This window comes from Notechis scutatus, chromosome 2 (assembly GCF_049901735.1).
Source record: "Notechis scutatus isolate UNSWTSFEM ecotype Mainland chromosome 2, rNotScu1.2, whole genome shotgun sequence".
NCBI classification, from domain to species: Eukaryota; Metazoa; Chordata; class Lepidosauria; order Squamata; family Elapidae; genus Notechis; species Notechis scutatus.
In genome coordinates this window covers 223,037,331-223,109,419 of record NC_142010.1, presented here as the reverse complement: position 1 = coordinate 223,109,419, position 72,089 = coordinate 223,037,331, and the positions used below count along the sequence as shown (strand labels likewise).

At 37.0% G+C, this 72,089-nt stretch overlaps 2 protein-coding genes across 6 annotated transcripts; one reads left to right on the top strand and one right to left on the bottom strand.

Annotated features, from left to right (window-relative positions):
- Positions 1–16,405: 16,405 nt before the first annotated feature.
- On the bottom strand, positions 16,406–55,091 carry SLCO4C1 (solute carrier organic anion transporter family member 4C1). 5 transcript variants are annotated; one of them, XM_087958127.1, is made up of 14 exons: positions 54,987–55,091; positions 51,363–51,657; positions 45,273–45,536; positions 34,340–34,534; positions 32,186–32,282; positions 31,049–31,170; positions 29,205–29,311; positions 26,407–26,551; positions 24,467–24,662; positions 22,531–22,687; positions 21,164–21,345; positions 19,355–19,419; positions 17,802–17,939; positions 16,406–17,001 (listed from the first exon to the last, which is right to left on the bottom strand). In XM_087958127.1, exons 2-14 carry the CDS (start codon positions 51,571–51,573, stop codon positions 16,877–16,879), a joined length of 2,004 nt encoding a protein of 667 aa, XP_087814253.1. In that variant the 5' UTR covers positions 51,574–51,657; positions 54,987–55,091; the 3' UTR covers positions 16,406–16,876. The 5 variants fall into 5 exon arrangements, with proteins under 5 accessions (XP_087814253.1, XP_087814254.1, XP_087814255.1 ...); XM_087958128.1 differs by lacking the exon at positions 54,987–55,091 and adding an exon at positions 51,982–52,094; XM_087958129.1 differs by lacking the exons at positions 34,340–34,534; positions 54,987–55,091 and adding an exon at positions 51,982–52,094.
- A 7,880-nt stretch (positions 55,092–62,971) lies between these two features.
- On the top strand, positions 62,972–63,530 carry LOC113414205 (large ribosomal subunit protein mL54-like). Its single transcript, XM_026670971.2, has one exon. The coding sequence runs from the start codon at positions 62,982–62,984 to the stop codon at positions 63,372–63,374; it is 393 nt and encodes a 130-aa protein (XP_026526756.1). The 5' UTR covers positions 62,972–62,981; the 3' UTR covers positions 63,375–63,530.
- The last annotated feature ends 8,559 nt before the right edge of the window (positions 63,531–72,089 follow it).

Below are 72,089 nucleotides of genomic sequence, written 5' to 3'. Positions count from 1 at the left end.
ACACTACTAACTAGAGCATACAAAACATTTGCTAGACTTATACTTGAATTCAGCTCATCAATCTGGAACCCATATCATGTATCTGATATTAACACAATTTAAAAAATCCGGAAATATTTCACAAGAAGAGTTCTCCGCTCCTCTACTCTTTGCAGAATACCTTATGCCACCAGATTTGAAACTCTAGACCTAGAAAATCTAGAACTACACTGCCTCCAGTTCGATCTAAATATAGTATATAAAATCATACATTGCAATGTCCTACCTTCAAATGAATACTTCAGCTTCAATCATAACAATACAAGTGCACACAATAGATACAAACTCAAGGTTAACCACACCAAACTTGACTGTAGAAAATATGACTTCAGCAACAGAGTGGCAAATGTTTGGAATACTCTATCTGACTCTGTGGTTTCTTCTCCAAACCCCAAAAACTTTAACCTTAGACTGTCTACTATTGACCTCACCCCCTTCCTAAAAGACCTGTAGCGGGCATGCATAAGTGCACCAATAGTGCCTACCGTCCCTGTCCTATTGTTTTTTATTTTTCTTATAAGTATCTATCTCATGTATTCAAAACTATATTTATTCTTATACCTCTATCTTGTAAGCAATTGACAAATCAAATAAATACTTAAAAAAAGTCTTTTAAGTTTCATGGATGGTTTCAAATACATTGCCTTTGCAATCAGAATTCTAATGGGGAAAATTTCATGAGAGGGACATTATAAATACAAGTTAAGGTTTTCTAATCTTTTGAGTGTGAAAGTAAATATAATTTTGCTCACACCAAATGAAATGTTACAGCACTTGGATAAAAAGGAAACTGTACATTATCTAGCAGCAATTCCATTTTTGAGTGCCACCATATTATAAGGCAATGAATAAAATTCAAGCTTTTGCAGTGAACTTTTGTATATAATCAGGAAGATATTGCATGGTACATCAACAGTTTAAAACCTTAAATATATATCCCAGATATGGGTTGCTGAATGTCATTTTTGATACTGCATGCAAATTAGGAAACTCTCTTCAATCTTAATCTATTTGCAAAAATCTATGGCCAAATAAAGATTGATTCGGTCTGATTACAAAAGAACAGAAGTTTCACTACCTTGATTTAATTTGCTTTGAGTTCTTAAGATGGAGCCTATATTAAGGATCCTACACTATGCTGGAGCTACTTTAAATCTAAAGTCCATTTTAAAATACAAAATAATGAAGATAAGGGAAAGAAAAACAGATAAGACCAAACAATGACTCCTGCACTATAATATACTAATATAAACACTGATGAACATTTGATTGCAACAATATAATTATTTGCAACAATTTGGAATGCTCACAACCTTGCTATTTCTTCCTCGTAGATAGAAATGCTATGTCATCCTATAGATTTTGTATAAACATTATTAAACAATTGAATAGACTACATATCTAACCATAAAATTGATTTTAATTACCAATGAATGGGAATATGAATCGCAGTTTAGAATAGATTCAATAAAGAGTTATCACCAGTTATGGTCATAAACCTTAATAAATGGATTTAAATGAGTTCTGCATCTGAAACTTATCATATCATTCTAATGGGATGGATGCTGGATGATTGTTTCAAGCAGAAAGAGCGTGGCCTGATTTCTCGTAGTATTGGTGAAATGGTCTATAGTAAATCTTTAAATCTACTATGTTTCAGTGACTCATTCCAAGAAGGTAATGTTTAGAAAACTACTTTTTCTCCCCGCTATTATTGGCTTAGGGAACATCACAGAAACAACAAGATAAGGTCATCTAAGTATAAGTAGCGTCAGTGTGCTAATGAAACTCATGATAATTTTTTCCTTCTAATTCTAGGGAGACAATGTAAAGTGAAGTGCTCAGACAGAGAAATAGAATGTTTGTATGTAAAAACAATAACAAACTACGATAAGTAAAAATGCTATAATGTGGAGAATAAAGATGCAGTTTATCTCAAAGCTCAGAATGTTGATCTGGCACTAATTTTAAACATTAGGTAGTGCAAAGGTTAAGAATATATATTTTTATCAACCTCAGTTCATATACTATTCATAAGGAAAGTAGCCACAATGACAACCACTCACATTTCAAATTAGATTTTTGTACTATGATTTACATGTGCCTGGGTTTTAAAGCATTCAGAAAGTTTAACCAATGATATGATACATATACTTCATAAAAAAATAATAATAAGACCACCAAAAGGCATAATATTATTTTTTATTGAATTATTCTGTTCAGTTATTTCTACCTGGACTTAATTTTAAAGTGTAGTAATTTTAATGTGCTATGAAGCGTGAGACTATATGTTTCCCAGGACTACAAAATGCTGTTCAGATTCTTCCACCACAAAAGTGTCAGGAGTGTAATTTGGAATTAGTTAGGAGTAAAAACTGGGAGTTAGAAGTAAAGATCAGACTGTGTTGTTGAGCAATCCTATACAGATAATCCTTGACTTACAGAAGTTCATTTAGTGGCTGTTCAAAATTTCATTGGCACTGAAAAAAGTGACTTATGATTGATTTTCACACTTACAACTGTTGCTGCAATCCCATATTCATGTGATCGAAATTCAAACACTTGGCAACTGACTCCTATTTGTGACGGTTGCACTGTCCTGAGGTCATATGGTCATTTTTTGCAACTTTCTGATAAGCAAAGGTCAGTGGAGAAGCCAGATTCACTTAACAACCATGTTACTAACTTAACAACTTCAGTGATTCTTTTGACAGCTGTGGCAAGAGAGGTCATAAAATGGGGCCAAACTCATTTAACAAATGTTTCACTTAGCAATGGAAATTTTAGATCTCCTGTGGTCATACTTGAGGACTTCCTGTATACAACTCTTGTAATACATCAATATTCTTATTCAGAATTAAAGGATTGATGTTTTTGTCCTTTTGTAATTGTAAATTACAATTGTAAGTTAATTAAATTGTAATTATATGATCTGAGTGCAAGATAAAAAATAATAGGTGAACAATCATTAAAGAAGGATCCAATCTAGAACTAGGGGCAAATTTCCTGACAGTGAGAACAATTAATCAGTGGAAAGCAGGGGTGGGTTTCTACCAGTTCTGTCCACCTTTGTAGAACCGGTACCTCTGAAGAGCAGCAGACATAGAACTGATGTTTTTGTCCACCTGCCCACCTGGGCTCTTACCTGATCTTTATTTCCTGATTTTTCAACTTCAGTTGCTGTGCAAGGCACAGCTGCAGTTTAAAAGCAGAAAAAGAGGGCTGTTTCAAAGGCTGCTTCTCTGCACGCAGCATGCTGATGACGATTTACAGGCGCGTGCTCGCAGCCTGCAGGGAAGCACATCAAAAATCACCAAACCTGATAAATCACCGAACCGGTGGTTAACCCTGTCGTATCCCACCCCTGGTGGAAAGGTTTACCTTTGGAAATTGTGGAAGCTCCTTCGCGGGAGAGATTGGGAGCAACTTCATGAAGAGATTGAACATCGATTTGTCCAGAATGGTATAAGGTTTCCTGCTCAAACAGGGGGTTGGACTAGAAAACCCTTAAAGTCTCTTCCAACCCTATTATTCCATGTACTATGTTCCAGTTCTTCTCATAATATAACATCAGCAATATGTTGCCCAATATGTTTAAGTTTTCTAGTGGGTAATCATTCGTATATATGAAACATCAATTGCAAATCAGCAATAGCTTTGCTGGAAATCTATCAAACTGAGATCAAGCAGCTGTTTATTGTTAAAGATTACTAGATATTGATTGAATGTGTTGCATTTCCTGCAAGGAACTAGACATTAATTAAGAATAACACCCACTTCCTTGAACCAGAAGGGAGAAAGGAACGTCAGAGCAAGAGAGCTTTGTAAAAGCTTTATTTAAATAAAAATCACAGTTGGTTTAGAGCTTGCTTGAAACTATAAATAATGCCATATTCTTGAAACACTAGCTATATTTTCTAAGGATTTTAAAGAAAGAAAGAAAACTTTAAATTGCCTTGTGTCTTTTCATTAAAGATGGAAAATTACAGATTTCCAACCATGTAGTTTACTTACAGAGATTTTTAAAAGAGAAACATTATTTTTTTCCCAGGCTCTGAAGAAGGCTGAAAAAAGTCAGACATGAGTAAGAGAGAACAGCTGTATTTGCATTCATGCAACATTTAAAGAACATCTTCTGAATCATTTTCAGAGTCCACACCCTCCTGCTATGCCATGCCTTGCAAATCATTGTTTCCAACCCCTCATTTCTTGGTATAAAACGAAGTGTTTTAGAAAATGGACTCAGACTAGAGAAGTCCAGATTCAAACCCACACATAGTTAGGAAATTGCACAGGATGTCTTTGAATCAATCAACATTGCTTGATTGAAATATTTACATCAGTCTCTGAGTGGGTCTGTAAAACCTTATAAGCATCAGTGGGATTGGCGACTTCATAGTTTAATATACATTACACTCCAAATTCATACAACTGAATTAATTCAGTAAAGCATGTTTGTCATGAATTTGCATTTTATGAACACATCCACAATCATACAAGACTATTTCAGAGAAACTTGCAGATAACAGCACTTGTTCCTGAAGGGAAAAAAAGCAATATCACTTGAATGTATGTATAAATGATATTGCTTTCATCATCATCTTCCTCATCATCAAAGCAAATTAATAATCCTTAATCCTATAAATCAACATTGATTCTATTTTCAAAAAACTGTCTCCATTATCCTGGAAGTAAGTTGGTGGGTGGGTGGGTGGGTGGGTGGAGAAATATTAATAATTTTTAAAACCTAAAATCTCTGTTAGGAAAACTGGTGATCCAGATGATAATTGTTTGGGAATAGTTCAAATTTCTATGTTGAAAAAAGAAATTGAAATTACTTATAAAACTTATAGAACTGATAATTATTGCTTATTAACATATACTGTATCTTATGAAATTTTAAATTTGGTTTGACTATTTAAGAAAAAAACTGAAATGGATTATTTATATTGTAAGAATAATAAATGCAGGACAGTAATGTGGCACCTAAGGTTCCTACTAAACAAGTGAAGTTAGTCTTGTCTACAATTTCTGTACAAACTTACATTTACACGGAGCTTTCTAAATGGATACGTGGTGACAATATGGAAATCCGTTGCATAATTAATTAGTGGTAACAGAAAAATATCAGACTCAGGCTCAAGAACTAACATTTCACATAGCTGAAATAAGATACATTTCAAAATCAGGTTTCAGGAAAGATGGGACAAACTTGACAGCTTTAAGACTTGTGGACTTCAACTCCCAGAATTCCTGAGCTAACATGACTGGAGGAGGAATTCTGGGAGTTGAAGTCCATAATTCTTAAAGCTGTCAATTTGAAGACCCCCCGATATACACACTGCAAAAATCTAGAAGACCACTAGATGGGAACATGGGTCGAGGTTTCTTGCAACATGTTTGCTACCATCTAGTAATCATCTCTATTTCTGCAGCCCAGAAATCTCATAGGCTATATAAGTGGCCCAATTAAGATAAATGAATATTTGCATATAAACAAGTGGGTTTTAATCAATGATCTTGCATTAGTGGTCATAATACTAACCAACATTGCTGTATTAGCAAGAATACCAACCTTATGGAGTTAAACCACATTTTTAATAAGATTTTTTAAATTAGCACATGTCAGTAAAATCATTTGGGGGTGGTGTCAGTCGCAGTTCTTGGTGCCCACTTAGACAAGTCTTTGCTGTTTTCTTGGCAAGGTTTCAGAAGCAGTTTGCCACTGGCGGCTTACTAGGACTTAGAGAATATTAGTGGCCCAAGGTCACCCAACTGGCTTTGTGCCTAAAGCAGAACTAGAACTTACTGGCTTCCAGTATGTAGTAGAGGTTAAGATCTATCTGATACCTTAACCACTACACTAAACTGAATCCATAGAATCATGGTAAATGTCATCATGTTATTTATATAGTCTGAATATTCATTCACTTTCTTCTCAATAGGCTTCAGGATTGATGAAATGAAATGGTGGTGTCTTCCATCTTGTAGGATCTTTCCCTATGTAGAGGTTATACCCTGTGCAACTAATTAATGAATAAGGAAGTAACTTACATTAAAATTACTAATGAACCTCTAACCTCTTTAGAGAAACCCATTAGTGATGTCATTTTCTTCATTTCTTCCAAGCATTACAGTTTCATTCTTCTTTTCTTTTGTTTCATTTCACATCTTCTATTATGGCTGCTATCATATGCTTATTTGCCAACATCTTACTTGTATGGCTCCAGTTCACTTAATATTGTAATTAGCTCAGAGTTTCTGAGCTCCTGTCATCTATAGCAGAGATTTTAATATTGGCCAATTTTTGTGAATATTAAAGCAAGGGATGGCAATGGACATATCAACAGAGAACATAATATGGTAATTATACTGTATTGTACAAGTGGACAGATAATCTTAATTGTTGGCTTTGATCTCAACCACAAAACTATCATTGCTTCACATATGGTTCCTGTGTTACTAAGCCATGGTTTGTTTAACCATGATTTGTTGAATAATCTATAATTTATAGACTCACATAATGTCTTAAACCAAAAGCAAATTGAACCAAATATGATTCAGTGGGATTATGGGCTTAGCGTGATATATACTCAGTCACAAAGTTTTGACCACTTAGTTTTGAGTTTTTGATATTGTCTATCAAAAAGGAGTCTTTTTCAGCCATGGTTTAAAATTCCAGGTGCTGAATCTGACACTATGTGTAAAAGATGTGCTTTACCTTTGAAGGTATATGACTTCCATTCTTGCATCCATTTCTTAATAAATGAAACCTTTAGAAAACACCATGTATAAATGCTTTATCAACAAATTCTGCTTACCACTTCCCATACTCCTTCAAACGATTTCATTGAGTGCACGGTTGCTCCTTCTTACTCAGGGATTTCCAGGACGAAGACCACCATCAGGCTGTGGCCTATCCAGAACCAGGCTGCACAAGCAGCAAGCAAGTCCACGCAGTGGGTTCTCATGCTTGCGGGTGCAGCTCCACTTCCTCAAGCAGTGGGCATTCACACACAAAGCTCCATTTGCACAAAGGGAGCTGCACTTAATCATGTGCGCACCTGCCACTCCTTCTCTCCCCCCCACCCCCACCCCTTGGCCAGGTCACCAAGTCAGAAAGGCTGGGGACCATTGTTCTAACAGCACAATGTGTTAATGTGATATCTCTCTTCCTCCCGCCCTTTCATCTCCCTCCCCCCTCTCTCTCTGTCTCTCTCCCCCTCCCTCTCCCTCCCTCTCTCTGTAAACAGAGAAAATAATTAAATATGAATGTGCACTCTTCTCTTTTTACAGAAAACAAATCTATAAAAAAGAAAAAAAATCTATATTTGCAATCAGTAAGATTATGCTTCTATATTAAGATTTTAAGAATTATTTCTACCACGAGAAGACAAAAAGACTGGATTCTTTTGCAGCATATGGTCTTTTTATCCTTTCTGCATGCAGCAGCATCCATTTTTCTTATTTTAACAACCTGTATAAACATTTGGGAAATTAATTGTGTTAATTCTTGATGATTAATTGCACTCAGGTAATGTCAAGATTACCCATTTTTCTACCGATTCTGATATCAAATTGTGTGTGTGTGTGTGTTCCATTCTGTTCAGATAATGATATATACATTTTGGCAGCAAATCTATTGCTTATAATCTATTTTTAATGAAGAATCAATAGGAAATTGCACTTTTTCTTTGATAATCTGAAACACTGAGCATTAAGAAAAGACAAGCAGTTTTGCAACAAAAGCAAAAGCAGTCAATAATATCTAACATGAAGTGCTATTTTTCACAAATACCCCACCCACCCACCCATTCCAAAAACTCTTTTCTCATTAAAATGGTTACAGCTCACAGAAACAAATACAGAGAAGTTGACATTTGCAGTAGAAAAACAGTTAAAAGGGCTTAACCAATCTTCTAAAGAATGTTCCTCGACGTACAAGTTTGTTTAGTGACCATTCAAAGTTACAACGGCAGAGAAGAAAGTGACTATGACCAGTTTCCCCATGGTCACATGATCAAAATTCAGATGCTTGGCAACAGGTTCATATTGATGATGGTTGCAGTGTCCCAGGGTCATGCAAAGTCAATGGGGAAGCCAGATTCACTAAATAACCATCTTACTAACTTAACAACTGCAGTGATTTACTTAACAGCTGTGGTAATAAAGGTCATAAAATAGGGCCAAACTCACTTAACAATTGTTTTGTTTAGCAACAAAAATATTGGGCTGAATTGTGGTTGTAGGTCAAGAATTACTTGTAAGCCAATATTGCTATAGCAATTAGAGGAAGAAGTTTGGAGTTAAGACCATACAGTATCTAAATCTTGCCTTATTCAAAAGTGTTCAGGAATCTTACAGGTTCCTGCCCAAATTAGAATTACTGGGCAAGGCCCATTTCAACCATGAAGGAAAATTTAACACAAGAAGCAGTCAGTGGAGCAGAGACATCACTGTTAATTGTTGCCAGAGCTAATTAGGAAATCAGTCTCTCTTTGTCTCTCTCTGGGCTTTTCCTTTACCACTGAGTTCAACATACAACATTTGGGGTTATATTGGTTGTACCATTTGTTAAAGGCACCATCCCTGGATTTCTTTGGTGCTTTCCTTCTTCAGTATTTTGCCAGCTAGAAGAAGGAAATGGACACCTATCAGGGCTTTGCAGCACGCAGAGTTGAATTTTCATCTCAAAATTCTGCCTGGCCTTTTCTATTGTGAAGAAGCTTTCCATAGAAAAACTTCTCCTCCCATGCTCCCTTTGAAACTTCCAGATAAAAACAACATCAAATAAAGAAACATAAGGGAAGAAATAGCCACATACCTGCAATATAACTTAAAAATAGACAGTGCTTCCATCTGCCATAGAGCGCCATGGTGGCGCAGTGGTTAGAATGCAGTATTATAGGCTAATTCTGCCAACTGCCAGCAGTTTGATTCTCACTGGCTAAACATTGACTCAGATTTCAGATCCTTCCGAGGTTGGTAAAATGAGGACCCAGATTGCTGAGGGCAATATGCTGACTCTAGAAACCACTTAGAGAGAGCTATAAAGCACTATGAAGTGGCATATAAGTCTAAGTGCTATTGCTATTTGCATTCACCATTTTGATGTTCATGACCATTGACGTGGATAGTGTAATAAGGAAAATAGGTTTGTTGCATCAAAAATGAAGGTATAGTTCATAATATTATTCAAGTGCAATTGTGCTAAAAGAACCCTATTCATACAAAACAATGGAACTCTGTTCTTCTTTCTCCATGATAGCGAACCTATGGCACGTGTGCCACAGGTGGCAAACAGAGCCATTTGTGCCAGCACACAAGCTGTAGGAAAACTTATCTCACTGCACATGTGCGTGCCTCACAGCTGATTTTTGGCCCGTTTGAGGCCTTTTTCGGCCTCCCAAAGGCTTGAGGAAGGCTTCTGCAGGCTTTGCAGGCCAAAAACTAGCCCTGTTTCATCACTTCCTGTTTTTTTCTGAAAATACCAGAAGTGACGAAATGGCCTGCAAAGCCTGCAGAAGCCTGCAGAAGCATTCCTCAAGCCTCTGGGAGGTGAAAAAAGGCCTCAAACTGGCCCAAAATCAGCTGTGAGGCACAGTGCAGGTAAGAGAGCAGTGGGAGGGTGAGGATTGCGTGCGCATGCACAGGGGGCGGGGGGGCGCATTGCGTCCTGGTTGCTGGCATGCCAGCGTGAGCGTGCAAGCACACGCACAATTTTTGGCACAGGAGCCCAACTGTGCCAAACAGCCACCACTGTTCTATCTTCTCCTTTGTTGGAAGCCTTGAAAGAAAATGAGTTCTAAGGAAAAAGGAGAATTCAGAAGAAACCAATTTTCAACTCCTGGAGATAAACAATTATGTCAAGCATGGTTAGTGAATACAGAATAAGGGGAACGTCACTCCCAACACTCATCTCTGATGTGACAATGCTACAGTTTTAACATATGTTGAAATCAGGGTGGAGGAAAGGGAAGGGGAGATTACTTTTATATCAGCATAGCTAATAACTGTGGGCTACTTCACACCTGGGCCAAGAATGAGAACAATCAATGCCGTAGGGTCAAAAGGGAAAATTGATGTTGTAACATTGTTAAGTTTAAGGGGGAGAGTGTTACTGATTTTTTCCTTCACAGTTTTAGCATTTTTCAACATCTTTCATTTCCCAGCACCTCCCCCCGCCACCCTCCAGTTTTTGGAGCATTATGATGTTGATGGTCAGGTTGCTAAGCCTCATTTTATTTAATTCTTTTCATTAGACTGCAAAGGATGAACAGTTAAGGAAAGTAGGCAGAACATGATTTCTGGAATTCTTCCAATCAGTTAACAGCAGATCACCCTGAATCTCGTGACATCAGTTTTTGATCAGTCTCCTTTGTTTCAGAGCGTTATCTTGGTGATGTAAGAATTGCAGACCTGTCTAGGTGATTTATTTCCAAACATTTTGTAGGGTTCTACAGAAGAGCAACATTTGGCAAAAATGTAACATTCCTTGTTTTTAGAATCCATGCTCCCCCTCCTAGTGTGAAAATTCAGAAGTGGTTTTGTTTATTTTTGTGATTTGTTTGCTGTCAGCTAATGAGTCAACAGTTACTCCTGCTGCTGCATGCTGAGATCCCACAGATACTAACAATAGTAACTGCAAGAGCAGCAACTTCATATACGTTGAGCTTAGCCCTTTCCTCCACATCTTTTGAGTGCAGAGCTGAAGCTAAGTAAGTAACCTGTCTTTCAGTTAGACTAAAAGTGAGCTGGGTGGGAGGGGTTAGAGAAAAGTCTTGGTTTAAAGAAAATGGTAGGAGGTTTCATGAAAAAATATATGTATTACACTATATTTGCTGAATTTGTTTTGCAAATGAACAAACCCTAAATACTAAGTTACCAAATATTACAAGAGGCAATAGCACCACCTGTTGACCCATAATGGAAAACAGCTCATTCATTATTTGCTTAATGTTAGCAACAGTTGTAGAGCTGTGCAAAGTTCAAAGAGGTGCTTCTCTGCTATGATGTTTCAAGCAAAGTATCCCCTCAAATCTACACTGCAAAACAAGGGGGAAGTTCCATTTCTCAAAAGTGCAGCACAAGTCAAAAGGAAACAAAAGGGTTTGAGGACTGGTTGCTTTCCAGTTGCCATTGCCTAGGAATAGGGTAACAGAATGACATCACATGGAAGTGCCCTTCTTTTGTCTAAAATAGGGGTGTCAAACTCAAGGACCATGGGCCAGATTTGGCCATGGGGTGCTTAAATCTGGCCCATGGGGCCAGCCTGGAAATATCATAGGACCAACCCACGGTATCATTGGCAGCTAAAACGGGCTGCGCCTCATTTTCACCATCCCTGGCCTCCTGAAGCACTTTGCTGGCCAAAAATGGGCTGGAAAACAGGCCAAAAGCAGCCCTGAAAATGGGCCAAAATGGGCCCCAAAAGGCCCCAAAACAGGCTGGAAAATGGCCTGGAAGAATAGCCTGACAATGGTCCAAAATAGGCTGAAAAAGGCCCCAAAACAGACCAAAAATGCCCTGAAAATGAGCCAGAAATGGGCCAAAAAGCTTGAACATGGGCCTAAAAATAGCCCAAATGGCCCCAAAAACAGCCTGAAAAATGACCTGAGAACAGCTCAAAAATAGGCCAGAAAATGGCCTGAAAACAGCCAGCAGAATGGGCAGGAGAAAACATGGAGAGGTGAAAAGGAGGCCATGGAAGGTGAAAATGAGGCCACATGTGGACCCCCCATGTTCCGTTTTGGCCAGCAGGGTGGTGCATGAGGTATCTGTCCCACTACTTGTCCCCCCCCATCACCGCCCTGCAGAGAAAAACTGCAATGATAATCTGGCCCTTGAAGAAATCCAGTTTGAAACTCCTGGTCTAAAGCAAACATATGTAAAGACTTTTTCTTCTGATGATGTTCCAAGGTGCTATGATCCAATTGCTTGTTTCTTGTTACATGAAAAAGATGTCCCAAGTAAAATTGAATGTATATTAATTGATGGATGAAACAATTCCTTTGCTTCTTCCCTAATTCCACCCCAGACACATACACATATCTGATCTTTCTAATCATTTTCCATGAATTTAGTCAAAAAAGATTCTTCATTGAAAAGTGTCTAACTGGGTATATGTTAAGTTTCACTTTTAACTCTTTATTGGAACTTGTGTCTTCTTAACAATAAAAATGTAAAATAAAAATTAAAGGCAAGTGGACACATACCAACAGTTGTAAGACTAATTTTATTTAATTTGAATCAACTACTATGAATTTATGGCAAATAAATATGATCATGCCAAGGACAATTAGATTTTTCAGAAGTGGTAGTATGGTAAGGTGTTGGATTGAACCAAAGTGGCCAGTAGGGTGTAAGTATGTTTTTAAAAGTTAAAGGTGATGGTCTTTATGATATAATCAAAGCCATGCCTGTTTTGTGTGTATTGCACATGACATACATAAAAAATAGGCAGGGCTTTGGTTACTCTATTGTGGGTGCCATCCTGTATTTTTTTTCTACATTCTATGGACACCACTGAAGGTAACTTGGGTTTAGTTCAACACTTAGTCATAGTCATTTTGGGTAAGTAGACACATCTTCAAACAAGGCACTAAGCTGCACTTGTCCCTTATTTTTATTCTATGGGGTATATGTAAGAGTTAAAGACAGATATAGACATGGATGATATAGATAAGATGCTGCTTTGCTGCATGTAGCTTCTTATTCTTCAGAATTTGAAATGCATATATTTTTAAAAGTCATGGCAGGGAGAGTCTGGAAGTCACATGGTTGTCCACAAATACTCCATTGCCTACATTGTATTTCCGTTGTTAGTGATTTGCAGGGATAACAGAGTCTACAATCCAAATGCATTAATGCCAACTTTGAAATGTGCTTTAATCAGTATAAATAAATTACATAGGTTCACACTGAACAATGTAAATTTTCAACATCATTTACATTGTACAATTATCTAAAATGAATGCCTCTTTCATTTAAAATATTGTGCAAAAAAGTATTTAAATGCAACTGAATGCTGTCTATTCAGATTATTTGCATAAATTATTGCCTTTTCTTTCTTTCAGAAAATATATTCCTGACATGCTACACATCAGCACTCAACAGAAGCCTTTGAGTTACATCCTGGAAACTTTTAAAGAACACCTTATTGACTGCAGATAGAACAGTTCTCTATGGAAGATAGAATGTCTTCATATTCACAGAAGATTTTCTGGCAATACAATCTGATTATCTTGTAGAGGAAACCTGTGTTTATGGTAACATTAATCAGAAGGAGTTTGGTAGCACCTTTTCCAACTAAAGCATTTTATTAAAAGGCAAAAGTTTTCTTGGCTGCAGCTCACTTCATCAGATGCTGAGGGTGGATAAAATGATATAAGGTTTAAAATGGGGTAAGCCAGGCCAAAAGATGCTACAATATTCCTTCTATTCAATATTCACAGTAGTTGAGAGTTGGGCAGCATGCAAGTTTGATAAATTATTATCTATGTTGTTATTTATAACTATGCTTCCAAATACTTATGAAGTTTAAATATTCTGAAATAAAGGTGTTTAAAACACAGACAAAAATAGTCTCTATAGAAAAATATGCATAACAAGGTTAATAATGAACTGTCTGCTGCTTTCAAATAAGCAACTTTAAAAGAATGTTTTTGGAACAAAATAAAGTACCTTTTCTAAATCATAAGGGGGAGCTCCAAAGCAATTTGAAAAATGCAATATCACATTTCTATGCAGAAGTCAAAGGCACATCTGTGAAATGTAAGAATGCTGGAGCAGCCACCAACTACATACATACCTCAAAGTTCAAATATTGAAGGCACCTCCACATTTTTTTTAACTTGCTTAAAATGAGGTTAGATTATTTTCTTTCTCAACTTTTCTTTTCATTTTGCAATGATGTTACAAAACTGTCCATAGAGTCAGCCATTAATATAATAAACCCATATTCTCAAAAAAAAAAATTGAGAACATATGTAACCATTATAAAATCATTTACCATTACAGTGACTAGTATACACCAAGCACTAAAAAAGGAAATACCAATCTTTTAATATATTTTTTAAGTAATAAAACTATTTTGCCATACACAGGCACACAGAGAGAGGCTGGGAGGAGAAGAGAGAGAGGTTGATTAAGTTATAGCTGATTTCCCTGATATAGTACCTTGTTTGCATGTCGCAGTTAAAACTCCCATTCAACAGCCTTATTCACAATGCCCATTCTCGGATAACAATATGAAACAGAACAAGTAGATGAACACTATAGCAGAATAGTACTCCATGCTTTATAAATGCAAATAATAAATAGTCTCTCATTATATCTGCAGCCAGAGATTTCTTATAAATATAGGCCAAAATGTCACTTAGCATTTATGAATCAAAGGAATACTTGAAATGATATGAGTGCTGAAATTAATACATCAGTGTTGAAAGTCTTAGTCACATCTCATCAAGTCCTTGGAAATGGCCCAAGACCATTTTGAATAATGCCGGTGAACTCCAGTTTTGATTTGTGAGTGTGGTGAAACAGTTATTGGCTCAGTGTGGGCTACTCCCATTGTTCTTAGTGAATCGAGTTGATTAGATCTGTCTCCGTTTTCATACCAGTTTTAGGGCAATTCTTAGGGCTGTAACCTAGCAACCTATAATTTGTGCCTCCAGATGATTAAATTGGCTATAATAATCCTGGACTTCTCCTTGAATGATTAAATGGATCAATCCTTAAAGGAAGTGATCTGTATCTCTTTGGAAGAGGAAGTAATAATGCTTTTACTAATGAGAAAGTTCCTTGACATGAAAGATCTGTACAATTATAGGTCATTCTCAAATCTAGTTTAGGGAAAGGTGAACAAGAAGATAGAGGCCTTGCAACTTCAGACAGATATAAATGATATAATTTTCTACCTCTTTATGAATTAGCCTTTCAGTTGGTCATGGTAAGGAAACCACTTGTTCCCTTGGTAGATGACTAATGTCAGAAACTGAAAGGAAATGGTATAAACTCTGGACTTCTTGAATCTCATAATATCCATTTAGGCTGCCTGGCAGGACTGGGCCATGAAGGCATCACTCTATAATAATTATAGTACTGCAAGGCCATGTCTAGGATGTGGTGTCAGAGGGCTACTACTCAAAACCTGGTCTGACAGTCAAAGATCTTTGATGATCCTCAGGGTTTCTTCTTGGGGAAATTAAGCTGAAATTTTAAAAGTGTGTGTCATGCTGACAAACCTAAACTATCCTCATCTATCTCACCCAACTCCAAGGATGCAAGAGGGTTGAATGAGGAAAAATATACTAAAGTAAAACTTGGAGGAGATGGAAATATTGTTGCAAAATAGGAAAATGTATGTGGGAACTTATATTCAGCGTCTTTCCACTTCCCATAGAAAAAAATAAGTTTTCTATCTGAAAATAGTCTTTGATTCTCGGCTATCATTGGATTCATACATGGTAGCTGAGGTAAAGAACAGCTCTGAATAATTATACCTAATATATCAGGTGGGACTTGTTCTGAACCAGTCAGATGTCATGAAGGCCTTGATTATATCCTATCGTGACTATCCCCATATACTTAATGTGGGCCTACCTATGAAAAATATCCAGAAATTGGTTTTTTTGGTTCAAGCATTATACAATACCTATATGAAAATACTTGCATAGGACCAGATGTTTGTTACTAGGCACAATTTAAAGTAACAGAATAACAGAGTTGGGAAGGACCCTTGGAGGTTTTCTAATCCAAACTCCCAAAGTGTTGTCATTGATCCCCTAATCCTAAAGATCTTAGGATTTCACTATCTGAAGGACTGCTCTTCTGACGATGACTTTTAAAAGGCCAATTTTTGTGACATGTAGAATTGGACCACCCTTCTGTGTTGTTCCCACATTATACAGTGTATTTCCTTGGGAATAATACTTGGCCTCCACTCTTTTAGCATTTAGAAAATTGTTCAATGGTTTAAGTGCACATGCTAGGGTTAATTTTAGTAAATGTTTTTAACCTTGAGCAATTTTTCTTTTAAAACGTTTTAATTCTCATCCAAGAAGCTTTTTCAGCTCTTATTGGATGGTAGGGAATTCCACCGCTTGGATGAGAAGTGAAACATCTTCAAAGAAAAACCAGAAAGTCCAGTTGCCTCTTGGGAAAGCACCTTTGAGACAACCATGACGTGGATGATTGAGAATCTCCACAGACACTTGAGCAATATGGTATTTTGAAATGGGGACATTAATTTTGAAAGCTGCCTTTGATTACTTACCAGAGTAGAAATGGGGAAGTAAATAAAATACATAAAGGTATAATTTTAAAATGTATTCATGTGAAAAATTAGTAACTATTTGATTAGTAGTCATGTTAACAGATATAATTTTATTTCATTTTGTTTTTATCCTGGCCCATAATCCTCTCAGTGTCCTGAGTCCTAACAGGCAAAATGATGGCACTCAGACTGAAAAAATGAGCCTGCAAAATTAGAGATACAGTTTCTTATCAAAGTACTTTCATGTCCCATGGAAATCTCTTATCTTCCTACAATCAATTAAATGAGTTTCTAAAGTTGATTTTTGGTTAAAATATTTAGACATTCTACATTACAAAAATCATACCATTCTCTTGAGAAAGTAAAAAGTTTCATGAGACTGAGATACACTTGAAGTAAAATGGATTTAAAGTAAAAGTGTATTTATTTATTTTTTAAAAAAAGAATTAAATGACTTGCTCAGAGCCTCCCAGTGCTGTTACTCAGAAGTTACAGCTGCCACTGGACATCACTAAAGAATTTTTCTTTGACTTTCACTAGAAAGAATACTTTGTTCCTCATTCAAAGGCGTACTGAAGAGCTTGTTTGATCTTGTGTCTTCGAATCAGCAACAATATCTGGGGGAGGCTTATATAACACATATGATGTGATAGTAAAAATTAGAGAAATTGCTTTGGAACATGCACCTGCAAAAATAAATTAAACAAAAAATAAATTAAATATGGCTGTTAATTTATCTTCTTGCTTTAAAAGGAAAAAAAAAACCCACAACCTTCTAAGCTACCATTATAACAATAGATTTTATATGTATCCTTATCACATGACAATAGGTAGGACCTGCACTGCTTAAAACTCTGAAGAAACAAGAGTTGCAAATTATATAGCAGCTCCCATGCTCTGATCTCTGCCAATTAACACTTTTCTTTGATTAAAACTGCCAAACTGATGTTTGACCCATTCAGCCTGTAACTAATTAATATTAGATTGTTTCAATATAAATTTCAAATAATTATGGTTCTGGCCTTGAATTGGTTCAGTTAGACAACTTACGAGGTGATCTCTACTACAGGTAGTTTTCAACTTATGACCATAATTGAGCCTTCAATTATAGTCATAAGTAATTGCAGTCATTAAGTGAGATGCCTGCATGATTGCCTTACTCAATGATCACCAATGTGGCTCTCCCAAGTGCGGTCATTAAGTGACTATACAGGTGATTAAATGAATGGAGCCAAAAGAGGCAGGCAACACTGTTCTATGCACAGAAAGAAATTGTGTCTCCTCTCCATGCATGGTTGGCTGGGGAATTCTGGGAGTTGAAGTCCACCTATCTTAATGTTGCCAATTTTTAGATATTGATGATCAAAAAACACTGACTGATTTATTTTGTTTATATACCAAACCAAAGAAATTAAAGAATGAAGTAATTGGAAGCTGATCCCTTTAGCATAATTTCTTCATTTTTAAGGAAAACAAAGACACTTACTTATACCAAATAGCAAATATGCCATTTTAGTATTGTTATAGGTCCAACATGCTCCTTTACGTCCACATCTATCTGTAGACCAGAGAGTGCAAGAATCGTCTATTGAGATACCAAAAAGGATTGGGCCAGGAATAGTGCCTACATAAGATGGAGTGATACAAAATTATAACAGAATACTATCTACAGATGACTGAAACTATGAAATAGAAAATAAAGATCTTAAGATATATATAAATTTAAATGTGCAAATAATCTCAACAAGAAATCCCTTGCTAAAGTTGTAGACAAATTATTTAATGTATTTTTGAATAAATGTTTACATGCCTTAAAGTTAGCCATTTTTAGTTCTCCCACCCCACCCAAAGGTTTTGTAAGAGCTAAACCCTTCCTCAAAAATCTTCAAAGTGGCTAAAATATTTAAGATGTTGGCAATCTCATTCCTAAATTTTGTAAATTCTAATCAACAAACAATAACATCTTACATAAAATTGACATTTCAAGTAAGGTGGTTTTGTGGATACTTTGACATCTCTTTATAGTTTTAAATCTCATTATTAGAGAGTGGGGTCTAGGCATTAGTTAGGGATGAATGAATTCTAGTGCTTCTTTAGCCACTGATGTTCCTCATATACAGTTTTTCTGATACAAAGTCTCTTTTTATGGAAAGCAGGTCTTCCTGAATTGTGATGTATGTTTTCCTGACTTCAGTTTGTTTCATAAAAGCTAACTACCAGTGATTGTTTACTTGACCTTTTAATCCTATTCAGAAAATAGATCAGCTTCCTTTTAGAAAATACTATTTTTTTTTCAGTTAGGTCAAGACCTAGAATATGTTCTCCTGTTTAGCTTTCTCTTCTTCTTCAAAAAAAAAAAAAAAATGTGGCAGAAATGATGCCAGTAATTTCTTGCAGTCTCTGTGCATAGTTTCACTTCACTTGGTCTCTGTGCCAAGAGAGAAACTAATGTAGCAAGATGATTTTGGGGAGATTAGAGAAAACCATGCAGGCTTTTGTGACTTACTTTGGAGGATATGACTAAGACTACTTACAAACTGAGATCTTTGAAAATAAAGAATGCATGATATAGAATTGTAACATATTGCAGTAAAATTGTTTTGTATAGTCTGACATTTTATTATAAGGAGCAAAATGACAAGCAGAATATATTTTGGGGATGAAAAAAAAACGGTCTTCCTGTTTTTAGCAGCCGCATATAAAGCAATGCATAGGAACAAATGGAAACTTGGGCTAAAAGTTCTCAATGAAGGATTTTCAGTCAAATTTATGTTGGTCAAAGCAACCAGGAAGGGATGGATTTCCAATAATAATAGTGAAAACTGGCATAGTTCTCTCTCTACTTTAATCCTCATTTAGTAGATCAAAACAATAGCAATATTGTAATAAACTATTACTCATGTGTACTCTGAGGAAAAAAAATGACAGGATGGACACTCCAATTTTTGGTCAAATTTGGTTTGCCCGTTAAATCTATAGTCCTTAGACTTACAATATTATTTCTGCCATGAAATTTCTTTTGTCAAGCTTTAAACTTACCTAAAATTCGTAGAAAGAGCATATGAACACCTAAAGCAAATGATCTGTGATTTTCTGGCACACATCTGTAAATCAAAGTTGGGTTCACCATTTAATATGATATATTCTATCCCTCAACATATATTATGATATGATTGCTATTCTTTTAACTACCCAATGTATTTCTTGGACATACAAGGTTAAAACAGAAGGCAAAACTAATACTATAAGTTATTACAATGTAAATAATGATTCAAGAAAATGTTAACATAGCAATTTTCCAGTCATTTTTCTTCTGTTCATTTTAATTTTAAAATCATGTTTCTATTCACTTCTTCATATTTAAAAATGAAAAATGCTTTTTTAAAAAACATTAAACAATTTTCATACTATACAAGAGTTCTATAAAACAACACATGGACACAGACACCAAGGGATATATGAATAAGAGCAAAAGAAATTGTAGAATAAAAGTTAGAAATTACAAAATGGACAAAATGTGCACCATGATCTATATCATGACATAAACTTTATCCATAAGATTCTGTAATATGATTATAAAAGGGCAGGGCAGGACTTCTATTATAACACTGTAACATATATTGTTTTGCCATCACTGTGGTAAGAAATGGGTGCCTTCTCTGAGGTACTTTTGACTATTTAAGCTTCCAGCATGAACTCTAAGCAGAAATTCATCATTGTACTTGTTCAACCAATAATTGTTGAATATATCTATGTAACAAGACAGAAGAAAATCAGTGCATCTACTCTGTTTCAAAATCTCCATCTTAATGGGTTAAAAGAAAAACCGTCTTCAGGGGAAATATCACTATGGAGATATTATACAAGACTACTATCCTGATGGTTAGAACAATTAATCGGTGTAATGATTTCCCTCCAGAAGTTGTGGGTGTTCCAATGCTGGAGGTTTTTAAGAAGAGATCAGAACCATTTGTCTGAAATGGTATAGAATTTCCTGACTGAGCAGGAGATGGGACTAGAAGACCTCCAAGCAGGGGTGGGCTGCTACTGGTTCGCACCAGTTCAGCCGAACCGGATGTTAATTTTACATCTGGTTCACCGAACTGGTAGTTGCAATGACTGGCTGGCCCCACCTGCCCCACCCTGCCCATCCTCCTTGTGGCTGTTTTGGATTCCAGGTAAGTGCAGGGCCTGTACAGAGACTCAGGCAGGGCAAAAAATGGGCCTCTTGCAGCTCCTGGAAGGCCAGAAACCAGCCAGACCTCCAGAGCCCAGGGAGGCCATTTTTGCCCTCCTGGAGGCTCAAGAAAAGCCTCTAGAGCTTAGGGAGGGTGAGGACAGCCCCCCACTGTGGTGCAGGAGGCTGACTAGGTCACGCCCACCATGGCCACACCCACCTAGCAACTGGGCAGAGAACCAGTTGGTAAATTTTTTGAAGCCCACCCCTGCCTCCAAGGTCCCTTGCAACTCTTTTATTCTATTATTCCTTTTGGTTACATTTTAATTCTTGGCTGTAGTTAGAAATTAGTATTGTGTTTGAATATATTCACCTCAATGTTTCAAACAGCTGGATGTCCCAGTATTTTTGTGGAGATCTACTGCTGATCTCTGCATTCTTGAACACTTTTTTCAGCACTAGGCTGTCAATTTAATTTCCCAGAATGTCCTAGCACTAGGAATCAGACTCATATTTTCTCATTTGCATATTGAAATCATTTCCTCACTGTACAAATAATTTGATGTGTTTGCAAAGGGATGGTGGAAGAAACTAGCTCATGGTTTTTAAAAATCCTATATTGTATTGCATTTTACAACATTTAAAAAAGATAAAAGCACCATTTTAACTACCTGAGAATGGCCACAGTTGTTGGTGTAACTGCCATAAAAGTAAAAACAACTGTAAAAAAGAAGAAGCTCAGGAACCAAGGCAGGACTGTGCACTTAGATTTACATTTTCCAGAAGTGGCCCCTTGAAAGGTATTCTCAATTTCAATTACGGGATTCACAACACAGGAACAATTGCTGTAGTGCTATAAATAATGCATTCAAAAATACAGATAAACAAAATAAGTAAATAATTCTTCAAAATTAATTGAAAATTCATTCAACAGCAAAATAAATTGATTTCAAAATGTTACAGATATACACAGACAACTGATATATCAAGACTGAATAACTATTCAGCCAGTTGTAAAATAAAAATTGTTCTTGAAGAGAGTTTTATTTCTAAAAGAAATAAATAAAATCTAGAACATTTTGTGATCTTGGATCTACCTTCATATCAAAATATATGTTCGGCCAGTTCAGTGGCCCTTAAATAAACTAATTGCGCCACATCTAAATTATAAGCATGATATCCATTTCCATATGTGGATCTTGTCTTTTAAAATCCAAATAGCTGTTCTTCTGTTCTCCTCTTTGCATTTACATCAACAGAGAATATTAAGAATACGTTAAGTTCCTGGTATTTTCTGAATTTGGTAGTTTTCCTGAAGATGTTTTGTTACCAGGCTACATGAAAACAACCAAGTTTAGATAACACCAAGAAGCCAAAACTTCAACACTGAATTACGTATAATTCTCTGCTATTGGAATCAAGAATATAGTAAGAACAGAAATAAAATATTGCAGCTCCTAATTTAATTGATTTTATTCAGTGTTTAGTCTAGCTAAGCATTCCATCATTGAAGATAGATATTTCATTTGTCTTCCTATGCCCCCTTGTTTCTTGTCTGTTTGTTTTATTTTTCCAAGTAGTCAAACTTAGCTACTGACTTGCCCAAAGTTCAATAGACTGATAATGATACTGATTTGATACTGATTTGGTTTATTTTCCAAAGCATCAGAAGACAGGACAAGAAACAGTGGATAGAAACGAATCAAGAAGAGTAGCAACCTGGAATTAAGGAGAAATTTCCTAAAAGTGAGGACAATTAACGAGTGGAACAGCTTGTCTTCAGAAGTTGTGGATGTTTCATCACTGGAGGTTTTTAAGAAGAGACTGGACAGTCACTTCTCTGAAATAGCATAGGGTCTCCTGCTTGAGCAGGGGGCTGGACTAGAAGACCTCAAAGGTCCCTTCCAGCTCTATTCTGATTGATACATTCTGATTGATACATCTTAAACAAAGCACATGGCTAAACCATTTTTTAAAATTCAGAATTTAGATCTGATGTAGAGTGAGCATCCTCTTTCATAACATAAAGTGGGCATACCTTTGTTGCATGCTTCTGAGAAACAACAGCAGTACATCCTGCATAACATGGAGAAAAATACTGGACTTCATCTGCACCACAGATGGGCAAAAAGTCTGAATGCAAACATCTACAATGGGCATTGCAGGGTGCTGTTAAGTTTGATAACATGCCTGTCCTGAAACAGGGAAATAATATATAGGTGAAATAAAAAATAAACTTTCCATAATAGCGTGTTTTCATTTCATTCATTCCATTCATTAATAATAATTGGAGCTAAATATTTCTAAACTTACTGCAATGTGTATGCAAGGATTTTTTAAAAAAATTATATTCTTCATTTCGAAAAGAAATGGGAGACCACTGAAGTTCATGGAGAGGGTTTCTAGGTAGCCCTTGACTTATGATGGCAATTGAGACTGGAATTTTTATTGATAAGCAATGTGGTCATAAAACATAATGTCACATGATCACACCACTTAGCAATAACAATACCTACAGTTCATCTTGTCATTGTTAAGTGAGGAACATGAATCATTAAGTGAGTCTCTCTCACAATTTCCTACTGGCTCCCAACAAGCAAACACCAGGAAGTTGCAAGTTTCAGGAAGTTAGCAAAGCAGGCCAGCAAGTATCTGATGGCTGCTGCAAGATGGGGGCAAGGGGATGAATTGGTGGCTGGCGAAGTGTGGTGCGAGTGAGGCAGGGCTTGGGATGGCTGCTGCTGGGTGAGAGAGGGTGCATCTGCAAGTGGCCAGAGAGGTACAATACGAGCATAGCAAGGCTAGTGGAGGGGCGTTAGAATGTGTGGGTTGCAGGGGAGGCATGGCATGAACACAGTGGAGATTGGAGTGGTTGCTGCTGGGTGGAGGAGAGTGTGTGAGGGTGGAGTGCAGCAAGGTTCAGGGAGAGTGTGTGGATGGGGGAGACTTACTTGAGCAACTTACAACTGTTTCTTTTCCCATAAGAAATTGGCAGGGAAGGTCACCAATGGTGATCATGTGATCACAAGCCACTGAAACTGTCATAGGTTGCCAAGTGTCCAGATTGTGATCACATGACTGTGGGTATACATAGCTCTTGACTTACGACAGTTCATTTAGTGAGCATTCAAGGTTACAACAGCACTGAAAAAAGTGACTTAGGACAATTTTTCACCCTTATAACCATTTCAATATCCCCATGGTCACATGATCAAAACTTAAGTGCTTGGCTTGGCAACTGGCTCATATTTATGATGGTTGTAGTGTCCCAGATCATTTGATTACTTTTTCTGACCTTCGGACAACTAAGTCAATGGGGAAGCCAGATTCACTTAACAACTGTGTTACTAAGTTAACAACAGCAGTCATTCACTTAACATCTATGGCAAGAAAGATCATAAAATGGGCCAAAATTCACTTAACAAATGTTTACTCAGCATCATACAATTTTGAGTTCAATTGTGATCATAAGTTGAGGACTAACAGTATTGGGACAGCTTTTGAAGCCTTTGAAGACTGATTAGAACTCCCACCTGTTCAGCTTTGTCGTTTCTTTGAATGGATGCTGAAGGAGGGATTGTTAACTGAGCACTACCTGTAGTGTCATTGGGAGAACGAATGAGGACTAATTTATAACACAAGCATGTGAGTGAAAAGTGAAGGATTCACAAAAACAATAAGCTCTGGTGATATATAATGAATAGTTGTAGTAGTTCTATTTGTCTTATGTCTTCTACTTTTTCCTATTTGTTTTCTATGCTTTGCATGATACCACTTTTCCCATAAAGACAATGTGATGGAAATATGTATACTATTTTCATCAACATCAATATGAGCAATTTTGATTTTATGTTTCATTATCTCTGAGATGTATAAAAATATAAAACATAAAATGAATTCTGAAAAATGTTTGATTTAATACACCAACTTGTGGCCATAATAATTTTAATATATACTTTTAATCATATACTTGCCCGTTATATGTTTCAGAAACACCAGCAAATGGTTCATTCCCACATTTAGCAAATGCAAACACCATGTTTAATAGCAGCGCCATAGTACAAGTAGCAATAATGAACTTGATTATAGTTTTGCAATTCATTTGCAGCTTGGAAATTAAGGTACCACTTATGATTTGGCCAATTGCTGCTCCTGGGACTAAGACAAGCCCTAAAAGAAAATAAAGGAAAACAGTTACCAACGTAATAATTTCACTTAAAATAAAACAATAAATATATTCACTATTAAAAAGAGAACTAAACACAGTTATATTATTGTTATGGTAAACAGTCATTATTTTACTTTTCTCTCTCTGCATGTTTTATTTTTATCAAATGACTAAAAAAGAAATGAATTTGGAATGCTAATCTGTGAAAAAAAAACATTTTCCTGCAGTTACTGCAGTTATTTCTATAGCTGTGTCACACAAACAAGCTTAGCAAATCTATATAACTGAGTCAATTAACCCAATTTCAAGATTTATATGATTTATATCACACACTGAACCATAAACCTAGCACAACCCTCTGAGCTAAAAAGCATCCAGTTGTCCAGTTTATAGTTCAATGGTTTTTGAAAATAGTTACTACGGTGTTCCACATTATCAAGATAAAAGTACAAACACCAATATCTTTACTGTTAAATAATCTCTAAATACTTATTAAATTTATCTTTCAGAGTTTGGCTATTAAAACTTCACTCCATATAATGAAGAGTGAAGTTCACTTAACTGGTTGTGTCTTGGGAGTAGTAGATTTGACTACTACCACCAGAAAGAAAGACATGGTTCTTCCTGCAGTGTCACCTTAGGGCCCCTCCATTCCCTGGAGCTATCTTTCAAACAGGCATCGCAATCAGGAAGGTTCAAGAGCCAGAAAGAATCTGCCTGCCTGCATGGAGCACCAATTCTTCTCCCCAATGAAGTAGTAGATTCTCAAACTATAAGTGTCCATTCCAAGTGGGATTTCTTTCTTTGTGAGAAGCCAATCCTAATAGAAGCCACAACAATATATGTTGCATGCTAAGAGACACTATCTTTCTATCTGCTGCCTCATATATTGATTTGAGTTTTATGGGAACAATCTGCTAAACAGTTTCTACCCTTTTTTTTTTTAGAAATTGCATCCTTTTCCCAATTTGATTACCATAAATGGAAAGGCAAGCTTGGAAATAAATATTTAAACTAATTCAGAAAATCCTATTATAACCATAAAGCAAAAACCAATTCTGAAATTGTTAGTGCCTACTTAAAACATTTTATCAACTGAGAATCCAGGCTTTCTTCACTCCCCACTCTGAGTCCGGAATGGGACAACTTGTCCCAAATAACTCACTGCAGCCAACTCACCATGGCTAACTTGCTCCAGGACAACTTGCCATGGTCAACTCGCTGTAGGACAACTCACTGGTAGACAATTTAACAATTCTATTTAACTATTTAAAATAAAATAAAAATATTTTAATTTTTACCATTCACATTTCATTATGTCCCACCTTTTGCATCTTTTCTTCAATGATTCTATTCTATATGAAATTAGTATAACTCTTCTCTTGCAGCGAGTTGTCCCGCGGTGAGTTGGCCGTGGCAAATTGCCCTACAGCGAGTTGGCCATGGTGAATTGGCCATAGTGAATTGTCATAGACTCCCCTGAGTCAGTGCCCCACAAGGGACAATAACCTGAAGAATAGTAAATATTTCTTGGATTCCCAAATTATTCTGATTAGTTTATCAAAGAAAACAAATTTTACCAGACATAAAATTCACAGAATTCAATAGGTTATTTTCTAGTAAAACTCTTAAAACTAGCTTTTCTTTCCATTGTTTAGTTTTCTTCTCCCCCCCCCCCCCAAGTATTAAATCCCATCATTAACAACTTTAAAATGGTGTTTGTATAGAATGAAGCAAATACATTACCTCCTAAAGTAGCTGAATAGCTAGATGTAAATCCAAACTGATTTTCTATAAATTTAGGCAAGAAAGTCGCAAAACCAGTAGCGACTAAAGCTTCTAATGCAGCTGCTATTACAAGATACATCAACACAGGATTTCTCAGCAGCATCTAGAAAAAGAGGCTTGGTTAGGTTCCCCCTACATATTTTACTTAGATTTCTTACATCAATGTTATGTTGTATACATAATACCTGCTTAGATGATTCCACAAAGAAATTGATCTATTTTTTTCAGAATAAATTCTCATTATAACATTAGTTTTGCTATTCAATCTATCATTTAAAAACTGTTAGAAATGTTTCTCCCCTTGTTCATCTCTTCAATGAAAAACAAGAACACATTAAGAAGAAAAATATGTTCTTAATGGACTATTTGGCCTGAAAGAGTCCAGCCTACCTATTACAGGTGAAACTCGAAAAATTAGAATATCGTGCAAAAGTTCATTTATTTCAGTAATGCAACTGAAAAGGTGAACCTAATATATGAGATAGACTCATTACATGCAAAGCAAGATAGTTCAAGCCATGATTTGTCATAATTGAGATGATTATGGCTTACAGCTCATGATTGTGGTTCACAGGCCACAACAAGTTGTTGGAGGTTTCTTTTTATAAATATACAAAGAATTTGGCTGGATTGATACCAGTTCATGCATGAAAACAAAGAAAAATATTGGTCATTTCCTCATCTCAGCATAGCATATGGACTGAGCCAGGATATTATATTAGGTGGAGTTACCCCCTTGTAATAGCTTAGTAAGATTAAGATATCGTTGCCTGTTTTCTTGAACAGAAGCTTTTATTGACCTAAATTGCGGCAGTGGTGGGATTCACATTTTTTTACTACCAGTTCTGTGAGCTTGACTTGGTGGATGTGGCAGGGGAAGGATACTGTAAAATCTCTCGTCAGAGGTGGTATTTGCTGGTTCTCCGAACTATTCAAAATTTCCGCTACCGGTTCTCCAGATCTGGTCAGAAGCTTCTGAATACCACCTCTGAACTGCAATAAGAAATCATCATGAAGGTATCAACTTCTTTCTGTTTGTGCTGATGAAAACAGCCAACGGCTATGATTTCTATCAAGGTTTGCAGGGGCATGTAAGGGAATGAGATGAAACTGTCGAACTCATTTCTCAGCTGGTACTTAATTTTAAAATCATTTAATTTAGTATCTAACTGGCCCTCAAGAAGTGGTGAAAACAAACATTATTAGCTACTGATGAGTGGCCATAAACTGGAACAGGCAATTAGAGCTGTTGGTGTAATCTGCAAAGATATACTGGGTAATAAAAGTTATTATTCATGGTTAATACATTTATCCTTTTTATTATGCTTTTTATTTATCTTTTTTTTTCAAATAATGTGTCTTAGTGATCAAATATCCATTTAAAATCAAAGGATAATTGAATTTTAAAGCTGCAAGAGGTCTTGGGGTGGCATTTAGTTCAGTCTTTTGCTTAAAGCACCATTTACAGTTCAGGAATCTTGCAGCACACCATCTTTAACAGATGGTCTTTATTTAAATGCCTTACAACTTTCTGAGGCAATTTATTCCACTCCAACTAGATCTTCCCAATAGGAATGTGCTCTAATGAAGAGCAACTGTATTCCCAATGGAAACTCCTCTGGCACTTGTCAGAAGCTTTGGCCTCATGTTTTGGTTTGGTTTCAGACCTTAAAAAAAATAAAAAGAAGAAATTATATCTGCAAGTAAACTCTCAGGTTCTAGCATCGTTTTGATTTCCAAAAATACTAATCAACCTCATATTGGCCATATAGGCATACTTAGGAAATAAGAATGGATGACTGCAACACCTCAGTGCTTTGTTTAGAAGTGTGACTACTTCCAGAAAAATATATATAAAGGCTTGCATTGATAGAGTTTTATCTATTGGGTGACAGATAATGGGGAGCAATCTCATCAAGGTGTTTTGTTTGTTTGTTTGTTTTGTGGTTAATGAGTATTTTATGATTGGACACATCTTTGTGGCAGCTGTTTTTATAGTTGTTGAAAATCCAAACATCTATCAACTCAAAAGGCAGGGGTCTTGTGCTTAAACAGAAGCAATCTGCACCACCATCACCGCTCAATAATCTGCCCTACAACAAACCTTGCAATTAGGCATTTCTTCTTAACACTTTGCCAAATCTGCTTCCCTATTAGTTCCATTCATTAATTTTAGAGTTCACTTCTAGAATCATATAAAACAACTCTTTTCCATCTTCTCCATAAAAGGTCTTCAGACATTTGAAGGTCATTGTCATGTATCTCTTAATCTTTTTTACTTAAGTTTCACCAATTTATCATAGATCTCATTGTTCTGATTGGCAATCACTTTTGCCTAAACCTGTTACATATGAAATATGACTGTGGGCTTGAATTATATGCACATATATACAAAGCCACCAGGAGACTTGAAGAAACTTAGGAACAGCATGTTCATTTCATTCTCGGAGCATCTTATACTAATCCAATTCTCCTTCCACTCTTTGGCTATTAAAAATCAATATTCAAATAAGTGATAGCATAGGTGACGAAATCTACACTACTGAAATTGATGTTTGAATCTGACTTTAATTAGTTTTAATGCTTTGAATGTAAAGTACTGCCTTATCTAGCCTTTTCAAACATTGAATAATGCTACTATCCTTGTTGCATTCTGTTAATGAGGCCTTGCAAAGTATTATTGACACAATGACTCCCAAATGTGGCCAGATTCAAATTAACTACAGACATTGATTTGAATATGTGGCTTTTGTTACCCAGAGAATCATAAGAAAGTCCTTAATACTCCTCCCAGTATATTCACACATCTGTTTTCCATTATGATGTGCTTCAGAAATCTTCTCTGCTCGTATTTTGCTTGTACCTAAAAAAAGAAATTTTACTTTTGACAAAAATCATTTGTAATTGCAAATACATACATTTTGTGGAAATCAGCTGTAATTTTTAATGTTTGGTCAAGTAATTTTAGTAAGTCTGTCTATTTGGGCACAAATCTGCATTCTTTATGATTTCAAGATCATCTTTCTGTCAGATATTTCCCACTTAAAATAGTTTTGTCCTCTTGAAGAATGCATTAATAGGATGCACTAACAGGGTTACCAGACTTCCAGCAAAATAGTTACCATGTGGCAAGATGGGTAACTAAATAAAAGGACAAATTTCTCCCTTTTGCCTTCATGTCCTTTGTTAGACAGGCATAGCCTTAAGATCAAACATTGTCAGGCTTTTCAAGTATCTCTTCCATAGCAACTGTTCTCTATGGCACAGTGTTTCCTTAAGTGCTAAGGGCAAGTTAAAAAACTCTATTCTGTACCCTTAATTAATTGAAGAGTACTTTTCAACAGGCTTGCTCTGCTGCCTGAAATTAACAAGACTTTAATTAGTTATGTACTGAAGGCTTTTGCCTCCTAACTGACTCTACCACAGGGGTGTCAAACCTGCAGCCTGGAGGCCAGATGCATCACATACTGGCCCCATCCCTGCTTAGTTTACTGAAGGGAAAAAAAGTCCCGATAAGTCACATGATGACATTGTGATGATGCAAGTTTGACACGCCTGCTCTAGCACATTGCTACCATTGGGAAACCTGATACTGGAAAAAGTAAGTTCCTAGGGGTTTTATTTTATTTTTTGTAGATTTGCACTGTAATTTTTTACAGATGTCACAAAAGTTAAACAATTAGTGTATCCTCCTTTCCACCCATTTGTCCTTCTTTCCAATTATCTAGGTCCTCCTTTGCCTGTTCAGATCACTGGTATCTTAAGGACAAATAGTTTCAGAAAATCAGCCAATGGCTTGAAGGTAAGAATATTTATAAGAAGATATTTAAGTTTGTTGAAAGCAGTTTTTAGATTGGAATCATCATAAGTCATTAAGTTATAATAGCATTTATTCCTACCATCTGTAATGAAGTGGGATTAGCTAATACCCAAAAATGGATTGAATCTACCTCTCCTTGTTCAATTAATTTTGTCTATTGAAAAGTAGAAATGGGGATTTTGAAACAAAACTTTGCCTAAAGAACTTTAATTTTGTGCCACAGGGAAATTCTACCATAGCTCAGGACATTATGAAGGGACTTCTCGTATCTTTTTGAAAGACTGATTCTTGTAATTTCTTTTTTCAAACATTGGTTAAAGAATAAGATATATATAAAAAAGAATCTTCTTATCAAAGATTGAAAGACTATCAAGTTTTTCCTCATACATCCTTATTTTTATTGCTATTCAATACATACGTTGTCTTAGAAATAACTGTCTGGACTTCATTTGTCTACATCCAACTGATCAATGTGTTCCTCTTAGTAATTATTTTTTCTCTGTTTTTTTTTAGAGTAGGCCTTATTACTTTGTACTCCAATGCTCCTCATAAAATTACACTACTTCAATAAGAATAATTTAAAATTGTGATGAGCTATATGAAAGTTGCAAATTCCAGAATATTTATTGAAGTACAATCAATTAATTAATTAATTAATTCATTCATTCATTCATTATGTACTGTTTGACACTATAACTTTAGGAATCCCAACAACTTATCTAAGGCTCCATATGTTATTATAGTATTATACGAATTCCTTATTTTAGAATACTTATTTACCTGGCAAATGCTTTGGGAAATATGAAAATGGTGCTACTAAAAGGCATGTAGAGAAGCTGCATATCACAAAGGCTATCCACCATGCTCCAACCCAGCGTGGATCTTCTGGAGTGAGGTCTACACTAGAATAATATTATTTAGTAAACACATATTTAACAAAGGTATTATGAATTAAATAACAATACCTTTTGCAAACCTATTCTGTATAAAATATACATTTTTAGCTTATTTATTACAACTGTGCTGCCTTCTCCCAACATTTATGCAGTTATACAAAAAAGAAATCAGTGCTGTTTTACTAAATTGGAAATTGAATGTATATCAGGTAATAATGAGTTCCATCAAGTATTATTGTTCAAGAGTACAGAAAGCTTGAAGGAGTGTTTTGCTTCAAGGAAGATTCAAAAGTAGCACCACTTTATAAGTTTTGCATAGTAATATGAGCACCCGTACTTATGAAGGCAAAGCAAAAGAGAACAGCACCTTTTCTCTCTTTTTCCTCATCAGAGCTTAAGGCACAAGAAAAGGTTTTGAGAATTTACAACACTGATTGAAGTGCTTTCAAAATGTGTAGCTTCGCCACAAATAGTGGGATTGACTACAGTGCACCCTGAAACTTCCCAGTCTGGAACTACAACACGTGTGAAAGGTCTTCCTTTCCCAACCTAGAAGCATCTTAATCAATACTGAAGAAAAGAAGGCTAAGAGGATCGTTTTCCACAGCAGAGGTCCAAAGAAGCCTCAAGCAACCAGACTGCTTCATGAAGTAAATTGGTTGGCCTTTCACAGCAGAAATGGCTTCATGTATATCTCTTCGCATAGACCTCTTCTAAAGATAAAACAATCAAAATCTACATGTAGCAAATTGATTAAAAATTGCTCATTTTTCATGGCTGCTCTGGTGTTCTAAAATCCAGGTTTCCCAACTACAAATCAGTGCTTGATTATTAAAAAACACCCTACCACCACCAAAAAAAAAAAAACCTACCAATCAAACCCATTAAAATTATTATAGGTAACTAAAATATATGTATTTCTGTATAAACTATTAAGATAAAACTTTTCAAAATGATGTCTTACTATTAAGAAAAAAATGTATATTCTTATTTATGTAGATGGAAAACAAAATGTTCTTGCCTTATATCACGATTGAAATCAACATAGACATTCAGCAACTGTCCTCCTAAAACATAGCCAATGGCAGGACCCAGCAGGGACATGGCATATCCAATTCCTGCAGGGAAGATAATAGTTTGCATTTTGGATATTGAGCACAAAAAATCATGTTGGATCCCATATCTACTGTGTAAATGTGCAAGGTGATATAACATTGAGAATGTTAAGTTCATGCATCCTGAATAGGTTACTGTAAGGAAGACACAAATTAAGAATGAGAGGAGAATGACCCAGCTTCCACCTGGTTCTTCCCAGCATACCATCTCATTTAAAATGCATTAAACATACAGATAAAGATAAATGATGCAACTTATTTTTGAAACACAAAGAATGTTCATCACATAAATGCAATTATGGTAAATGCCAGACATTGAGTCCAACCATACCCTAGTCTTAACCTAGAGCAGGAGGTTGGGCTAGAAGGCCTCCAAGATATCTTCCAACTCTATTATTCTGTATTCTGTAGTCAATAGAAAAATATTTGGAGGCTGAAAGATGGAATATAAATATCTTGGATTAAATCTACCCATCAATTCCTATCAGAGGAATGCTTCTCCATTTATCAATTGTGTCATGAACTCATGTTGACACCTGACCCTTATCTGAAGGCTTACTCCAAAAGGGCCAGATGCTGTTCAGAGAAAAGATATTATTTAGGATAATGGACTTCTTTCAGATTCTGTGCATCCTTTGCCAGAAGGAGATAAAAATGCAGAAAGACTTTCTGCAATTCACCTGCTGAGGAGGAATCTCCAAGAATGCACAACATTCTTAAAGAAGAAGAATGGACTTTCCAAAGTTTCCAACTTCTTCTAGACTAGAAGGCAGTAATTCAGAATATAACTGAAGGGACTGAAACCTCCTTCTCTTTCACAATTTTTGCCACCTTTTCTGACTGCCTTGATGGTCCACCAGATATTTGTTTTCTGCTGCATGGGAAATTTTCATTGTTCTGCATTAATGAATGATAGGTCTAGTTGTCACAGTTGACACATTTGTTATTCTTTCTGGTTATTCATTTGTAGTATTCACATGCCGTTATTCTGCGGTTAAAATAATTATGAGACTGGTTGTGGCTAGGCAAGCGAAAAGGAAACCAAGGTCAACACTGCAGGAGCACAGTATCTGATTCTTATCTACTGATTCACACAGATGAGAAGGAACAACTGCAATGTGACAAGGAATTCTTCCAGGCTCCCAAATTAGGATCTAAGTGTCACCCAACTTACTAGAAAACATAATTCTGGTGTAGGTGTTCAATTAAATGCTTGTGGTTTGAAGTGGGTAAGCAGCATCCTCAAACATGCCAGCTTTAATTATTTGCATACAAGTAGTCCTTGACCTATAGCAGTTCATTTAGTGACTGTTCAAAGTTACAACGGCACTGAATAAAGTGACTTATGACCATTTTTCACACTTACAACCTTTGTAGCATCTCCATGCTCATCTGATCAAAATTCAGATGCTTGGCCACTAGCTTATACTTGGCCACTGGTTCATTGCTGTGTTCCAAGGTCATGTGATTACCTTTTGAGACTTTTGACAAGCAAAATCAATGGGGAAGCCAGGTTCGCTTAACAACTGGGTTACTAACTTATCAACTACAGTGATTCACTTAACAACTGTGGCAAGGAAGGTCGTAAAATGGGGCAAAGCTCACTTAACAAATGTCTCACTTAACAACAGAAATTTGGGGCTCAATTGCAGACATAAGTCAAGGACTACTGTATTGAGCATACAAAGGTATGAAGTGGGAAGGTATGGATGGATGAATGTTCAAATCACTTAGATGAGCATTTGCTTGGGAAATTCCCAATGTGGGTGGGTGCATACTTACAAGGCCCCTTCAGGTCTTTGTGCTGATCATGAAAAGGGCTGAAGCTCCCTTTCATGGGAACTGAGGCCTTAGGGATAAGGTCATCCTCCATATACCTGAAGATGAACATAGCCCTACTGTAAGAAACTGTAAATACACATCCTATATCCCAACCAACTAAAAAAAAACCTTACAAACAGTTAAATAAGCAAATAGAAAATACAAAATGATATTACCAAACTTGCTAGATGCTCAAGGTACATTTGGTGTTTCAAGAAATCAAAATGAATTATATCTACCTATGTAGACTGAAGCTTGGTGCTTTGGGACACTATCATCGATGAAAGTTGTGCCCAGTGTGTACAGAGGAGTTCCACCTGCTCCTAAGAGGAACTGACCCAGCAAGAAAACATAGAAGTAGTTGGAAAGTTTAGATCTGCTGCCACGGTGGCACGGCTTGGTTTGGCCTCCAAAAAGAGGAACTGGACAGAGGTCTGGAAATACAGGAGCAATAAGTCAATGGAAGTTCTTTCTCATCAGGAGAAACTGTCATGTATTTGCAATTGCTTGAAATAAGTCTACTGGGTCTAGGTCCATGATGGCGAACTTATGGCACGCGTGCCAGAGGTGGCATGCAGAGCTCTCTCTGTGGGCACATGAGCTATCACCCCAGCTCAGCTCCACCACACATGCACATGCACACCTCCCACCGGCCAGCTGATCTTTGGGTCTCTGCTGTGCATGCGTAGGGTCGGGGGGCATGCACGGGGCCACACACATATTGCATTTTGGGGGTGCATGTGCATGTGCTTTGGGCATTCAGTGCTGAAAAGATTAGCCATCACTGGTCTAGGCTGTAAAAATCTAGCTGATAGCAACAAAGAGCTAGAGTTTTGTTATCTCTTTGTTGCCATCTAGTAGTTATCTGGATTTTTCGGAGTAGTTATATAATCTCCAATCAGAGCAATCATAAGATTTCAAAACTGCTCCAAAGTTTCAAAACTATATAGTGACATTTTCAGACAATTTGGGGAAAATCAACATATAAGTGTATTTTCTGAGTAAGCTTTTTTTAATGCAGTGCTTCCAAATTCCACCCTGGAATTTCAAGTGAAGTCCCCAAATTCTCTGTTCCAATGCTTAATGACTGCTTGAGAATTTGGGGAAGACTGGTTATTCCCAAAGAATGGTTACTCAGAGAGTTTAGAAAATAGAAGCCAACTACTGAGAATATAATTTAGTTATATTCTGTTTTTATATAACATAGGTAGCTATGGTGTCCTTAAACATAATTCATTAATAAATCAACAACAACAACTGAATGAAAAACTGCTGGTGACCTTCTACTGCTGCACCATCGAGAGCATTTTAACATACTGCACCTCTGTATGGTTTGCCAATTGCACAGTGGCAGATAGGAAAGCACTCCAGAGGGTTAATGTCATTGCCCAGAAGATCATTGGTTGCCCTCCCCCCTCTTTGGAAAAGCTTTATAGCTCCCACTGCTTTAAGAAAGTTCAAAACATTCTCAAAGATCTATCTCATCCTGGGAACCCCTTTTTTGAACTATTACCATCTGGCAGACGGTACAGAATAATAAAAACAAGGACAAATAGGCTGAAAAACAGCTTCTATCCCAGGGCAATTGCTCTTTTGAATTCTGCTGTATAGTGCAGTGTTGGTGTGGTGTCGGGGGTTTCCGGTTCAATGTGTGAAGGGTGAAGAATGTGTGTTTGCGTTTATTTTCAACATCATGGTCATAATGTGCACTGAAGATGGTGTTTGATTTTGTTGTACGAGGTGCAATGACAATAAAGTAAACTAAACTAAACATAATTGACCAAATTCACTCAACCTGCTAAATTATAATCCATGATTTACAAGCCACAATGATCATTTTAAATCAAAATCAATCAAAACACATTATAGCTTAACAATTCTTAAAGGAATAATGAGAGAAGATGGTGCACTATAAGAGATAGGAACAGTAACTAAACATAGTAAAACTTTCTCTCATTTTAAAAGAAGCAACCCAGTTAGGATTCTATCCAAACATTTCCTCTAATCTCAACATTTCACTCCATGGATTTCCTGAATTCTGTGTTTTTCCAACTCTCTGCACTACTGAATTTGTACAGACTTAATATGAAGATCACTTTATATTACTGTACTTTGGTTGCTATACTGAAAATATCTGCATATTCTAAATGATATTGATAATTCTTTGAATTTTCAGTTGTGCTTTGGTTACTTTTAGTGGCATTCATTTTACTCTTAGAATTGCAATAATGACATCCAGTAGAGTGTGCTGCCATTTAATACATCTGGAGAATGGAACTCAATCCTAAAACAGGGAGAGCGGGGCTTGCTAGATATTTTGTGACATTGTCTGTTTTGTTTTTTTTTAAATAAAGGAGAAAGGTAATCAATTGCTTCAGCTTTAATTTTTACCTTGATCTTTGTTGTCAAATGCTTCATTATATTCAATGAACAATGCATACAATAGTAACCATGTTAATGATGCCACATATTTTATTTCCAAAGAACAGGCTTATTATTATGGTGCGCACAAAATATCCACGGGCCTTTATATTGTAAGAATCATAGAATGCACACAAAACAAGACACTTCTCATTGTTCTTGGCCACATATTCATACCACCAGGGAGTAAATTGCTTAAAATCTAGGGAGAGCAACTGTTTTTATAACTTGTTATTGCTAAACTTCAATAAAATATGACAAAATGGTTCTACCTTTATAAAAATACAAAGTAGTCTGGCTTTGGCTTTCAAGCTCAGTTTATAAAGGGGCTCATGTCTTCCATCCAGACCTGCCTGCTGGAATTTATTTATATTGGCTCTTTCTGATAATGTGTTTATACTATTATGGCTCTACTCATTCCCAAAATTTCACATTTTTCTCCGTAACCTTTTCCAACCATCTTCTATCCCATTTTATCAGCTACAATAAAGCTCAAATATGAAAAAGGCTATCTTGAGAAATACGAGCATTCTTCCAGGAGTAATAGCAGTTCAGGAAATTTTTAACCATGGTTTTTAAAACTAGCTACAGTGGCTTGATTTATACATTATGAAAAACTTAACCGTATTCTAGGTCAGGGGTGTCAATCTTGCATCGTCATGGCGTCGTCATGTAAGATGTCAAGACTTTTTCCCCTTCACTAAACTAGGCATGGTTTTGGCCAGTGCATGACGCATCTGGCCTGCAGGCCACGAGTTTGACACCCCTGGTTTATGGTGGTTTCATGCAATTTATGAAGCTAGCTTTAATCTTTCTCTTGCTGAAAATCTCCTAAAACTTCATTTATACTATATTTATTCTATTTGGGTGCTGATTAACAGACTAACCCCCATGGCCCTCATTCAAGTGACAGTTCTGATTATGTAGTACTCTAGTACAATTCCACATGAATTTTATGTGATACTAATATGTTAGTATATAGTTATCATTAAACATAAACCAATAAGATAAGAGCTATACACTTTGGAGCAGTCCATAATATCCATATCAATGGGTGGAAACTAATCAGGAGAGAAGCAACCTGGAATTAAGAAGAAACTTCTTAACAGTGAAAACATTTAACCACTGGAAAGTTGTGGGTGCTCCATCACTGAAGGCTTTTAAGAAAAGACAGCCAATTGTCTAAAATGGCATAGGGTCTACTTTTCCAGCAGGGGGATGGACTAGATAACCTCTAAAGTCCCTTCCAACACTATAATTCTATGTTTTGTATTCTTAAACACCAATAACAACAAGCCACAAAATGTACTGCATGGGTGAAAAGCCTTAGCAAACAAAACCAACAGAATATTTACAGGCCTGGTCATGTAACTTTTATTCAAACAAGGTTTTTTTTGTTTTTTTTTATTTTATTTTGTCAAGCAATTATAAGATAACAGGTATAAGTATAAACATAGTTATGAATACATGAAATGGATACATATAAGAAAAAGAAAAATAAACAATAGGACAGGGACGGTAGGCATGTTGGTGCGCTTATGCACGCCCCCTACAGACCTCTTAGGAAAGGGGTGAGGTCAATAGTAGACAGTCTAAGGTTAAAGTTTTTGGGGTTTGGGGAAGAGTCAGGTAGAGGATTCCAGACATCGACCACTCTGTTGCCGAGGTCGTATTTCCTGCAATCAAGTTTGGTGCAGTTTACCTTGAGTTTGTATCTATTATGTGCTCTTGTATTGTTATGGTTGAAGCTGAAGTATTCATTGACAGGTAGGGCATTGCAAAATATAATTTTATGTGCTGTACTTAGATTGGACCGAAGGCAGTGTAGTTCTAGGTTTTCGAGGTCTAGAATTTCAAGTCTGGTGGCATAAGGTATTCTGCAATGAGTAGAGAAGTATAGAACTCTACTTGTGAAATATTTCTGGACTTTCTAAACTGTGTTAATGTGAGATATGTAATGCGGGTTCCAGACTGAAGAGCTGTATTCAAGTATTGGTCTAGAAATCGTTTTGTATGCTCTAGTTAGTAGTGTGATATTACCAGAGAAAAAGCTACGCAGGATTAGGTTAACAACTCTTAATGCCTTTTTGGCTATGTAGTTACAGTGGGCTCTAGCACCTAGATCATTAGAGATGAGTACTCCAAGGTCCTTGAGAGAGTTTGGATCACCAACAAGGCCTTATTATTCAGCTTGTATTTTATTTTCTGATTTTTTTTGCCAATATGTAATACAGAGCATTTATTTGTTGAGATTTGAAGTTGCCATTTGTTTGACCATTCTGATATATAGTTGAGGTCTTTTTGAAGGGTAGCAGTATTGTCGGTGGTGTTGAATAGCTTTACATCATTGGTGAAGAGAACGCAGTTGCTCTTAATATGATCACAGAGGTCATTTATGTAGACTATGAAGAGAGTTGGTCCTAGAACACTGCCTTGGGGGACACCACTGTTGACAGGTACAGAATTTGATAGGACGCTCCCAATTTTGACCATTTGTTGCCTGTTTGACAGGAATGCTTCTATCCAGTTATGCAGGTGTCCAGAGATACCATAAGATTTTAGTTTTAGTAGTAGTTTGTCATGTACCACTGAATTAAAGGCTTCACAGAAGTCTATGTAAATTGAGCATATTGCTTTGCCCCGATTGAGTTGTGTAGTCCATATGTTTTTGCAGTGTAAGGGTTGCAGATTACAGGATAGTTTTTTTCTGAAACCAAATTGTTTTGTCTCTAAGTGGAGGATAATGAATTGGTTAATAATTGATTCCATGACTTTACAGATGATGCAGCATAAGGAGATTGGTCTGTAATTTTCAACTAGGCTGGGGTCTCCCTTTTTGAAGATGGGGATGACCATGGCTTGTGACCATAGTTTTGGCAAGGAGCTGGTCCTGAAGGATTTTTCAAAGATTATGCTTAGAAGTTCGGCTATGGCAGTGGATAGCTTTTTTAAGAAGTAGGCACATATTCCATCCGGTCCAATAGATAGAGATGGTTTTAGATTGCATAGTGCTTTTTCAACATTGTCTTCTGTAAAATCAATATGGATTAGATCATTGTAGTTGTCTGTGGTTCAACTAGGAAATACTGGGCATGATCCATTGCTGTTTACAAATACTGATCCAAAGAATGTGTTAAAGAGGTTAGCTTTAATGGTGTCATCGTTGCAGTCTTTACCATTAGGTCCTTTCAGGGGTGGGATGGACCTTGAATGTTGTTATGGTCTTCAACAGTATTGCATCCAGTGAATAGAAATTGCCAATCAAGAGATGAGAGACTGTTGTCTATAAGATCATAGTTGCCTTTGTTGAAGCTATAATTGGGGATCCCATCGTTATGATGATTTTTGTGTGGACGTAGGTTGAGACAAAAGTCAATCATGTTGTGGTCACTGTTGGAAAGGGGTTCTTTAATTTGTATTCCGTAAATTGAATTCAAACTATTACAGAAGATGAGATCGAGGCAGCTGTTAAGTTTAGTATTGTTGGTTACTAGTTGTTCCAGTCCTAGTTTTGCTACAGCATTGTAGAAGGTTGCATGTATGGGTTCAGTGTTACAATTGTTTAGGGTCCAGTTAATATGAGGTAGATTGAAGTCACCAAGAAAGATAAAAGCGTGTGGGCAGGATGTTGCCCATGTTAGTAGTGAATTTAACTTGTTTACATGTTTGATGTCATAATCAGGGGCTCTGTAACATAGTAAGAATCGAAATGTGATATTTAAGGACAGTTCACAGACGATGGTCTCCGGAAGAGCAAACTCCTGGGTAATTTGGATTTTATTTTTTTTTATGTGGGGATTTTTTATACAAGATAGCAACACCACCTCCTCTATGGATTTCGTGATCGGTAAACATGATAGTCTCTTACTGTGGTAATGGAGTCTGGGAGAGATGTATTGAGCCATGTTTCACAGACAAATATTATGTCAAATTTAGCCATATTTAGTAAGAGGAGAAATTCAGGTATTTTATTTACAAGGCTTCTTGTATTGAGTAGCTTGCATTTAAGGCCAGTTGTAGTTGGAATTGAGGTAGTTAGGGGCATGCATGCCTAATTTAGGGTGATGGTGGATTGATTGAAAAAGGGTTGGATGCGGAGTTGTGGGTTGTGTGACTTACTTTTGATACAATCAGCATGGCTGTCCATGTACAGGTCCTTCTCTCCATTGTCTAGACGTTTTTTGAGTTCTGTGTGGAGTTCACAGGAGTGGACACATTGCTGTAAGGTTAAGTCAGGGCAAGAATGGAGGTTCTTATGGTTGGTGTTGCTTTTGGTGAGTGAATTTATAGTATAAATGAATTTACGTTTGCTTGATTCATTTTTGCCAATGACCCTGCAGAAGCGTGGGGCCACTGAGCCGTCTCTGTTTTTGAACTCTGGGCCGGTGCAGGAAATGTCAAGTATTTCATCAGGGGAGATGGTTGATGTTTGATAGTCACTGATGATGTTGTGGACAATTGTGATGTCATCATTATCATTGATGTCCTCTAGACCAAATAAGATGGTGTTTGAACGCTTCCGTTCGTGCTCGACAGATTCTCTGATGAGGATTGGAATATCATTATTTGTTGGATTTGTGGTTTTTGTGGATTGGGTTGTGGTTGCGGTTATTGCATAAAGATGTGGTTTGCAGCTATTGAATGTTCATTTTTTTGTGTTGTGTCTTTTTTTTCAAGGTTAGTTAATCTTGTTTTTATAGTGTCCAGGGATTCTACAATGGTGTCAAGGGATGTTATTCGTGTTTCTAAGGTATCAACTCTTTCGAACAGGGCAATATATTTGTTCAGTTTGGGTCTGCATGGTGTACAGAAATATGGAAATCCATGGTTGGGTGATTCTAGGAATTGAGCCATTGCTTGGGTAATCCCGAGCAGTCGTGGTGAGCGTAGTTGTCACATAGGGAACATTTGATGGAATCTTCATTCTTCTGTAAAGTTTATTTACATATAAGGCATGTGCAGGAGTCTTGTGGTGGGGATTTACATTCTATTCAAGGCCTACTGCCTCTATGTTCAGCAGTTTTGTTTCTCTGAACTGTACACGATGTTTTAGTTTTGCTGTAGTTTGAGGTATGGAGGAAGGAAGGAAGCTACGTAAGTTCTCCAAAATGGAGGATATTGTTGAATTATAACACCTCAGAGAAGTACTGGCTCAGATGTAAACAGGTGTTGGTGTCTCACTGTATAGATGTAAACAGGTGTTGGTGTCTCTTTGTGTGTGTGTGCGTGCGTGCGAGCGTGCGTGTGTTCACATGCATGCATGGTAACCTATTTATTAAGCTGAATAAGTAAGACTCAAGGCAGGTATTTTTTAACATTTCTAATCAGCATCCTCAACAGAAGCCATTTTTCAATAAACCTCCCTCTCAAAATTTCAAGATTTCCTCAAGTCTAGTTTCTTTCATTTTCTTCTCATTTGCCACTTCCTTTTGAGAAGAAAATTGAATGAAGCACTTTAGATAATTTTTTTAAATTATTTTTAAAACACCTTCAGTGGCTTTTTTTTCCAAATCAGCAGTGACAGTGTGTTAACCACATCTTCAGGTTCAGGAGGAAAGTAATGAAGACATATATTTTCGTTGCATAACTGCTATTTCCCTTCAAGACAGTTTCACTGCAAACAAATAGAATACAAGGCATTGGGTAATAACTGTTCCGCCCTTTCAGGAATTGCTCAGCAACTGGATTCTACAGCATAACGTTCCCAGATAACCTCTTCTGAGGTCCTTCTGATGCATCAGGTGTGCCAAGCCAGATTTCATTAGCAGGATGCAAGAGTTTGGCTTGCATTTCAAAAAGAGGCCATTTAGGCAACTACTTGTATTACTCAAACCACTGCAATGTTTCTTCAAATCTGCTACTACCGGTAGGATAATGTTAGGCAGATGACAGCAACCACTGGGGAGACTTAATTCAGTGGCTCATGGTACTTAATTTTTGTACCATTTTATATTTCACAAAAAACAAAGGCTGTCAAATTCAAAAGTTATGTCCTTGGTATGAGGAAACTGACATATACAAAGAATTGAACATATGGACATTTTACGAAGCAATAGCATGTTCCATTCTAAGGTCTTTGTTTATGCCAGATCAGACTTGAATCTAAGCTGATCATAATAAATATGCTAAAATTACATGATGTCATTGTTCCTCATAAATGAACAATACACAATCTCAGAAGTGTAGCTGAATTCTTGTGCAGGAATGAGAACACACTGAGACGCAAGGTTTTTATAAAAGTAAAATGTAAAAAAGTAAAACCAGAGGTGGTATTCAGCAGGTTCTGACCAGTTCTGGAGAACCGGTAGCAGAAATTTTGAGTAGTTCAGAGAACCAGCAAATACCATATCTGACTGGAGATTTTACAGTATCCTTCCCCTGCCACACCCACCAAGTCACGCCCACAGAACCGGTAGTAAAAAAATTTGAATCCCATCACTGATTTAAACCACAAAGACTGGGCTGCAAAAAAAAAAAGGCAGATGTAGTCTTATAACTACAAGCTATTTATTTCTAATGTAATTTAACTAATTAAAGAAAAATAATTATGGAATTATCATGCAAATGAACCTCAGAACATGCCTCATTAAAGAAAATGGAGAATAGAGAATCATCATGATTAATATATCTGAAATGAAAAATACAGCTAGTCCTTGACTTACAACAATTCATTTAGTGACCATTCAAAGTTACAACAACACTGAAAAATTCACACTTACAACCAGGGCAGCATCCCAAGGATTAGGTGATTAATATTTGGACACTTGGCATCTATATTTATGACCTACATCTGAGCCAGTTGCTGTGTCCCAAGGCCACGTTGATCAGGAGTAGGAGCCAGTTTCACAGATTCACCGGGTTACTAACTTATCATCTGCAGTGATTCACTTAACAACTATGGCAAGAAAATTCATAAAATGGGGCAAAACTCATTTAAATTACTCACTTAACAGCAGAAATTTTGGTGGATTACCTCCAAAGGAATTACAACATTTGATTTAAAAGAAGAGAAAAATTCTCTTGTTCCAGGTAATATTAATTTTTAACCCGCAAAAACCCTCATTTTTTGCTCGCAGGGCTTCACTTTAAAGCTGTACCCCTTGATGAAACAAAAAAAAAACAACCCTCTCGTACTCATTGAGACTTTATTTAATGATTAATACTGTATGTGTAATATGCAGTGTGACAGTTCTTTAAGAAAAATGGCTAATTACTTCACTCCTCTAAACACATTTGCAACAATGGTTTTGAGTAACTTGGCTAGTATCTATCTAAAGCATTTAATGGAGTTACCATTCTTAATTGCTTTTCATAGGAAAAGTGGGATGTAGTATCATTATCCATTGTAGTATTTTAGTCTGTAATTAGAACTGGAGCCATATGTTGTATATGGAATAACAAAAGTGGACAAAAAGTTATTCTTTTGATAGCCGTTCATGCTTATAGAGCCAGGCCCATCTAGATATCAGAGGAATGGAGCATTAACTTTAGAATGAAGTTGAAATATCTTGCAGCTCTTCAACTAATAGTAATCTACACATTAGAGCTGTATGATTTTGGAAATAATCAGCTGCATCTATGCATCAATAGTGGATGGATTTAAGCAAGCAATTGACCTAGTAAAAATCAAAGTCACCATTGTTTCAATAGTTCATTTTTCTTTAATATCCACCTTTTTTCTCTTTTCTCTAGCACATTCTCTTATATTTTCTTTACTCAACTCAACATAATAGGCTGCCCAAGAGGGGGCTGGTCATTTTTACAACAATATGAATTGATAACTTTTGGTTGTCCATGTTTGCAGCTGAAGGGAATTTTTATGTACACAGAAAATGGGATCCTAAATAGTGCAAGGTTACAGTTCACCTGGAAGTCATCACATAGACATGGAAGCTTTCCACTGAAGACAACTGTGCAGCTAACATTGGGCTTCAAAATAAGGAGATAAATGACATCCTAAAAGCCAGTTACAAATGAGATTTAGCATATCAGACAATGAATAGGAGTTGTTAGTCCATGTAGTATTTTAGAAAGAGCAGTTATTTGTAAAGATAGCAGCTGAGATTAACTTTTTCTTCTGATTAAAGACATTTGATGGTTCTATCATTGGGGCCGCTACTTTCCTTTTTACTTTGAAAAAGTTTCCATTTGTAATGTTTTTTTTTAAATTTAGTTTCATTATAGGAATGAAAGTTAAAAAAATATGAAAAGAAGGAGAAAAGTACAAAGAGAGAAGAAAAAAATAATGACTTCTGGTTTTCTTCAGTGCAGTAGAATATGAAAATAATTCAACATCATTTGAATTACTTTACATTTCACAACATTTCAAGCCATTTTTATAATTACAAAATATTCTTAATCATCAAACCCTAAAATCAAAGTCTCATTTTTTTCAGTTTTGAACAAAACTTCAAAAGCTGTTTCCAAGTAGAAACAAAATTAGAACTTTTTTCCCCTTCCTTCCATGGTAAGGTGATGGAGTTAGAGATGATGAAATTTTAATTAAACAGACTTTACCATCTCTAACTCCATCACCTTACCATCCACTCTACCACTGAGGGAGAGAAAGCTAATTCTATTTGTTGTACTGAGATCCATTCCAAGAGTGTGTTGTCAATTCCCAATAAGCAACAGAGAGGAAAAAAATACTTGTATTGATTCCATAAATACATCCTGGGTATATATTTTTGAACTAGGTCTATAGAGCAACAATAAAAGAAATAATGACCGGCTTAAGATATATGAACTTACCTTCTGCTTTTTCTCCATATGTGTATGGACCAGAAGTAAAATGTGGCAAAGAAAATACTAATGCTCCTACAGCAATCAGAAAAGAGGACAAAGCCAGCCATCTTGGTTTGTGACCTCTTTCACCATAGAACGATATAAAAAGGCATAGTACAGAGAATGAAATGTCATAACCAGCAGAGATTACGCCAGTGAGGGAACTGCTCAAATCATAACGTTTCTCAATTGTAGAAATGCTGACATTTATCAATCCATTTACAATAATCCCTAGAAGAAAAAGAGACAAGCGTTAGTTTATTTATTCATGTTTTTAATCTGTCAAATTTGTAGCCCACCCAATTCCAAAACAACTCTTAGTAGCATCACAAATTTAAAAGCATAAGAAAAACAAAATGGGAAATAGAAGCAAAATCTCCTCAAGAGAATAAGCTAATAATAATACTCCTTACATCATCATTAACCTAAAGCAGCCCATCAAATATCCCAAACCAAAGCCTGGAGAAAGTGCTAAGCTATTAGAAGTTGTTTGAAAGTGGGTCTGATTAATCAGATTACATATGTCTTGTGGATTTTTAAATGCAGATTTCAGGCCATCCTTTTCTGACTCTGTCCAAACAGTAATTAAAAACTATTGATGCGTACAATACTTTATCCTGAATTCCCTTCAATGGGAACTCTTAGGTTTCTTAACCCAATGGCCAAACTTAGAGACATCTAAGGAATTTCTCAGACTCTGCAATATATCTTTACAGTCGCCATATCCTTTCCTATTTCTTCCCTGGTTATTTTCATCTAAGTTAATAAATGGGATTGTTTTCCTTTTCCCCAAATACATAGCTCCTTGCAACATTATGCATCCATTTGAATATATCTAATTCATGCAGAAGAACATTCGTTGTGTTTCCAAATAATTGTGCATAAGGTTACAGTGTTCACTACCTGATGTTCACCATCTAATTCAGGGGTGTCAAACTCAAGGCCAGCGGGCAACCATGGAAACAGCAAAGAACTGGCCCATGGTACCTCTGCCAGTAAAAATGAAGCTTAGGAGGTCTGCATACAGCTCTCCCAGGCCCCATTTTTGGCCTGGACAGCCTCCTGCAGCCTCTTTCCAGTGAAAACAGAGCCTGGGGGAGCACATGTGCCTCCCCAGGCTCAGTTTTCACTGACAGAGAGCTTCAGGAAGCCATCCAGGCCAAAAATGGGGCCAAGAAGACTGCATGCAGCCTCTTTGAGCTCCGTTTTCACTGGCAGAGGGTATCAGGAGGCCTTGCAGGATGAAAACAGGGCTGGCAGAAGGCTTCAGGAAGCTGACCAGGCTGAAAATGGGACCTGGGAGGAGCACACGGCCTCTGGGGCATTGTTTTTGATGTCAGAGGGCTAACAAAACAAACTAAAACCAAAATAAAACAAAAGGAGAAATGTTCCCCTTTTGCATTTGAGCATCCAAGAAGGGACAAGAAAGGGAAAGAGAAATATGAAGAAAAAGAAGGAAAGATGGGAAAACAGCAAGGAAGGAAAAAGAAGGCAGGAGGGGAAGGAAGAAGAAAGAAGAATGAAGAGGAAAGGAAAAAGAAGAAAAGGAAGGAAGGAAGGAAGGAAGGAAGGAAGGAAGGAAGGAAGGAAGGAAGGAAGGAAGGGAGGGAGGGAGGGAGGGAGGGAAGTCCTGCCTTAGCATTTGGCCACTAGCAGACAGCGAGGCTCCTCTGAAGGACAAGGTTTGAGCGCTCTCCCTGGTCTAGCTTTCCTCTGCTGGAGACAATAGATCCCCCAATCCCACCTGGGCTACCACAGGTGCCCTCAACACAAGTGATGTAGAGCTGGCCACGTCCAGCCCAGCCACGTCCCTCTGGCCTCCCGAGGACAAACACAACCCTGATGCAGCCCTCAATGAAATTGAGTATGATACACCTGATCTAATTGAATCATTGATTTCTAATTGTTTAATTCTGGCTCCAATCTATAGAATCCAAACAAGAATCGCTTGCTATTATTTAAAAAAAAAACATTTATTTCCTATTTAATTAGAATACTTCAACAAGTAGTTCTGACTCCATTTTATTCAAGTCAGTTTTATTTCAATAGCAATATTTGAACAACTGTATGCAAAATCATCAGCACTGGCAATCATAACCTTCAATCTCAGTTATAGTTGATTTAATCCAAATTATCACGTTGGAAGATTTAGATGGATCAAATAACTAGGACAGCAGTTGCTTAGTTCTGGTCAAACCCCAACTGTCATTATTACTTCTGAATGTAAAAGCTAGAGTTTACATTTCAGGTCATCCACCCATTACTTCCTTACATATCGTGTGGTAAAATAGCTGATACACCATTTGACACATTGCTGAACAAGTTTCTTGCTGGAATAAAAGCCTCATTTATGAATTGAAGCAGAGGAGGGAACCCATCAAACCCATGGGAATTCACTTAGTTGAACTTAATTTGTCCCTTTGATTTCACTGGGTCTATCTTTTCACACACAAATCATGTATGAGTAGGCTATCCACCCATGTAATCTGTACACTTAGATGTACAGATTGTGTAATTGATCTCAGTATACATCAGAATCAATGTACATAAATCATTAGGCACATTTTACCAAACTATGGCAAGTTGACATAGGGTATAAAGCTCCTCTTGCTGCAGTGACAATTTCTCTTCATGTCAAGGAAACAGAAACTTTTGCACAGGAGTTAAGAGACTAGAAAAACAAGGAGATCAATAAAAGTTTTTGTTTTATTACCTCTATGGGGTTCTTTGATCAAAGAAAATCTTTCCCCTTTGTTTGTTCCAGTCAGATTTTACTATCAAAATAGCTGCCTTTAAACTGTTGGGAAATTTATAAATTTTCTTTTCTTACAAAATTTTATACCTAGTCCATTCCTGGATATAAAGCCCTACTCTTAAAAAACAACAACCAACATATAGAATGATGGAACATACATGCTATGTTTGAAAACAATTATGTGCCGAGTTGTATTATTTCACTGAAATGAAATCTTTACCATTGTAAGCCGCCCTAGAAAATCTGGCTATGAAGCAATTCATGACATTCTTAAAAAGTGTGATGCAAAATGCAGTAAAGCAGCACTCAGATCTGAAATTCTTCTTATAAAACACACCTCTCAATTTACCTCATAGCACAGGAGTGCCTAATATCGGAAGCCATCTCATTGCCATAGAAAATAAGATGGGAGAAGCCTGGTGAAGAAGACGGTCAAGCATTCAATCTCACTTTAGAAGTAGACAAAGGGATCAGGAGAGACTTCAAGGGCCTACACATCATCTCAACACAAAGCTGACAATTTTCTGGTTTCTCTTCCACAAGACAATGCTCCACCTTTAAGGTGATTGCCACATACCACCAGCCTACACTAGTTTCATCACATCTGCATGTGGTAACCACAGAAAGCCAGTGAACACATCTCTCCAGTGTGATTTTTTTTGTTTTAATATACAGTGGCTTATAAAATAATCATGTAATATAATATACTCAAGACAGAGGTGATATTCAGCAGATTCTGATCAGTTCTGGAGAACCAGTAGCGGAAATTTTGAGTAGTTCTGAGAACCAGCAAATACCACCTCTGACTGGAGACTTTACAGTATCCTTCCCCTGCCACGCTCACCAAGCCACGCCCACAGAACTGGTAGTAAAAAAATTGAATCCCACCACTGACTCAAGATCACTTTATATTGCGAACTGTTTGAAAAGACAGGTCAAGAGGTTAAGAAGTGCTTTTTTGAGGGTGGAGAGCTTTCTCTTACTCGTATTTCTGAATAAGAAACAATTGTATATTTTACATTAACACCGCAGTCTAAATCCACTTGTAATGAATAAGCACTTGATAGTTATGAAACAGAGTCCTATTAAGCAGGACTGTAACATTCATTCTGTTTCCATTTCTATAAAATTGCGGAACTGGGACAGTAAGTCCACCAATCTCTACTTTTGTATAGGAAGAATTAAAACTGATATATTGCTGCCTAGTCTGTGCTTGAAAATAACCAAAGGCCAGTGGTAAAAAATGGATTCAAAGCTCTTGGCCTGACATTGTATCATCCTGTGTACAGTGGAATAGAAAGCAGCAATAGAAGTACAACATCAGCATGTTAACGATTGCAATGATATTATCGTTCATGGACACTGATGGTACCACAGCATCCTTTCTTCTGATCAGATAGTAGGGATTAATTAATGGCTACATATTGGAGGCAATGTTTTACAATAGTTCCAATCCTTGGAATATTGGATCATGTCCAGAAGGTAGATCAGAAAGACTATGTGTCAGGTTCTTTGACAATTGTCTCAAACTGATAGTAATTATTTGCAATTACTTCTTGTTAATGCACAAAGAATATTTCTTTTCATTTTTTTTTAGCAAAATATATTGAGAGAAAAGTGATAAGGTTATAAAAATGGAACAACTGGATTTTTCCATTTAGGACCAATTTATCTTATTACTTATTTCTACTTGCTTTTTTTAATGATAATCTGGGAGTTCCCTTTTTCCATCATTACTAGAAAAAAACTAGTATTTACATAACTATGCTAAAAGTGTATTAATCTGGTCTTGTGGTTAAGGCATCAGGCCAGAAACCATGACGCTGTGAGTTCTAGTCCCACTTGAGACATGGAATTTACTTAATAGCTTTAAGCCACTCGCTCTCTCTCACCTCAACTCACTTCACAGGGTTGTTGTTGTGGAGAAACTAGGAGAAGGAAATATCATTAGGTTTGTTTTCCATCTAGAGTTATTTATAAAAATAATAAAGGCAGGATTAAAAATAAACTCATCATTATACTACTCTTTGGCACTTAGGCTATTGATTTATGGTGTCCCACAAGATTTCCACTTCTCAGTGAGATGTTTAAAAAATGGGGCAAAAGTCACTTAAATGTTTCACTTAGCAACATGAATGTTGTGCTCAATTGTGATCGTAACTCGAGGACTATCTGTACTATCTTAATGCTGTCTACATTACAAAATGGGTTGGATAAGGAAGAATAAACTGAAGTTAAATCCAGGCAGGGGCAGCTCGCAAGCAGTTCAATTTAAAGATTAAGGTTCAGAGGTTTTAGATGGAATCACACTTCCTGGAGAAAATGAAACCTGGAGCCTGGGACCCTCTTTGATTTTCACCTGTCACTAGATTCTCCGATGGTAGCCATGAAGAGAGCACCAAAACTATTACAATTGGTGCAGCAAGCTGCAGCTGTCCAAATTCATCCAATAGTTATCTGTGACTTTGTGTGCGTATGTCTATGTCTATGTGTATGTGTGTGTGTATATACATACATATATATACAGATACACACACACACACACACACACACACACTCCTTAGTTTACTGCTGTGGGTTCTACACCAAGTTACCTTGAAAATTATCCCTCAGTTACAAATGAATGACAAATAGCCAGCTGAGTTGCCAAAGTGCAAAGTGCAAGGAATGTATGATCCTTGCACTGAAAGATATGTGTTGGTTAACTGATTTTTAACAGACACAATTTAATGTTTGCACTAATCCTTAAATCTATAAGCGGTTTAGGACCAAAGCAGCTAATTCTGCCCCTTCAGACTTCACAAGCTGATGCACCCCTGCTCCCAGCCAGAGGCTGGTTATGTGACACACAGGCTGAGGGCTTCTCCTAAGTCACTTTTGGGCCACCAATGGATAACTTGGGTCATGAGTCTTGCCTTGTGTTTGGGATGCCTGTAAAGATGAACCTCTTCCACAGGACCTTAACTGCTGGTTAATTTTAGTCTTGGGTTTCATTTTGTTCCACTCTGTGTATTTTTATTACTCCTAATTATTTTGACAACGCACCGGAATCATCATAACAGATAGGAAGGCATTCAAGTTAGGCATTCAAGTTAGGCATAAGTTAGATCAGCAGCAGAATTGACCGTTAAAAAGCCTGTGGAATTAGTTCAGGGGTGCAGCGTCTCGGAGGTGGGGTTCCTCCGTCCTTAAATCCTCCTATTCGATGGGACAGAGAGCTGGAGAGTGGAACACTAACGTCGCCAAGATAACTCAATACTCCTGATGAAAAGTCCCGTCCCCGGAATGGGGTCTCTGCTTACCTTGGAAGACCGAGAGGAGGCTGTAGAAGACCAGGTAGCCTTTGGCGTTGTTGCAGACCTGCAGGGCGCGAGGAGTGCATCGGCCGATCCCGCAGAGTTGGTCGTCCGGGTCAAAACTCGGCGACTGCAAGGCAGACGGGGTCGCGGAAGGGTCGAGAAGATCCGGACTGGAAGTCTGGAAAGCCGGGTTGTCCAAGCCAGCCTTTTTCATGGCGCGATCGGAGGAGTCGTGAGAAGCTCAGCTGCCAAGGCCGTCTCAGTGTCCGAAGCACCTGTCGTCCAAGCGCCTGCCCGCCTACATAGGGCAGAGGAAGAAGAGTCGATGAAGGCGGTCCCGCTGTCAAGAACCGGCAAAGTGAAAATTAGGAAGAAGAAAGGCAATTAAGAAAGCCAGCCCTCTTGCGAGAGGACGAAGGTGGAACTCTCGGCGTGGTGACCTGAGGTTTTCTCCTTACTGGAATGACCAGTTTGCTCGTATGGCCAAGGAGACGCGTCTTCATCAGCGCCTGAAATCAGCCCAGCGGGGAAAAAGGCGATCCGAGAGCGGGACAGCTGCCAGGAAGACGAAGCCAAACCGGACCCCCCCCCCTCCCCACGCTCCCCTTTGCTCCCCGCTCACCCTTAAATAGCAGCCACCAGAGAGGAAAGAGTAAGCGCATGAATTGGTAAAGAAGAGTGAAGCCGGTAGATGTCACCCGTGTCCGTCCTAAATCTGAAGTTGCCTTCTCTCCCGACTGATCTGAAAAGTTGGCTTCTTAATGCTTGCAATTTCGGGGTTTGGCCGATTCCGTTCCCATCCCCGCCCCCCACGCTTTCCTGAGTGTGGCAAAACGTGTCAAGGTATTGGGGCACGGAGTAGATCCCACATTCCAGTTTATGGTCTTAATAAATGGAGATTCCAGATAATTGTTACAGCTCATGGCAAAAACAATGGGTCAACTTAGCCGACCATGTGAATTGCATAGAACATTCAAGCCATCTGGAATGTTGCAGGCAGTCTGCTTTGTGACAGTTGAAAATGACAGTTATCAATGGCACCATTGAAGGCATGACACCACTCTGCCAAAGGTACACATTCTTTCTGAACTGGACCTGTAGACATTAACACTAGGTGTCCCCAAGTTTTAAAAAGGGGGAATATTTTATGTTTCAGATATATCTGGGGATTTCACAGGATTTCGTAAAAGACAGTGGGAGAACTGGCCGAATAAATGACAAACTGAAAGGGTTATGAATGATAGGTTTTCTGTCTTCCCCCACCCTCTTTTGAGAATCAGGTGAGTTTTCTTTTCCAGGTTCAAGTATTGATAAGATTTGAACTTAAATTTGAGTCTTCCAATCTTATGAAGAATGGGATGTCCCAAATAGACAAGTGGCAAAGTACCATTCCTGTCTGATGTAAGTATGATTTTCTATTGTGATTAACAAGAATTTGTTAACACTTTATTCAAGGGGGAGGTGTATTATGTCTCCCCGTCACCCATAGATGCTAGCAAAGAAGAAACTATCCACAGATAACTGGACATTGTACAAGGACTGCTGCCACCACAGAAAAGACCCTATCTCATATGTAACTAGCCTAGCAAATTTTACTAGGAGATTCAAGTGTAGGAATTCCAATCTTAGTGTCTTAGGTTTCTACTGAGATGGAAAGTCCCAAATTATTTAGTCATTACACCCTGTTGCCAATGATATATTAACCATCACTTTGGTCTAGCTATATATTCCAGATTACTTGGCAGATTTTAATACCCTAAAAGAGTATAAAACCACCACAGGAAATGTATCATGACATGGTTAGGTGAAACACCAGTGATATACAACTCTGCTTTTGTAAAAATGGTGGTATTATAAAATGAAGTCAAGATTTGAGGGGGAGGGATGAGGAGACCCAACGTAAATGTTCTTGTTGATTTTTTGATCCAACATGGAACAGGCATCTCACCATTAAAAAATAAATCTCAAAGCTTATATAGGGGTGCAAAGTTTGTCAACTGTTACTTTGGATTATCTATGTTCCTTCTTGTTCCTTAAATCTTTTTTAATCTATTAATGCACAGGAGAAACAAACATGCTCCTGCCTGTAAAAAAATATCTCTTGGGTGTGTGATCTGAGAATGAAAATAAATATTTTATGTTCTTCCTGTTGTTTTTTTTAATCTGTGTACTTTGATTTGCTGTATAGTTCATGCTCATAGACAAAGTTAAATTGTACATAGACTTTGGTCTACCATATCAGTTCCTAATTTGCTCAAGAAGTGACTGAAATTTAATATAACTTCATTAGAGACCAATATTATATCTGTAAATGACATTGTATACAATTATTACCTGAAACCTACAGAAAGCAAATCTTTTTGTGCAAAACGTATACCATTTGCTATTGTACTGTATGTTGGAAATAAAAATATATTATTGATTATCCTGGCCTAGAAACACAAGAACCAGGACATGCACGCATAATATTGTTGAAGGGGGGAGGTGTGTTATTTGCTTATATCTAAGAGGTATTCCAATGATGTAAATGTAGCTAAAATTGGGAAGGTAGTTGCCTTGAGTTGTACAGACAAAGGGATGTGTGCCTGGGCCAGACATCTTTAATATTAACCAGCCCAGCCCACAGATATCCATCAGGGAGTCCAATATGAATAGGGTGACACATTGGTAGGAGTGGTATCACAAATGGCAATTGATGGAGCAAATCAGAAGGAAAAAACCATCAATACAACAAGTAAAAGAAGTTAACTATGAAAATTGGGAAACACATCTCCCCACCACCACCATTTCAATAATAATCACATTTTCTATTTTCTTAAATTATGAATATGTGATGGTAGTAAATGTCTATGGATATTCTCAATAATCCAGGTCATGGTTGTCCCAAAGGTGCTGTTCAAAAACACCAATCGGTTTTTCTTGTGTTTTTTTTCTTGAAAACATTTCACTTCTCATACAAGAAGATTCTTCAGTTCTTGGGTGAGAAGTGAAATGTTTTCAAGAAAAAAAAAATAAGAAAGTCCAGTTGCCTTTTGAACAGCATCTTTGTGATAGTAGTAGTAACTGCACTTGTCCAATACTTTTTACTTGTGCAATAGGTAGGGAGCCTCCCCCCAAAGGACAACAAGTAGGAAGAAAACCACCCCAAAAAACAGAAAAACTTCCCACAAAATAAAAATTAAGCAGCACCCTCTTGCTGACTAAGAAAGTAGCCCAAAGCACTTTTTCACAACAAGTCACAACAAGTCAATGAGATACTTTGGATCAATTCACATAAGCAGAGTGCTTACTGAGAGCGGATACCAAGTATTCGGAACAGTTCCTATTCGGAACAGTTCCATTCAGGAGGAGAAAGCACAGCCAGTTGTAGCCTATTCATAAATAGAACATTGCCAGCTGAAGGTTTTACAAGAAGCCAAAGACTAAATGGATGAAAACATGAACAATAACACTTCAATCTATATCCCCCCACTTAACCTGAAGGGCAGGACATGACCCCTCAACTATAATAGGAGCCAAGCCATCACAATTACAATAGTAAACAACACACATTTAATTCTATAGTATAATGGACCCAGATATCACAATCTCAAACCTCCAGAACCACATCAAAACCCATCCACTCACCAGATCCTTTTGTCAGCTGTCCCAGAACTGAACGCTGTCTGTCACTTCAGTTCTGAATGAACCGAACTTCCTTTCAAGCAGCTGACTTCAATCTCTTCACTTCTGCTCAGGCGACATTTCTACCGCTCGTTTCCTGGCTGGAAGAACAAGCCCAGAATTCAACTTCCAACACAAATTACAGATAAATAGAAACTCATTTCTAGTGTGTTTATAGGTAGGCCTCAAGTACAACTGACAATGAATCCCATGAAATGGTTGCATTATTTGAATATACTAGATCAGTGTTTCTCAATCTTGGTAACTTTTTATTTATTTATTTTATTTTATTTGTCAATCACTTACAAGATAATAGGTATAAGTATAAACATGAGTAAGAATACAGGAAATAGGTACAAATAAATGGGGACAATAGGACAGGGATGGTAGGCACGATGATGCACTTATGCACGCCCCTTACAGACCTCTTAGGAATGGGATGAGGTCAATAATAGATAATTTGAGATTAAAGGAGTGGGGGTTAGAGGATGTAACAACAGAGTCAGGTAGTGCATTCCAGGCATTGACCACTCTGTTGCTGAAGTCGTACTCTCTCCAATCGAGTTTGAAGTGGTTTACATTGAGTTTGTATCTGTTGTACGCTCTTGTATTGTTGTGGTTGAAGCTGAAGTAGTCATTGACTGGTAGGACATTGTAGCAGATAATTTTGTGTGCTACACTTAAGTCTAACCGTAAGTGGCATAGTTCAAGGTTGTCCAAGCCCAAAATCTCAAGCCTGGTGTTGCCAGCAAAGGAATGTAGTACTCTTCTAGAAGATTTTGAAGAACTTGAAGATATGTGGACTTTCAATTCCAAAATTCTGCTAAGAATCACTGTTCTGGGTAAATAGATCTTGTAAATATTTAAAACAAATCAAGTGAATGAAGAGCAAGCTGGAAAATATACATAATTCTTCAAGGGCATTTCAGTGGAAATTGGCAACAAGATGCAAGGTCCAGGCTGCCAAAATTCTCTCTGGAAATTTATATTATCTATATGTACTTCAAACAGCTGGTTTTGGTGAGCAGATAGCAAAACCTATTATTTTTACAGCCACTCTTGTGATCAGCTGGAAGTTGCAGGTTCCATCATTCTCTGAGCTATAAATTCACCTTTTTAGGATTGAAGGTTTGTGTAATCACTTTTTTTGATTTGGAATTTTTTTGTAAGTACTTTGGAGTTTTACTTTTCTTATTGCTCTTCTAAGATTGAAAAAACCTTTGAAGCAACAAGTTTAACTGTTGTGAGCAGGATTCTCTTTAGTCTGTTTAACAAGAAAGAAAATCACATTTTTCCAGCTTTGTAAGATCTTTTTGTAATCTACAACAAAGAGGTGATTTTAAAGTTTCTTTTAGAAAGCTTTATAAATACTAAGGTTTTGTAAAACTGATTTAAAGCCTGTGAAGTTAATTATAAAGAGCTTCTTGGGTGAGAAAGCTGTCTGGTTTCCATATCAATTCTGAAACAAAACCATGAACGCAAGATCCAGAAATAGTCCAGAAATATTTCACAAGAAGAGTTCTCCACTCCTCTACTCGTTGTAGAATACCTTATGCCACCAGACTTGAAATTCTAGAACTAGAAAACCTTGAATTACACCGTCTTCGGTCTGATTTAAGCATGGTATATAAAATCATACATTGCAATGTCCTACCTGACAATGAATACTTCAGCTTCAACCATAACAACACAAGAGCACACAATAGATACAAACTCAAAGTTAACCACACCAAACTTGATTGCAGGAAATACGACTTCAACAATAGAGTGGTCAATGTCTGGAATACTCTACCCGACTCTGTAGTTTCTTCCCCAAACCCCAAAAACTTTAACCTTAGACTGTCTACTATTGACCTCACCCCTTTCCTAAGAGGTCTGTAGGGGGCGTGCATAAGCGCACCAACGTGCCTACCGTCCCTGTCCTATTGTTTCTCTTATTCTTCTTTTATTTTTCTTATATGTACCCATTTCATGTATTCACAACTATGTATACACTTATACTTATTATCTTGTAAACAATTGGCAAATCAAATAAATAAATAAAAATAAAATAAATAAAAAATAAAGATGGCTACTTTAAAGGAAGTGTTTGATTTATAGGCCTGTGAAGTACTTAAACTTTTTAACTCCTTATTGGAATGAGAAGTTACTCATGAAAATGAACAAATCCCTCTGGAGACAACTGAGATGTCATTGGATTTACAAAAGCAGTTGGATGATCATTTTAAAAAAAATTCAAATTGTAAGTTAATCCTTTTATACTGAAATACAAGATATTTTAACTGACAACTTGTTTTGCACATAAGATTAATGTGCATTAAAGTTATAGAAACTTTATAAACTAGTTCTTGTTATTGATGTGACATGGTAGAACACAGCATACCTACCTATTGTCTGCTACAGGGAACATTACATAACTCCTGTAAATATTTACATTTGATAAAGCTGGAACTGATCATACCGGTTTTCAGCTCCTCTTACTCGGAAATTCTATTTATATATAGCAATGTTTCTCAGCCTTAGCAGCTTGAATATGTGTGGACTTCAATTCCCCAGCCAGCTATGCCCAAAATATACTGCATTAGCTGAAGGCATCTTCTCCCAAAATGTTCTGGAATTCAAATAATTTTTTTAAAAAATTAAATGTTTTTTTAAATACTTTATAAAACAAAATGTATACATACTGGATGTTTGGGGATTTCCCTAACATTGCTTAACTGAATAAAGCAGTTTCTGGCCTAGAATCATAGGCTTTGCCAACAAGTCTTTCTAGCAAGTGAGGAATCATAAAAAGGGCAAATGGAGTGAATTTCAACAATTAGATCAGAACCATGTCATATGAAGTGAACTGCTGCTTCAGATTACTTTGTTTCTGAACACACCATCCTAGCAATTAACACGAGCCAAATGTCATGAAGACATGACACTGTCTTTTCACCTCAATATAGTTCTATCAAATATACCAGCTTCCTGGTATATTGTGCTTCTGTACAATAAGATTGTACAATATTATTAGACCTTAGTATTCTTATAATTAATAATAAATTGTTAATATCTGACATGCTAATATTTGGATTGCCAGCTGATTCTACATACATACCCATGCACACTTTGAAGGACATTTTCTACTTGAATATGAAGTGTTGCATAGCACAATTATGAAGTCTCAGACCTTGCTACAGTTATTTTCATATAGAGGCAAAGGAAGGAAGGGCAGTTGAATAATGTCTTGGGCTTTCTGATATTAGAATGAGTAGCTGGCCTATACTTTTATCAGCTGTACAAATGTCTCATTCTTCTGTTAGAATATGTTCAGGCAGGTTTATATAGAATGAGATATTAAAATTTATCTATTTTGTGTGAGAGAGGTTGTAGGAAAGCAAAGATGAGATGTTTGAAAATTTATCTCAGAAGAAGCATATCAGTCCGGCTGCTGAGCAAAAGTACTTCAAGAAGAGTCCACCTTAGTTACCCCACCAAGACTGAGAATTCCCTCTTAGAGTTTTTACTATTTCTATATTTACCCCAGACTAGCACTAATGATATTGTACCTTCCTGAACGCCATGTTGTTCTTGTTTCTTTGGTCTTGCCAACTACATGGGATTGGGCAGTGTGGGCCTGAAATATTGTAGTATGCTTGCTACTGGGCTACTACATGCAATATAAAGCCTTTCCTCACATAATAGTGTCTAAGATATGCATTAGTAGTGCATATATTAAAATAAAATTATACAATCAATGCTTAATACAATATCCAAAGTAAGAGGTTAGCCTTGGCAACGAGTCATGCTAGCAAGTCTGAAATATTGTACAATATTTATTTTGGTTTTGGTTTTAAAATACGTGATCCTACTATTCCTGCTACTTGCGCCTGCCAAAAAATTAAGCTGATGCATTATCAGTGATCTCTTTTAAATTAAACAAAATCTTGAATAATTAAAATTGCCTTGAAATCGTGAATTATAAACTCAAAAGAACCATGATATCTTTGTATCTCAGAATTTTGAATTCAAATCAGAACTTGACTCCTTTGTATAGCCCAATTAAACGAGCCTCTTATCTATTTGCCACCAACTATTATAGAGCAGACACGAGTGTTCTTCCTATTTGTATCAGAAAATCACTTATCATTATACTAAGCTCAATTCACTGGATCAGAGCTTCAAGAAAGCAGATATATTTTGCATCCATTTAAGCGTCTAATGCCCTGATAAAAAGAACTGAAGACTAAGCATGGACACAAATAACAAGTGATTACATCTCAATAATGTTATATGATTTATGCAAGTGCCAAAATAATGTCACCATCTGAATAACAAACTCATGTCTAAATATATTCTTATAAGCAAGTATGTAAGCAGTTGTTTGCACACTGTTTCTAATGGTAGTTATTAAATAAATGTATATTTCATTTTTCTCTTTCCTTTCTCTGAAATGAAGAACATATTCCTTCTTCCTGTTATCTTGACAAAATCCCTGTGGAGATGTTAGGCTAAGAGATTATGATTGTCTTACGGTCACCTGGTGAGCTTCATACCTGAGCAGATAATTGAATTGTTTTCTCCTACTCTTAGTCTGACATTCTAGGCACTAGACCATGATGGGAAGCCTGTGGTTGTTCAGCTATTGCTAAATTACAGTTCCCAGCAACCCTCATCATAGACTGTACTGACTGGGGCTGCTAAAATCCCAATTTCAAACATCTGCAGGCTCACAGGTTTCCTAGCATTGTATGGGAACATATTTGTAAATGCTTAAAAGAGTTCTTACATCTAAAAGCAACATTTTGCCAACAAAGCAAATAGTGTCCATGTACTTAATTATAAATTATTGCATATTAACATTTTGTTGTTATCTGTTCTGGAAAATGGGAGTTATACAGAATGGCAGTGCAATTCTGGACCTGATTCCATTCAAGCTACAAGATTCTCTGTGTATTTTCTCAAGAAAACACTAAGAGTCTTAGTCTCCTCTTTCTTCAGATATTACCCAGTTATCTATAAAATGCTTGCACATTCTCTCTTTCTGTGTGATTCAGAGGTGGTATTCAGCAGGTTCTGACCAGTTCTGGAGAACCGGTAGCGGAAATTTTGAGTAGTTTGGAGAACCGGCAAATACCACCTCTGACTGGAGTATTTACAGTATCTTTTCCCTGCCACACCCACCAAGCCACGCTCACAGTAAAAAAAAATTGAATCCCACCACTGGTGTGATAGTGTATTCAATTTGAACTTTGGTATAAAAGGACAGGACAAAAGAGCTGCTGCAGATGTTTCCATGCAGATACTGTGCTACTTTTAAAACATAATAAGCTGAAATACAGTATATCAGAATTTTCTTGTGCTATACCATGAGATACCATATACCATTTATGTTTTCTTTTATCACACCTTTCCTTAGTGCAGCGTATAAACTTCTTCACTCCATCACTGCCTTTTTCTTCATAACTTTTGTGAGATAGATTTTGTCCAGACACCAAAGTCGTCCTCAGTGTTTTATGTTTGAATAGCGATATGATCTGAATTTTAATGTTAATTCTTCAACTATAACATTCTACTGGTTCTTTTACTTGTTTCATTATACAGTATTTGAAAATGTATACCCTCTCTTGGAAAATAAGTGGATTAGGAAAAAATATAAGAAGGTAATTTCATTCAGCCTTTCTATCTTTCTGATCAACAATTGAACATTTTGGTCCTAGCCTCTGGCTTATTACTCTAATGCAGGGGTGTCAAACTCAATTTCATTGAGGGCTGCATCAGGGTTGTATTTCAATCTTGGGGAACCAGGTGAGTGTGGCCAGGATGGGCATGGCCAGCTCAACATCACTCGTGTCGGGGGCCTCTCTTGTGGCCCGAGCACCCTGCTAGCGAAAACGGGCTCCCGAGCTCCATTTTCAGCTGTGACGGCTTCCTGCAACCTTCTGCCAACGAGAACAGAGATTGGGAGGACCGCCCACGGTTCTCCTGAGCTTCATTTTCACTGGCAGAGGCACCATGGGCCCTATTTCCAGGATGGCACCGCGGGCCAGATTGAAGCAACCTGTGGGCTGAATCAGGCCCCCCAGGTCTTGAGTTTGACATCAGCATCCTGTAAACAAAGACATTTTCAGTGCATATGTCTGTAGTGAGAAAACATGTATACATACAGCTATATCCAGAGAGGCTTTATTACTGCAGATGCATATGTATCTGTAAAAGGGTGACTTCTAAATGGATGCAGCAGTGGGTTGGTACCAACCTGAATGTTTGTGAATTAATGTGAAGAATGTGGCGTGACTGCAAGAAGCCAATGCCATTGTAAAGTTATTGAGGGACAGGGAGTTGTCTTCAGTGCTTACATGTTGAGCTTTCCATGTCTGAATGGACTAGAAACCCCAGTACATGTGGATCATAGAAAGTAGTGTAAACCTATTATATTTTTGCCATTGTGATAAGTTCCAAGTATGTAACTAATTTAGTAGTTTTGAAAAATTACCAAGAAATGAGAAACACAATTTTACTAAACATATTCCAGTTCATATCAGGTATGCCATAATTCTAAACATTGGAAGTTACTGAGTGCATGACTGTGTTGTTCAAATTAAGCAATAAAGTATATATCTTATTCAGTATTGAAATATGCTGGAACTTGCTGTGGTGCTACTCTGCACAACACACACATACACATACACGTACACGTACACGTACACATACATATATTTATACACACACACACACACACACACACACGCACACACACACACACATATATCAGAGGGACAAAAAAGCCCTTAGTGTAGCCAAGAAATTAGATCTATTCCACATGTGTATAAACTTTGCATATGCCAAGCTTTAAGAAGACTGTGTGGAGATACAGAAAAAGAGAGTGGCAAGTTGATAAATAATTAAATAATCATTCAATAAGGCTAAATATGGATAACCAATAACCAATATTACATTTAATCCCTTTCATTCTTGCTACTCTCTCTTCATCAGTTTGGAATGATCTTCGAGAAGGCAGATTGTGATCAGTGGTAAAGTGCTAACTATTTTGTAGTAAATCCATAAGGATTTCTAAAATTTAATAATGAAACCCAATTAAAAAAATCTACACAAAAATAATTTGTTAATAACTTGTTAATCATTACCAACCCTGCCTTGACACCTGTTTGTAAGTGCTAAAGGAAGCAGTTTCTTCCAATTGCTGAACAACTACTAAATGATGTCCAATGCTACAGTTGGGTTAGATTGCCTCAACTATATGAATAGAATCTAGATTTGATCATGCAATACTTCATATTGCAGTATTTGCCTGGTTTCCATCAAGATTCTCCAACTTCCATATTTTACTGGTTTGTAGCTGGTTCTCCTTGGTGGAACTTGGACAATCTTTCACAAGCTGATGACCCAACAGTTCTTGGGAACTGTTTCTCAAAGAAAACTGGGCTGGAAAAGATTGACCTAACAGAGTAAATTGCACCTCCTTGATGTCTACTCATTTTTCCATATATGTACTAATAAAGTTTATATTTGTTTAAACTCAAATATATTTGCCCTGTGGTTTTTTTTACTCTAGAATTTACCTTTGGTGTTGTTGTTTTTTTACTTCCTTATATACATTTGAGACTTGCTTAAACTTATATAGATTATTTTCCCCACAACCTTTTACTTTCAACTGTAAATTCCACTTTGTAATCCTATTTCATTCTCAGTTAATTTAAATCTGGCTCCCTCCAGACCTAAGCTATCATTATTTTCAAGCACCTATGCCTTCCACTTTGCAAAAATCTTTGCTTTCTCTATGGAAAAGTTGTACTTCCTGAATTCTGAAAAAAGGCTCATTGTTACCTGCTACTCCTGAGACTTAGTCTTAGTTTTTAAATGTGTTGGATTATCATTCCCCAAATTTCCATCCTGTATGGTTCCACAGGTTTAAGATAAAAATATTTTTTTCTTTTCTTGAGGTTTCGAGGTCGCATGGCTTTGGTTGGGCTGCAGCTGCGGGCTGCTGTCCGCTCCTCGGTCTGCAGCCTTTCATGGTCACGGCTGACGGTCAGAAACTATGCTGCCAAAAAAACGGTAGCAAAAGGCAGAATGAAAGGTCTTTCCAAAGAAGAACTGAAAGGCCCTGAAATATGCAAGGACCCAGTTAAGCTCACCACTCATGCTATGGGGGTGAACATCTACAAGGAAGGGATGGACGTAGAGCTGAAGCCGGATTCTGAGTATCCTGAATGGCTTTTCAATATGGACTTGGGCCCCCCTAAGAAGTTAGAAGAACTGGACCCGGACACTATGAAGTACTGGCGTCTGCTCCGGAAAGAGAATACAAAGTTAGCGAAAAAATATTGGAAGACAAAACCATTTTGATGCTAATACTAGGATGTGGAATGGAGGTCATCTCAGGAAGGACTTGGGATATTAGGAAGTGGGATTCTCTCTCTCTCTCTTTTAATTATTTTTATTCTACTCTCTAAATAATGATCAATAAAAGCTCTACTCTCTAAAAAAAAAAAAAGATAAAAATATTTTTATTACTAATTAATTAATTAATTAACTATCTAACTCACTAGACCACTTAAACAATCTGAATATCTCATTTCAAAGTGTTTAGACTGATAACATTCTCATTCTCACTGCAATTTCATTTTACCTTTAACAATACTAAAATAATTCATTATTCATAATTAATAATCCAGGCATGTCCAACCCATGGCCAATGATCTACACATAGCCTCCATAAGATCATAAACATTGAACATTATTATGTGATTTATATACATTAACTATATTATATGTTTCATACGGGGCCCAAGACAATTCCTCTCCACTCAGTGTGGCCCAGGCAAGACAAAAGGTTGGACACCCATGGGGTCATTTCATTTGCTTTCATTTTTATCTGGGATAATCAGCAACACTTGTGGGCATATGGCAAAAGGCCATCAATAAACATCATGCCTACTGCTTCATTGCTTAGAGCAGTGAGTACAGATGATTGAATTCTAAAAGGATTGGTTGCTAAGTAAGATAATAAAGAAACAAAATAAATCTATTTTTATTTTAATAAATTTATTGAGTGTCCATCTTACCACAAGGTAACTCTATATTATAAAGTCATGAATTCTAGGTTCTGCAAAACCACCAAACTTAAATTGATGATAGATAGATTATAGATAGATAGATAGATAGATAGATAGATAGATAGATAGATAGATAGATAGATAGATAGATAGATAGATAGATGAGAGATAAGCAAACAAGCTGCCCCCCCAAAACTGTTTCACATCAATGAATACCCCCATTGAATTTGGAATAGGTCCAGTAGCCTCCAGAGAAGATAGCATTTTGTGTGACATATGCAAAGTTAGTCCTGAGAAAAAGAATATGTGAATTGCCCTTTCTGATTTTAAACTTGAAGGAGAGAAAAGTTAATAACCCATGATCACCTGAACAGGAAAAGTTCATCAAGACAGAAATAAGAGATACACTGCAACATATCTGATGTCCCTTCTACTCAGATATTTTCAATGATTAAGGACATGTTAGAATGGAGAAGGGGAAAGGGAGAAAACCTATCTTTAGTCACTAATCCTCCTCCTATGGCTTCCCTGTAGAGAGATACATTTCGTGAAAAGATGCCCGCAATGTTTAAGTTCCAGATTTGAATCACAGGAACAACAACAGCAGCAGCAATAATAATAATAGCAAAAAACTGCACTACTTGGAACATTGTATATTTTAAGAAGATACTTGGTTGATACCTAGGACACTGGTAGCAACCAGTAGCAACCATTAGCACCAATCACAGCTATTTGTGATATATTTTTGAATGTTCAGTTGACTGACTTTCATGTTTAATGAGTAAAGTAAATCATCATCATCATCATCATCATCATCATCATTATCATCATCATCATCATCATCATCATCATCATCATTTTATATTTTCTTTTAAGTGCTTTTGTATTGTTTGGCTAACTCATTCTGTCTCACATGCTCTAGCCACAATACTCTGCTGCAGTTGGTGTCCTTCCACAAGCTGTAGAAAAGAAAATTCCCAGTTTTGGTCAGATTCCATTCAGCAAGTCATTAAATTATTAATCAAATTAGAACAATTTACTTTCAACAAAATAAAAGCTAACCTAATGCCTATTATAAGGGTGTCTCTTAAAACTGCTTCCACATGATATTTTCATGAACCTGGCAATTTAGTGAATGCTTCATCCTCATCAACAAACATCAAAGTTATTATTAACTGTTACCATAATTGTTCCATATAATGAAATATGCTTAATGGTTTTAGAGAAGCATATGAGGATTGTTTGAAGTGCCATTCAAATGGTAAGAAGTAATATATGATTTTTATATATGATGAAATGATATATAGACAGCTACTTTATTCTGAATTAGATCGTGTTTCATCTGACATCTGACTTTTAATTTCTTTGAAGTGTTCTAGTCATCTCACCTCTTGATCTTCCTTTGTGAGCAAAAGCTTCCCATTCTTATTTTTAATAGGAACATCAAGACTGCCACTTGTGTTTGGTAGATTGCAAACAATAAAGTATAATACCTTCATATCACTCTGATCTGCTGCTGCTTTTGCCTTTGTGTTCCATTCACATGTGCTTGTTGGCCCAGCTACTCTGCTTAACCTGAAATCCAGATCTATTTTTGTTGCTATTCTTTCAGTCAATGTCTTTGCCTGATAGCTTTCATGTTGCACAATCCGGCATTGTCAATGAGTTTCCAGATGCCATCTTGAATCCATCATTCTCTCCATAAATCTCGATGTGTCCCTACTGTCATGTTGGCATTGTTGACAATGGCTTGTTTAAAATGTGTCCACTGGTTTTCAATGTCTACCATGATTTGCAATAGCTGTTGAAGTCTGCTGGTCAATTTAAGTTGGAATTGTGCAACAACTGCAGCATCCTTCAACTTCTCAACTGCAAAATGGCATACTGTTTGGCATTGTTGTACTTTAACCTGAGTTGGAGTGACCTCATGATCAGGCAATGGTCTGATTTCACATCTGCACCTCAGTAGGTGCCTACATCAAGCAACTTGAGCTCTACTGCCTACAAATACATATATAGTCAATTTTGCTGCTTATGGAACAATCAGGACAGTGCCATGTTGCCTTGTGAATGCTCTTACAGGCAAGACAGATGTTCTCAATACATTGACTGTTCATACTACAGGATTAGGTGAGGCATTCACCATTATCATTTATTTAGAGAGCCAAACTGTGTTTCCCATTGACATGTTCTATGCTATATCTGTGTTCATCATTCTGTGCATTCTGGTCTCCGATAACCAATGAAATGCCATGCAATATAGGAATTAGATAATATAGGAATTTATACAGGAATTCCCTAGGAGCAGCGGTCACCAACTGGTGGTCCACAAGAAAATTTGGTGATATGTAGAAAAATTATTTGCATTTTTATATTGCACTAAATACTATTTATCTTTTTTAAAAAATCATATTAGTGGTCCATGGGATTTAAAATTATGAATTTAGTAGTCCCTGGGGTCCAAAAAGTTGGTGAGCCCTGCCTAGCAGTTAAAAAATGAATCTTCCTGAGCTCTTAGAAAGGTCAAGACTGAATCATAAATCTTTATTATGCAAAGCCAGACCTATACTATCCTAGAACTTGACCAAGACGGTCTACTTAGGAAGACCAAAACAATTGAAAATAACTAACATGAAGGATCCATACAAAAATGCTTTAATTGTTCAGGGGAATGACTCATAGTGTACTCTGTCCTTTTCTACTCCAAAGCTGCCACTTTATTTCAGTGCAAAGAACAAAAGTTCAGTTGAGTGACTTTGAGTCATCTTTTTAAAAAGGAATATATATTTAAAAATGTGTTTAAGCATCTGCACGCATGAAAATTCACTTGTGAGTGGGCAAGGAAGTAAAAGATGAAATGTACATAATATCATTGTGGTGCAAAACTCTGCTTCCAACTTGCATGCAACATCATAGCACAAATACAGAAATGCAGAGCAATGTCACAAAGCTAATTTTATTATTTTGGTACCCTTATGTTAGCTGTAGATACTAACATCCACAGAGTTAAGCAACCCATTTCCTTTCAACCTCCTCCACAACTTTCCCAAAGCCCACATTTTAAAATGTCAAAAAACTCTGTCACAACTTCTCAGTAACTCTCCTATGCTACTAGTAAGCTCTCTGCAGTCGTCTAAGACTGGAAAGAAAATAGCCTAAACCAATTGCTTATCCCTGCTTAAAATTAATATTTACATTAATACTGATTATTTTATCCTATCCAAAGGAGAGTGGGGGATGCTAAATCACATGATACAGTGCAAAACTCTGTTCTTTTGCCCTTGCATGCAAATATGACATATAAGTAGGAAAGGGCTGAGCTTATGTTGACATGACAACACACAGCTTTTAACATCATCATGCCAATCCATCGATCCCTATAAGTAGGACAAGTCTCCCTATTGTGTTCATTTAGCCCATAAAAATGTAAAATGTTAAACAGTGAAATTCTTGGATAAGGCCTGGAATATTGGATGCCTTCAGGGTTGCGATTCTACCGTTTCTGTCCGGTTCTATAGAACCCCCTGTTAACTTTCTAAGCAGTTCAGAGAACCCTTAGTTAGAAGCAGTCTCCTTTTGTTTTTTTCCACCCTTATTACATTCTTGCCAGTTTGCCCAGACTTCCTGTCTCCGGAGCTTCTGAGGCTTAATTCTGTGCTTTGTTTCTTAAAGGGGAAGGATTGTTTTAAGATTTTTACACTGCCTTTGGGAGGAAATACTTCCCTGGACAATCAGCACTTTGAAGAAATAATTGAATCATGAAGCAAAGCTTTTAGTGACAGGGAACCAAGATGAGTGACATTCAGCAAGGCTTCTTGGCTAGCTAGATAAATTGACATTCAAATGTGAGTTTACATACCCTTCTGAGTTTTGGTCTAAAACTGGTTTTTGGTGAAGGTTAATTCTGTGCTTGGTGACATTTAATCCTGTGTTTATTGATGGGATAATTTTCCCTATTCAGCTTCAACAAGCAACGGCTACTGCTATGATTTAATTATTTGTATTGTGTTTGAATTTTTTCCTGCCTCATGGTTTCTTTTTCTATCTGGGGACGGGGTCTTCCTCACTGCTTTAGTACTATCTGGCACTGTCCTTTTGGGGTATACTTCCAAGAGGCAGGATGCAAGCTTGGCACTGATTTTTTAACTGCCTTTCTGGGGGCATGTGACCTTTCCTTAAATCTGGATAATTTCCTTAGGATATCTTATGAGGTGAGTGAGACCAGTTGGTATCTTTAAGTGGTGCAAATGGATCTAAAGATTGCTTTTCCTGGGTATGCTTTTTCTGGAGAGCTTAAATGACCTCTCTGCTAAAGGGTTTCACTTTATGAGCAAGAGATGGCTGCTTGATAGTTATCACTGCATTTTAACTATTTTCATTCCTCAAGGTGCTCTGGAACCGTGCCTGATTTGTAACTCTGGCTTGCATTTTTAATCTAATGATTGGTATTTAGGGCAGCTTTTTGCAAGCAAAGAAGCTTTTTGTATTTTTGTACAGGTAATCCTTGACTTACAACAGTTCATTTAGTGACCATTCACAGTTACTGTTATGTCCTGAGCTGGGCGCAAGGAACAGAGACGAGGCATTGATCTGTGACTTCAACTCTTTATTAGTGACTTCAGAACAGAGCAAAATACTTGGGCAGCAGCAGCTCTTTTATAGAGCTGGCTGCTGTCAAAACAACCAATGATTTAAGTTTACCGCTCTAAGAAACGTCCAATCAGAGTCGACCCACTGTCAGCCAATCAGATCAGCCAGAAACGACCAATCACGACTCGCTATTCGCGGGCCAATCAGAAGTGCAGGATTACGAGCCTGCTGTTGAAGTAAAACTATTAGGGTTGTTAATGAACGCGTTAACTTAGTTCGCAACAGTTACAATGGCAATGAAAAAAGTGACATGACCATTTTTGACACTTATGACTGTTGCAGCATCCCTACTGTCATGAGAGGCCAGGCGAGGAGAAGCGCCTGTTGACATGAGTGATGTCGAATTGGCCATGCCCACCCAGTCACATGACCACCAAGCCACACTCACCAACTAAGCCATGCCCATAGAACCGGTTGTTAAAAAACTGAATCCCACCCCTGGATGCCTTGATTAGTATCTTTTACTATTGATTAGTATCAATTTACTAAATAATTTAAAAAGACATAAAGTGAAACTGTATTTTAGATTAATTTTAATAGTGCCTGCCTCTAACTTGATTTGGTTTGCTGGCTGAATAGACAGAGGAAATGGGAAATAGTAGCCTAAAATAAAGGAACAGAAGCTTCTTTAAACATTTATAAGCAAATGTTTAAAGAAGCTTTCGTTCCTTTATTTTAATAAAACAAAGATACATTCATTTTAATACTAAAGAAGATAAATGCAATGCTTAATCAGTTTTTTTTTCAATGAAAGAATGCTCTTGAACTGTCTTGGCATTGCATGATATTGAGTTTATGTCACAATATAATTCCTAACAAAGCCTGCATGAGTACATGTAATGCCTTATGGTTTATGTAATGCCATAATGTAGTAAACAGGTAAGCAGGTAGTAACCTTTACTTTTATTTTGTCTTTCAGGGAAATGAAACAGAATGTTCTAGGATGAACTTAAAATATCCTGGAATTTTACATAAATGATTTGGTACAAAGAACATAACAGTTTTTTTTATTATTTTTATTATCATTTTAAATAGCTGCTCTAGGCCATTATGGCAGATTCATACTATACTGAAATGATCAAAACTGGCACCCAACCCAAATCAGAAACTTGATTAAAGTGGTTAGAGAACATAAATAAAAATAGTGAATGAAAGCAATGAGTGCAATGTAAGCTTTCATTTTAAAAAAGAAATGCTACTGCTAGATTTCCAATATTTCAATTCTGTAAACTCCTAAGCTAACTTTAAAACTCAAATTGTCTTGGTAGATTTTTTTTATTTTTTGCTTGCTTATATTTTTAGAAACTGAATAGGAAAAAAATAGCTGCTATAATTATATCCAACATGAAGAATATGTCTACAGTTTTGCCAATTCCTTGCACTTTTCTGTAGTATTTGAGCTGTAGAACAAAGTTTGATAGATAGCAAAACCGCTTCCAATCCAAACTAAATAAACTGATAAATATATACACAAACAAATGAAGGCAATTTGGAAGAAAAAAATAAGAGCAAGAATGCTGGTTAAAACTAAAATGTCCTTCTTCAGTTTCTGGCAATATTCTTTTTTTTTTTTTTTTTTTTGAGCTAACAATCAGATACCTTTCCTTATTTTTCAGCTGATGATAAGCAGAGGAGAAATGCTATTCAAGTCACAAGTCTATATTTAGTTGCTATGTGCTGCAGTTTAGGAGTAAGTATTACTTCATATTCTTCAGGAACTTAATAAGTCCATCATTCAATCAAACTGAAGTGCAGACTTTTAAGACTAAATCAGTTGCACTTGATATGATATTCTGTACATGCCAATTGATTGAGATTTTGAAACCCAACTGCTTCAACATATAATAGTATATGGATGAATAGTTCTGCTTCATTTTTCTTCCTATTCCTTTTTCTATTTGTGGAATATGTTTTACATTGTTTTCATTTACTGTATTTTATGACTGTATTTCAGCCATTTTTATATTTTCAGTAAAATACTTTGAGTTGTGAGTGCCCAAAAGCAGTATAGAAAAAAATATTTTGGCTTTGAACAATAAAGCAAGTTTGGGCTTTGTAAAGCAGTGGTTTAAAAAGGCTTGTGGTGAAGATGATTATAGGAACCTAACTCAAACTGAAACATTTATCATTCAGTAATAAACTTGGATTGATTTATTTGTATAGCAATAACACTTAAACTTATATACTGTCCCATAAGTGCTTTACAGCACTTTCTGGGAGGTTTACAAAGTCAGCCTATTGCCTCCGACAATTGGGGTCCTCATTTTACTGACCTCAGAAGAATGAAAGGCTGAGACAACTTTGAGTCCATCAGGATCAAACTCCAGGATGTAGACAAAATACTGCCTGCCATATTGCATTCTAACCACTGTGCCACTAGGGTTCCTATTTGAATCCCACCTTCATTATTATTTTTAAATAACTCAAGGTGGTAAATACTGCTCAAAAAAAATAAAGGGAACACTTAAACAACACAATGTAACTCCAAGTCAATCACACTTCTGTGAAATCAAACTGTCCACTTAGGTAGCAACACTGATTGACAATCAATTCCACATGCTGTTGTGCAAATGGAAGAGACAACAGGTGGAAAGCATAGGCAGTTAGCAAGACACCCCCAATAAAGGAGTGGTTCTGCAGGTGGTGACCACAGACCACTTTTCAGTTCCTATGCTTTCTGGCTGATGGTTTGGTCACTTTTGAATGCTTTCACTCTAGTGGTAGCATGAGACGGAGTCTACAACCCACACAAGTGGCTCAGGCAGTGCAGCTCATCCAGGATGGCACATCAATGCAAGCTGTGGCAAGAAGGTTTGCTGTGTCTGTCAGCGTAGTGTCCAGAGCATGGAGGCGCTACCAGGAGACAGGCCAGTACATCAGGAGACGTGGAGGAGACCCTAGGAGGGCAACAACCCCGCATCAGGACCGCTACCTCCACCTTTATACGAGGGACAGGAGGAGCACTGCCAGAGCCCTGCAAAATGACTTCCAGTAGGCCACAAATGTACATGTGGCTGCTCAAATGGTCAGAAACAGATTCCATGAGGGTGGTATGAGGGCCCGACATCCACAGGTGGGGGTTGTGCTTACAGCCCAACACCGTGCAGGATGTTTGGCATTTGCCAGAGAACACCAAGATTGGCAAATTCACCACTGGTGCCCTGTGCTCTTCACAGATGAAAGCAGGTTCTCACTGAGCACATGTGACAAATGTGAGAGGGTCTGGAGATGCCGTGGAGAACATTCTGCTGCCTGCAACATCCTCCAGCATGACCGGCTTGGCAGTGGGTCAGTAATGGTGTGGGGTGGCATTTCTTTAGGGGGGCCACACAACCCTCCATGTGCTCGCCAGAGG

Coding starts and splice junctions, on each gene's coding strand:
- SLCO4C1 (XM_087958127.1), bottom strand. CDS start 51,573: ATGAAAAAGGCTGGCTTGGACAACCCGGCTTTCCAGACTTCCAGTCCG. Junction 29,312..31,048: donor TTTCCCAAAGCATTTGCCAG/GTAAATAAGTAT, acceptor TTCTTTTTTTAG/GTACAAGCAAAATACGAGCA. Junction 24,663..26,406: donor CTATTCAGCTACTTTAGGAG/GTAATGTATTTG, acceptor ATTTTCTTTTAG/GGCTTGTCTTAGTCCCAGGA.
- LOC113414205 (XM_026670971.2), top strand. CDS start 62,982: ATGGCTTTGGTTGGGCTGCAGCTGCGGGCTGCTGTCCGCTCCTCGGTC.